The 71493-nt window shown below is 36.8% G+C and overlaps 4 protein-coding genes across 6 annotated transcripts; 3 read left to right on the top strand and 1 right to left on the bottom strand.

Moving 5' to 3' along the window:
• Window positions 1-22713: 22713 nt before the first annotated feature.
• On the top strand, window positions 22714-30946 carry smad3b (SMAD family member 3b). The gene is made up of 9 exons (XM_055037229.1): window positions 22714-23162; window positions 24653-24846; window positions 24937-25071; window positions 25357-25431; window positions 25522-25572; window positions 26609-26821; window positions 26937-27074; window positions 27429-27573; window positions 28815-30946. Exons 1-9 carry the CDS (start codon window positions 22960-22962, stop codon window positions 28936-28938), a joined length of 1278 nt encoding a protein of 425 aa, XP_054893204.1. The 5' UTR covers window positions 22714-22959; the 3' UTR covers window positions 28939-30946.
• Window positions 30947-32016: 1070 nt separating this feature from the next.
• Window positions 32017-35708, bottom strand: aagab (alpha and gamma adaptin binding protein). The gene is made up of 10 exons (XM_055036865.1): window positions 35443-35708; window positions 33973-34163; window positions 33789-33885; window positions 33594-33683; window positions 33424-33507; window positions 33243-33322; window positions 33013-33109; window positions 32815-32919; window positions 32621-32670; window positions 32017-32401 (listed from the first exon to the last, which is right to left on the bottom strand). Exons 1-10 carry the CDS (start codon window positions 35534-35536, stop codon window positions 32324-32326), a joined length of 966 nt encoding a protein of 321 aa, XP_054892840.1. The 5' UTR covers window positions 35537-35708; the 3' UTR covers window positions 32017-32323.
• Window positions 35709-35899: 191 nt separating this feature from the next.
• Window positions 35900-61100, top strand: iqch (IQ motif containing H). 3 transcript variants are annotated; one of them, XM_055036845.1, is made up of 20 exons: window positions 35900-36093; window positions 36187-36309; window positions 36405-36502; window positions 36613-36688; window positions 40183-40270; window positions 40479-40565; window positions 41348-41529; window positions 42026-42559; window positions 43754-43820; window positions 44706-44789; window positions 44864-45033; window positions 46858-47130; window positions 47219-47407; window positions 53144-53264; window positions 53529-53815; window positions 56558-56716; window positions 58004-58126; window positions 58814-58875; window positions 60176-60196; window positions 60420-61100. In XM_055036845.1, exons 1-20 carry the CDS (start codon window positions 36040-36042, stop codon window positions 60424-60426), a joined length of 2805 nt encoding a protein of 934 aa, XP_054892820.1. In that variant the 5' UTR covers window positions 35900-36039; the 3' UTR covers window positions 60427-61100. The 3 variants fall into 3 exon arrangements, with proteins under 3 accessions (XP_054892820.1, XP_054892828.1, XP_054892812.1); XM_055036837.1 differs by having other exon boundaries at window positions 35902-36093; window positions 60088-60196; window positions 60420-61099; XM_055036853.1 differs by lacking the exons at window positions 60176-60196; window positions 60420-61100 and adding an exon at window positions 60088-60147 and having other exon boundaries at window positions 58849-58875.
• A 713-nt stretch (window positions 61101-61813) lies between these two features.
• On the top strand, window positions 61814-63593 carry cunh15orf61 (chromosome unknown C15orf61 homolog). The gene is made up of 3 exons (XM_055036876.1): window positions 61814-62050; window positions 62483-62830; window positions 63164-63593. Exons 2-3 carry the CDS (start codon window positions 62488-62490, stop codon window positions 63289-63291), a joined length of 471 nt encoding a protein of 156 aa, XP_054892851.1. The 5' UTR covers window positions 61814-62050; window positions 62483-62487; the 3' UTR covers window positions 63292-63593.
• Window positions 63594-71493: the final 7900 nt, after the last annotated feature.

Genomic DNA, 71493 nt, shown 5'->3' with positions numbered 1-71493 from the left:
GGGCTCTAACCTGGACTAGGCCACTGAGTAAGCATTTGGGTGGCTTTTCAGAAGCCTAAAGCCGCCCCGTCCTGATGCTCCACTACAGATCCCACCCTCCCCTCTGTAATTACAGGGTGTACAGGGGCCTCTCTGACGTACGAAATGGATTTATTTTAGTGAGTTTCCATAGAGGTTAAAAGAATGCCACAGTGTGAGCACACACACATAGTAACATACACCCTCAGGCTCAGTTGTTGCCACCTCCTACTCAAACTAAAAGAGCTCTGGGGTTTTCAGGGTGGCGGATTTATTAAATAGTTTAAAACATGATTTAGCATGTTTACCTTAGCGACAGTTGAGTGTCGTCTAAAAAGGTTTACAGTATAGACAGTTACCTGCTAAAGTACATTAGAGTTTCACAATTTTTCCCTGTGTTTTGTGTAATTTTTACTTGAGAAAATCTAAACTGTAAGCTTGATTGGACTTCCTTCAACAGTATAGCAATGGCTCAATAACCCAGTATAGTTTAATGTCTGCATTGTTATGCTCTTGCCTGGCTATGGGTTTGTTTCTTTCTTTTTGCAAAGTATGATGGCTTAACGCTATCTCCCAGTCTGTGTCGTTTTACAGACTGAAGCATCTCATTCTCATAAATTTTCCCAAGGTTTCCGTAACACTCCTTCATCAAACTTAGTTGATCTAGTAAGAGGACTAAATTTTTTGTTGTGCCTCTTGAGTGGCTAAAAAATAGAGCAAATCTAAGAACGTTGTGCCCCCTTTTTTCTGCAGAGCCTCCTAATATGTTCCATATTGTGAGTTTAAATGGGGTGGACTCAGGAAATGCAGTCACACTGCTTTACCTTCCAAGCTTCCAGCTTGAGGTTTGGCTTGCAGGGATGGTGGTTGCACAGACTGGGGCTGATTGGGTGGCGTGAGCTGGCAAAAAAATGGCTCTAGGGCCAGGCTAACTTTCTTTTCCATGGGTTTTCTCCTTCCTCCCTTTGGGAGCTAAGATGTTCATGTTAACGATCCTGTTTTGTTTTTCTTTGCTTGCAGAGGAGTCAAATCTCTTTTCAGGTTCAACGAAAAAACCTTGGTTGACTCTTTTCAAAGCACCTCGTAATCACAAGCACATCACGTGACATGTTCTATGTGCAGTTCAAATGCCCAATGTGTAGAGATGGCACATGTCATGAAAGCCAGCCTGTCTACTGTGATTTTCATTAAGCCAGTGTGGATCTCAGCTCGCCCTAGCTGCTGAAGTCTGCTGGCCAGCATGAGGCCAACTCTGAGAGTGTATATCTCTGAGAAGAGTAAAGATGAGTGAAGAGGCTCGAATTCCAGCCTACAGGTCAGGTTTCGCATTCCTGGGGCACACACCGCTGCCTGTCTCCACACTGACATGCCTGCTGAGTGAATGAGTGCCAGCAAAGGGCCAGGAATGAATGTTTGTGCATGCATGCGTGTGCATGTGTGTGTCAGACTGTTTTAGTTTATGTGTGTACGTTCAAACTAATATGTGAACATGACCTGAACATCATTCAGAATACACACAAAGACTCATCAAAACATATGTTGCAGAGGAGTCAATAATCTTACCAAGATATTCTCAGTGTCACTCGTCGCAGTGAGCTTGGGAGCAAAAAAGAAGGAAGCAGAGACCCTTCTTACCTCATTTGAGTAAATTTGACGGTTCTGAAACAAGGAGGAATCCAGAAGATGTAGCTATTGACTGCAAGCAGGCTCAGCTGCAACTTTCTGAATGTAATTGGCCCCTTTTCTACATTTCTATGTCTCAAAACTCTCTTAAGGATATCTATTTTTTTATTACACATCACAATCTTGTGTGACTTGCTATTAGTAAATTACATAAAATTCCAATGAAATACATTGAAGGCTATGGATGAGGAGAAACGTTTGCATAGAAATGTAGATTCAGTGGGTTCAAATTTCTGTCAAGCCGGATCAGTCCAATTGCAGTAGATGAGGCAAATATTGGTTAGTAAGTATTGTTGCATTTTGGAAAATTTCCTCAGCCAGAGAATGGTGTTTTGTGAGGTCCCTTGAGAACTTAAACATGCTTTGGGGGCTTCCCAATCAACCGAGAGCAGCCAGTGCTAACACCATGTTTAATTCCTCGAGGGCTTGGCAACATGGTCTCTGTCGGAAATTCCTGGGCCTTTGTTTGTATCCCATTTCAGCCACTCTCCTTTGCTCATCCTGTGCCATCCCATATGAGGCTGTTTAACATCTTAATCTGCTGCTGACTTTCATCTGGCTCCTGTTAAAGCCTTTACAGAAAGATTGTGAATGCAAACCTCTGTCAGCACCTTGCTGTATGAGAACAGGGGAGATGTAGAAAGGTGGGAGAGTGCAGACCAGAGAAAGAAGGTGTGTGGAAAAAGCAGTGTCAGTTTTGGTGGAAATATTTAGACATCTGGGAAGTTGCTTTATAGTATATTATTTATATTTCTTTCATAGAAAAAAATACTTATTCAATATTATGGGTTTGTAATGCTGTTCTAAGTTGTTTCTAAGTTTCTAAACCAGACTTTATTTTGAAATTGTAGCAGCTGGGACTCAGTCAATCAATATGTAGAAGCATTGGTGGTTTATTAATATTTAACATTCTTGGATAGGACACTAAAGTCAGATTCATACTCTCAAGAACAAAGAAAATTGGTTCCTTACTTGCAATTGCAAGGACAAAAAGTACTTTCTGACCAGCACATATCTTACTTTGCACAAACTCAAATGAAGAAATCTTGGGAAGTCCCTTATAGGCCCTTTCATCTTTGGGATTTCCATATTATACCTTTCACACAACACATAAGAAAAAAATTCTGCCCCGGTGAAATCAAGAACATGCTGCAAAAACTCCAAACCCAGGGCTGCAAATGCAGAATTTTGTAGCCCTGGGTGAAATAACACATTTTTCAGTTTTTTCAGAGAACATAGGGGCTTCTTATTCTCCCAGTTATCTTAATATCTGATTGTTCCTTGTAAAGAAAGTTATTAAAATGTGAAAATAAAATTCTGTTTGAATGTCTATGAAAATTTACTTCTAAATGTGAATAATTTACCAAATCAAAAAACTAAAAAACAAACACACAAAAAACATGGCAATCTGTTTGAAACAGGCTCAGTATGAAATTGTGTCACTCAATAGCCACTTTGAGTTTGCAGCAGAAAAATATATTACTTGACAAAGAAAGGGCTGAGTTATTTCACTTATCTGCAAAAACAGCGTGACTCATAAATTAAGTGGGGAAAGACACAGTGACAGAGCTGAAGCATGTCTGCCTGCGGCGTTTGTACCCAGTAATACACTGCTTGGTCTGTTACCAGTCAAATGCCAGTTTGGTTCATTTCACTGTTCTGCAAGGCTAAGACTTATCTGCATCTTTCTTCCTGCAGGTCACATTTAGGACCAGCCACTAAAAGAAAAAGGAGTTCATCCATGTAGGAATTTTAATTCTTTTCCATCTGGTTTTTGATTCAAGTTCAGAAGGATCTAGTTTCGTCCATGCATGAGAAACAGCCTCTGTTCGGCAGATCGTCTCTCTCCCAGGATTCACGCTCCACAGTTGCCATGGTACAGCAAAGAGAAAAAAGGTTGAGACGCAAGGAAGTTGGGAGTGGAAAAGAAGGTGAACAGCATAACGATCCACCCTTCTCGAACTCCACCCAAAGCTCAAAGCTGTCAAATGAATACTTTCAATGAAGATTAAATAAGTAAGATAATAATGTCACAATCACGTTCTCTGTTTTTTTTTGTATATATATATATATATATATATATATATATATATATATATATATATATATATATATATATATATATATATATATATATATATATATATATATATATATATAAGCAACATAATAGGCAATACTGGTAGAAAAAGGCATCAAAGACCTGCAATTTTACGTTTCAATGTAACAGTATAATCTTTCACTGAAATATTTAGAAGGAAAAAAAAGAACTACGTAACATTTTTACCACAAGGGAAAACCCCACATGAAGCAGTAATATGAAATTGCAAAACCTGTGAACCTTAATTTACTTTTCCCCCAAGCAGTGAGGTGGATGAGAAGAGAGGTGTAACATCTAAAGATGACTCTTGTAATCAAATCAGCAGATCTGAGCGTGAGATGGTTCTGCTGCAATAAAAAATGTCTATCCATTTTTTCACAGAGGTGCCTGTAAATTTATCTGCAGTTGCTGGAGTTTCAGTTAATTTCTCTACAAAAAAAAAAGAAAAAAAGGAGAATAGGATTTTAATTAATCTTCATACCTAAAATGAAGCAAATGTGAAAATATACAATTTGTCATATATTTCAATAAGAAATGGCTAAGATGATAATTAACATAGAAGCCATATTTCTTTTCCTTATGAATAATTATTAATCATTTGTTGAAACAAATACATGTCGACAAAGACAACACTTCACTCTTAAATATAACTTATTTGTAAACATAAAAGAGGAAACAATCATTATGCAAATGAACTATTGCAGATGATGGCTTAAACTGAAAAAATTTTGTCTTAAAAAAAAATCATAAATAAAATATATTTAGCCTTATAATTTGATAATTTAGTAATAATTCAGTGGTTTTTGTGAGTCCCCTGTTGTAGAATGAAATATCTTATATTTATTACATGGAAATTAAATAAAAATGTAGATATTCATGATGACAGACCGACAGCTTAATTTTTACAAAAGTGTTTTTATGGTAGAGTGGGAAAAATTTGTGAACATTTCTTCTTTGTAAAGTTTTCTAAAACTGTAATAGTTACTTCTCTTACATAACTGTAATAATAATTGCATCTATTTATTGATGCATAAAATTTCAATGCCATTTAAAAGAGCATTTTTGGGTCTAAGTAGAGAATGCAAGTGACTAATGCATGTTCCAGCAATGTTCCATTAATAAAGGTGCTCCTTGGTAAATACATATGACGTAAAATTTGTGCCCAATCTAACATATCTTTTATATTTTCTAACCTGCCTCGCATCCAGCAATAGTTTTTTAAGTCTTCCCTCTTCGGCATCAGCTCTCCAGCCAGGTGCAATTATGTTGTTATCTGTGCTGCTCTTGGCAGCTTGTTGCATGATGTTATGGTTCTCAGAGATTCCTCCGCAGATTTATGTGAACGCCCATCCCTTCGCCTGTGGCTGCAGGTTCGAGTGGCGGCAGCCAGTCAGAGCCTCCAGGCCTAATGATGTTCTTACAGCCATTAACATGGTGAGCAACTGCTAATAGGAATGAGCCCCTAGCAACAAGAGCTGGGTCAGCTTCGGCACAGAGGGACTTTATGCTTCCAACAAGCAGGGATTGTTGAGAGGAGGAGGATGCTTAGCATGAAACAACAGTCACATCAATTCTCCGAGCCATCTTCACTCTCCACGAGAAGCTCTGTACCGTAATTGCTGAAGATTTTTTCCCCCTTTTTCTTCTTTTGCGTGCACGAACAAAATGAAGCAATCTATGGGAATTAATATAAACGCTGTAATAACTGCCCTGAGGGCAGCTAAGAATTGTGATAATCGCCGTGCAAGCAAAGGGAAAAAAGAAAATCCTCATTACACTTACTTACGCATTCTTTCTGAATGGCTGACATGCTGCAGCATGTTGCTTGTGCTTTCAAAGTGTCCACATTCATCTGTGCCACTGCCTGTCATTTCTGAATAGGCTTTGAATCAAAGGAACAGGATCCTGATAGGCCTATGTGTGTGAGAAAAGGATGTAGTGATTTTCTTTCTTCTTTTTTTTTTTTTTAGGATGGCTTGGTTACATATGAGCTACAAAATGAACATAACTCTAAAAGAGTTAAGCATGCATGGATTTATTGATTTTTGTTAAATAGCTAATAATTATCTTTTAAATATCCAAGATTTAAAGATTTCAGCTCCCGGGCTTCAGTGCCAAGCCTCCACCCTCTGCTGCAGGTTTAAACTGAGGGCAAGGTAAATTTGGTCTCCAGTGTCGGTTTATTTTTGCTGGCATGTGCATGTTTTGGGCACAAACAGGCAATTGCTAGTATTTGGCTGGCAGAGCCTCAGTGGGTGAGGTACAGTATCAGGGGATTTCTTCTCTCTGCCAATGGGTCAGGTCCAATCGGAGCACCTCGTTTGGATCTATAGAGAGGCTCTGTGTAAGTGTAAGTGTTAGTGTTAGTGTGATCGCTGTGCAGGAACACAAAAGCCAGAAGGTGGTTACAGCAGGAGATGCTGCTGGAGGCTAATCAGACTTACTGTACAACATGAGAAATCAAAGAGCTGTTTTATTTTGTTTTTGTCGGACAAATATTTGTGGGTCCATTATGAGGTTACACCTACAGACAGAGGATTATGGAGACAGTGGGAGTTTGTTTTCATCCTTTTCATCTTTCCCTCCCTACTCTGACTTTCCCCCAGCACCAGCTCCCCTTTCCCCCAACCCCAACTCCCTCCTTCAGCAGAGTTTTTAATATCAAAGTGCGCAGTCTGACAGCGGTAAGTCTCAAACAAGGGCTCTTTTGTTGGGGCTCCCTGCAACCAGCCAGCAACGACAAGAACTTGTCAACCCTTATTCAGTTAGAAAGGAAGATTAAGAGAGGTGAAAAGGGCTGGGGTTGAACCGGCTCTTCTGCAGCGCACAAAAGGGATTATTTAGGTGTCTAGCAGTGCGTATGAAACTGAAGAACTTAATTGCAGCTTATTAAGGAGCAGACATACTGTAGATATGAAATACACTTTTCATTTTTCAGATTCTCCTTATATTTATTATGATTACATATAATAGGGACTCTGTGTCTGTCTGTCGGAGAGATGGCAACGATTGTCATGACCGTTGCCAAAAAAACAGAACTGTAACAAAAATCAGGTAAACCCTGAGACGGTTCACAGGTTGCCTGCAGACAAAGTGTTGTGCAATTTGCACAGAGTGCTGTACTTAAATGTCTTTGTGTGTGTGAGCAAACATATTAATTTCCACAGGACTGATTCATCTCCATAAATCTGATGTAATTTATGTCTGTTATCTCTTTGTTATCATGTATTTATGACCAAATGTAACAGGAAATTTGGCAGGGTTTTAAATATTAGACATTGAATTTTAGTCCATCATATTAATGTGCAATAATGGTTGTTTTCCAACACAAATATCTACTTTGTTTTACGTTTTGTTTCTACAAATATGTGAAAAATCCCATGATGTGAAGAATTTTATATTCTAATTCGAAATGTAACATTTTATTTGCTTAAAACCTGAACATTTTCTCCTCCAAACACCTTGGAATTATTGCCTTTTGGTTTTAGGAGCCTTGAGATTTTTTTTTTTTTTCAGTTTCTCCATCACAGCCAAATAGCATGTAGCTGTTGAGTTCAGGAAAGATCAAATTTGCTGACTCATTACCTATTTCCACAGAGTGAAGTTCTGTGCGAAACATTCCAACATTACCGATTGGTAAAACCTGCCATGTAAGAGCATTGAGCCCTGAGAGCCTTTGCCAGGTTTCTGACTGGCATTTGGTACTCAAACATCTCACCAACATACAAAAATCACTAATTTCAGTTGTGTAGATATTATACACACAAAAAAATTCTATTCTTTTAAAACAACCTTAATACCGACAAACACCTATCAGTCATTCTTTCTCTCAATCCTTGTTTAGGTTTTCTGTTTTAATGCTCCCAGGCACCTAGTGGATGTTATTGTATGTCTGCAATAGTAAAAAGGCACATTTGTACAAGTTAATAAGTTTCTCCATCTTTTCAATCTGCCGTTCTGTGCTGGTGAATCTTTTTCTCACGATGTCATTTGACCAGAACAGCATGCCTGCATACCGACAAAAGTGCACATGATTTCGTCTTTATTCACTGGTAAAAATTATCACACAGGACATCAGAACGCCTCATGCAGATCTGTGTCAGCTGCCCTGAAGTGGGGCCGTATGTGTTGTGTGCTCTGATTGGCCTCTTTTCTCAGTCCCCACAGGCTCTCTGAAAGGGCACTGAGCTTATTAAGATGGTTTTGGTTTAAAAAGAAAAAAAAAAAAAAAGAAAGAGGGAAAAAAATGTCTCAGGCTTAAACAAGACTGGAGGATGATTGGATGTTGAAATGAACAGCATCATTTTATGTTTCCAGTGAAAATCTAAAAGACACTGGTAGACATGTGAGAATAATAGTGAGTTGTAAAAATGGATATGTCAGATTTAATATGCAGAATCCAGTCAGTTTGCACCACATGATTTCCTTCTTAAGTTGACCCAAATGCCATCAACACAGATTTTAGCTGTTCTGCAAAATAAGAAGATTTAAGAACAGCGTTCCAAACCTTTTTCTAACCTTCCTGCCATAAATAGTCATTCATTGTTACTACTGGTAGCATTGATGACATCACCCCACGTGTGCAAATGATTGATTGCTAATAACATTTTACAATTTTTAAAACAAAAACAAAATGATTACTGCTTGTTGCATGTTACAAAAATGAGCTTGATTAGCACTAATTAGTAATTGCTGGGAGCACTTCTAGAAGAACATAGACGCTTCACTTTGAGATTTTCAAAGGTTGTCAACATTTCAAACATGCTCTATGACAAAGAGCCTGAAATCTCAGAATGATAAATTAGCACATTGAGCATTCCCATTTTCTACTTTTAATCTCGCTTCCTCTTGCTGTCCTGCATCATACACTACATTTTACTTTCAAAAGGTTTAACATAATTCTTTGTCTCATCCAACTTCAGTTGTCTCCTGAAACAGATACAAGTACTCCCAGATATTTCTTTCACAGTAAAATGCATCTTCTCTGTTTATTTTTATTTTTATAAAAAGCTGTTCTCAACACAATGTTGTAGTTAAAGTAAATAGAAAAAGCAGATGTTTTTTTTCTTGATTAGCAGCTGCAACCCAAAAAGTGTTGCTGTTTCCACGTGCTGAGATGTGTGACTCACAGTGATCAGAAAAAATGTTTTTAGAATCTCCATACAAGGATAGAGTAAATATACTCTTGATATTTTCTTAGCTGTGCTATAAGCTTTTGCAGCATGCATTTAGGCTGGCATTGTGAATTAAGGGTAACGAAGACATCTTTTAACCTTATGAACGTTTGAAACTAACATGATATCATCTTCCAAAGAATGTGTTGCCACTTTGATGAAACAAACATTCCCTTAGCACGTGTGCTTTACTACAGCACTTTCATTCTTCTGGTTCTGATCACGACTTTGACATGACAGTCCACAAAGATCTTCAAGTTGATTTGAGTTCTCATGGTGTTTTTTTCCCCCATGGCTGTAGAAGCAACAACAAAGTCCAACCTTAGAGAGATCCCATGGGGTTTGACTACTCTCTATTGTATTGATGCATTTTTAAAGCTGCTTTTGTTGAACTGGGGAATGTCAGCGCTGAAAAACCACCTCTAACAAATCAACATAAGTCAGAAAACGTGACAAACATGCGATACATACTTTTTTTTTTTCTATCCTGCGAGATGAAGAATTAACAGGAGTCATTTTCAGCATGCTGGTATAAAGATTTATGTTTACAGTGAGCTGTAATGTACACAAGGGGGAGAGGAGAACAGAGGGCTCATGGTTGGTGACCAGCTCAGTCCCCAGATGTGCAGATTCCTTGTTCTGAGCAGCTTCAGGACAAGCAGTCAGGGATCTGGATGACAGCTGAATGATCTCTATTTAATTTTGGGACATTAATGAATATAATAATAAAAAAAAACATAAAACTGTACAAATAGAGATATGATAGAAAAATACATCATATCTCTATGATATGATGTATTACAAAATGTAATACATCAATCCAAAAATGTCCAAAAATGTACAATTTGAAGCCTTTTTTTTATTATCATTATTTTACTGATCAGATCAACTTGAAATAAAAAAAAAATCAAGAAATTCTTAGCTCCATTATGGTAATTCCTCATATCAACAGCTGTAAGCTGTGGTGAAAACAACACAACACTCTTGTAAGAATGTGTCTTAAATCAATGTTACAGGTAGGCCTTGCAACTTTAAACAGAACAAATTCAAGGTTGTGTTTGCATGTTGAAAGTACAGCATAAAACAACTTTTGTAAGTTTTACTTTGAAGAATACTTGAATCATTTTGGCAAACTTCTCTGATTATGATGACTAGAACAATGTTAATGGAGCGCAGTATAAAAATACACCTCACTCGTATATTTAGTCAAAGCAGCAGACTAAAATCCAGACTGAATTCTTTAAAGATTTTTGTGAGGATTCAGAAGAAGTACCATCTTCCTCAGGTAACACTTCCTGTTTGTTTGTCTCAACAATTTTTCAGATGGATTTTCAAAAGTTCTCCTCTAACATGCTCACTGTTTTTAATTTATTGACCACATTTTTAACCCTTTGTTTTATTGTTTTTTTTGATACATACAACATTTTTATAACAACTTAAGGTAACTTTTTTTTTATTGTGTCTGGAAAATAAAATTATGTGGGATCAGGAAAATACATAATACACTCTGTTTAAAATGCTGCTATGCTGTTATTCGAAGTGTAAATTGGCTACAAAAAGGGTTACATCACAATCTTCAATTCAAATTCCATAGCTTTCCAAACTAATATGGCCAGGCCAACCAAAATGTTCACTGTGTTCACTATTTATGGAGGATAATTCTGCAGACATTAAAATGTTTCAAGAAAATCAATCAAGTAACTTTTTCACAGCTTCTTTCTTCATCAATCCTCACTCTTCATGTGTTTATTATGAGAAATGGCCCTGTCTAAGACCTGCTTGTGTCACCTTTACACTGCAACCAGGCCTCTCAGTTACAATTATCTTCCTGCACAGAGTGTTCGGTTTTCTTTTTTCCACATTATACCTCACAAATCTGTGCTCTGGGAAGGCTGTGTCCTCTTCCTGCCTTGTTTTTCCCTTTTTCCATGCAGTCATCGATATCACTGCCTGTTCCCACACAGACTTGAAAACACAAAGTTGAAGCGGCAGAAGTAATGTTTCTCGACCTTCCCCCTCATTTCTGTGTTTCCAGCTTTTGGAAAACAAGGACAAGGAGAAACGTTGGTATCTGATGGGGAAAATGTTACTTGTTCCGTTCATCGGCTTTCAAGAAAAGCAATGTGGGGAGCTGTCAGAAAGGTTTGCTCTACGGACGCTGAGGATACTCGGCTCGGGAGAAGTGGAAGCGTTCTGTCATGGTTGAAGCTGGACGTCTGGAGATGATTAGAGACAATTTGTTTCTGTCAGAGCACGAAGCCTCAGCCTTCCGTGTTGTGTGTGATAGATAGGATAGGAGAAGAGACGGGAGACTTATCAATAAAATACTTTCACATGGTGGTCCTTTGCGATTACTTGTTTTGGAAAGCATTTCCGAGACCAGATCTCATGAACATTTTCCATGTATATCTTGAGTCCTGGTATCCAAACTTTACCCTCTGGTTGTTTTTGTCTCCTCTCTCGCTCTTGCCATACAAAATAAACACTCTAGCCGATGACCTGGCTGATGCTTGTTCTTTGCCTAAAGAGTAGAGATAAAGACAGAGAGGAAAGCGGTGAGTGGTGCAGCATATCTCCCCCCTCTCCTCCTCCTCTTCTCTCTCTCTTCTCCTCCCTTCTGTCCTCCCCAAGGGATCGGATGTTCTCAGCCGTTATAAGCAAGCAAAGCTAGCGGCCGGCAGACCGTCTGGCTCCAGTGCAGCCCAGGCACACAGACAATGCCAGACCTTCTGTCATGAGGTTTGCTTTCACTGAGGTCAGCTAAACAAGCCTGTAGGCCCTAAAGGGAGCCATGTGCACATGCACTGCTCCATCCTCTGAACACACTCAGTTTAACTTACTTTTCCCCCTCTACCTTGGACGACAGTGTCAGACCGCTGTTTGTGTTGTCTGCGTCTGTGTTTGCAGTGTCAATCTGTCCTGTTGTGTGTGTGACCTCCTTCTTGAACGGCTGAGAGAAAGAACACTGGAACAGCTCAGCAAATTTTGCATTGGCCACTTTTATCACAGCATGTTAACATGATTGTCTCAGACTTAAAAGGCCACACAGAGGGTTGTAGCCCTTTAAGAAAATATTGTAGCAAAGAAATGTAACATGCAAGAATAAAAATCAGCAATCCATGTTCTTTATTTTTATTTTTTGCAATAAAAATACAAAAAGTGTTTAGTTGCCCCTTTTACTCATGTACTCCAACATAATGACAATAATGCTTATAATGATAATCAAGTGTAACAAGTTATCTTGTAGGTAGAGTCTAAAAGTGTGTAATTTAATCTCAGTATCAACACAGCTGCTTTGAGAAGATCCCAGAGGTTTGTTAGAGGCTTCTTGGTGAAGAAACAGAAACAAGAAACACAATTCATAGAGAAAATTGTGAAAACACTTAAAGTAGGATTAATGTAGCTTCAGAGAAGCTGCAGAAATCCACTGCTCCATTTAAATGAGAACTATAACTTATGCACTCCTGAAATCTGTCATTGAGAGAAAAGTGGGAATATTGGTGAATTTTACATTTCACTTCAAGAAAGTGAAATGTATACACCTCAGAGGTTTGGCACAAGGCACAGGACACATGTGGAGGAAGGTAGTCTGTTAAGATGCCTTTATCCAAAACAATATCTGTGGGAAAAAGAAGAACACAGTGTTACCAGTGTGATGAAAGGAGTTGGCAACATCATGTTTTTCTTCAGTGAAGAAATAATATGAAATAAGGCTGCAAAAGATTTAAGAGTTGGTCCGGAGATCTCTTTCCGGTAAAACAACAGCGCAAACTAGAGCTGTATTGGAGTGGTTCATCTCAAAGGACGTTCATGTATGAGAAACATACAGATTTTAATCTAACGGAGAATTGGTGAGGAAAATTGAAAATTGATTGTCAGACACTTTCCATCCAAACTAACTAAACTTGAGCTATTTTTCAAAGAGGAATTGGCAATAATTTTAATGTCCAGACATGCAAAGATTTTTTTTAAAAAGCATGCATTTTTATATTACAAAATAATTAGATATATTCAAATGTAATGTAAAAAGACTTGCATCTGGCAAAGCTGACCATGTACACAGTTTTTAGACTTGTATTTGTAAAAATAAGTTGTAAACCATCCCTTAGCACAGTTACATACCTATATGTCTAAAACTCAACCACAAAGACAAACAGCTTTTTTTAGATGCAAAATTGTTGAGTTCATATTTAGGGAAAGTTTTTACTCAGACTGACAAACCTTTCTTTTCATGGCTGATTAAAAGCTATGAAAGTGGTTCACTTTAATGTAACACGATTACATTAATTTAATGCTTCTTCCTAATCCTACCAGGATTAAGCAAAAACCTAATCCTGATAGGATATCCTGACATCAGGATTAAGTAAAAACAGAAAATCCTGATAGGACGTCCCTACGGTAACAACTTCCCTACTGAATCAAACATTTTAAGAATTTATGTCCACAGTTTCTTCCCACTTCCATGTCCTAAAGATAATTCACCCCTACAGCCTCAATATGAGTTTGATTTGCTAAGCAACTGAGTATGTCATATCTCTCTTTAAAATAAATTACAGAAAAATCCAAGAAACAGATTTTGTTTCCTTGCATAACGTTGTACTTTGAAGGGATTTTGCATGCTTAAAAGCTCTGCTTTCTGCGTTTCAGAAAGCAGAGTTTGTACATCATGCTTTTTAAACAAAGCTGTGAACGTTTTATTTTTCACAGAAACAAAAGCACATTTGTTGCAACTGTGTTTTATGACATCCACACACTCCTTTGTGAAAGAACAAATGGAGGTGAGCGGAGGTTGTGTCTGCAGAGTTGGAAGATGCACCAGTCTCCCTGCACTTAAGAGAGTAACATTTTGTGAATGAATTACTCCAGCTGGGACTTCTTTGTGGCCTGCTGTTTTAGATTTCACAGTCCATCTCTGGTCCTCACTCCCAGCAAGCATCTCAGGACAGAACGATGCCCCCAACACTGCTACCAGCTAGTACAATGCAGAGATATTCTACTGAGTTATGTCAAAGAGCACCAAAATTTATTCATATTCTCCTGTTTCCCACAGGTTTAAAAGACACGAGCAGAAGTCTGACATTTTGACAAGGTGCAAACATGACTCCACAATTGTGCAGGTGAAACAAGTGGGATAAGATGTGATGCAATCCCAACACATCCAAGACAGTCTTGGTCTCATCAGAAAGCAGGTAGCACCAACTCCCTATTGACTACACATGAATAAAAGCAACAGAAAATAGACTTAAGGTACATCTAATATATAAATTACATTTTTGTGGAGTGCTGAGTCTTTCCTCTTTCTTATACCACCTTGGGCAGCTGTCCATGCAGGCTACATAAAAAATGCCACTGGCCGCAAAGGAGATTCACAGATCTCCTTTGTGGTCAAAAGGAGATCTATCTAAAATATGACATTAGGAAGTCTTCTTTCTAATTTAAGATGACTTTTATTAAGAGTCCTCTGTAAAATGTAAAGTGCACTGTCAGTTTTTAAGTTGTCATCAACCACCTTGGAAGTACACAGGAGAAAGCAAGAACAGATACTTTGCCTTTAGTAGGGAGTAAACAACCAGATCACTATTACAATCTCAGCTTATGTTTGTGAGCATAAAGTTTATCAGGTGATAAAAATTTGTATTTTTACTGAGGTTTTTACTTTTTATTTATTCTTTTAGTGTAAAGTATCCACTGATGTCTGCCAATCGTATTAAGTTAACTTCTGTTTCAAAAAAATCCTCATGCATCTTTAGTCTAAATAATTAGCTGCAGTGGCATGATGTACAGTGTCTTCTGAATAATGTTGTGATGGCTACATTATCACAGTGCAATTCAAAGCTTGTGACTTAAAAAAAATAAATAAATATGTGTTAGAAGCAGGAAGACATACATAACCACTGCATTAATTAATAAAATAATATCGGTGGCTGCACAATTGTTTGGAGGAATGTGCTCAATCATTGCCTCTGCAATTCAGAGTGGTACTTCAGGTCAGAACCAGACCCAAAAACAATGGTGTCTATGTGAATGTTGCAAGAATTGCATTTTTTGTCAATAGCAATCATTTGGAAAAGTGGCGATTTCCGGCAGACGAGGATCACCACAGAGTGCCTTTAAATCCCACTACTGGGTGCTGCATTGTCAGGTCTCCAAGCTGCTGCTCCCAAACATTTTCTCACCTTATAAATCTTCACTTTATGAAGCTGAATTTAAGCTGGAGACGTACTGGTTTTGCTTGGGGAGGACATTGTGTTATTCATTGATGAGCAAGTCTGGTGTTCCAGCAAAACATTTTCACAAGCCACTGGTGTTCTCAGCTGCCTTGTGCTGGCTTTTTTTTTCACATATCTCTCGATTTTGGTCGTGGAAAAGAAATGAAGTACTTTTCTGAATATGAACATCTAAATATGAAGGTGTATGCCCTTTGATTGTAGATGCTTAAAATACATTTGTGAGCGTAACAGAATTTAGTGATTGTTGCCAGTTCTATTGAAACTAAATGACTGACTCAAATCAGTCCCTTCCTCCACTTTGGCCTGCTACAGCTCTGCTTTCAGTCCATCTTTCCCCTTTTCACCCAACCCTTTTTTTTTATCTCTACATCAGCTGCCCTTGGATTACTGGGGCTTGTGGAGGTCTATCAGAAACACGTGTGGAGGTTTGGAGGCGGCCGATGGGAAGTCCTTAGCGGGTAGCGCACCCTCGTTTCTCCCAAAGACTTGGAGCCAGTGGGGGAGAAAAACTCTCAGTGAGTTCAAAGAGAGAAACTTATTGACTTTTTACAGGATATTATTTTCCACAGAATGGATGTGAAAAAAGAGAGAGAAAAATCTCGCTCTTAAGCGGCTATGTCTGTAAAACGCGGCAGCCAAGTGGAAAACTGGATCACTGAAACACTGCTTGACTTTTAGCTTGTGAATATTCTGCTTTGAGTCCTGGTCTGACTCATCCTGTATTTGTTTAGCTGCAAATTATAAAATTATGGACATGATTTGGAGGGATTAACAACAGTAACTGAACACTCCTGAAAGCAGCAGCTAGTATATACATTTTAAAATGAACAACAAAAATTTGATATTGTGGGATGTCTTCTCATATTCCTGCAGTTACTGTGCAGAAGTAAATGTGCTTGAAAGTGAGCTATGTATGTTTGTAAATGAGCAAAAGTAGCTTTGAAAACCATTTAAGCATATGTTATACTGACACCTTGTGGACTCTTCTTGTAATGTCCCTGTTTAAACCCTCCTTGCCTTTCTCCCTTCCCACCCCTCCCTTTTTTTTTTCAAAATGTGCCAGTGTGTAAAAAAAAATTTGAGAAATGTCAAATAATAATTTTTTTCAGTTTAAACTTTAGAGTTCCCATATAGTTTTTGGAAAGTACCTAGAAAGTTACAGAGTAGCTGATAGGTTCTGGTAAAGAGATAATCAGTAAGTTCCGAGAAAGTTTCTTGAAAGTGCCTTCTTGGTTAAAGAGAAAGCTGGTAAGTGGGACTGTAACCTCCAAGTTATGTGAATGTAACTAGTAAGTGCTGAGAATATCTTCTTAAAGTATCTGGTACTTTCTTAACTGTTTCTGGCTAATTGAGGAAAGTGGTTTGCATATTCTGAGGAAGCACTGTGTAGGTTACAATAAAGTTTCATGGAAAGAACCTGGTAAGGTACAGATAATACCAGCTAAACTAAATTACCCAACCTCTGTATTATTTTTTTGTTCCTGGAGATGGTGTTAGAAATTTAACACTGTAAAAATGTAAATATAATGAAATATTTGAATTACGAACCTGTCAACAGGTTAAATATGTGCAAAGATTATCTATACAGTATTTTATTATTTCCTTCCTTAAACAACATGCTATCATGTTTAGCAAAATTCCACCACTTCTTCTCAGTTAAAAATCAACATTAACGGTGAACAAGAAAACTGGTTTCTTTTTTACTTGTAGTATAAAGCATCTTGCAGAGACATTGTGTTGAAACAGGTAGAAATAATCTTTCCCTGTTAACTACTGAGCTGAGAGAAAGCACAAGAAGAGGCCAAAAGGAGAATGGAAAAATCCACGGCATTTAGGTAAAGCCATGTCATAAAGGCAGCACTAATGAGGCGGAGAGGGGGAGGGAGGAAATGGTTTACATATGGATTTGAAAGAACACAGACATCACAGCTATGTTTCGTTCTTAATGAATCAAAGTGATCCTGGTGTTTGTTTGTCCTTCCTGCCTCTGCTACACCACTCCTATTTTGACACCCACTTTGGTTTTTGTTCAAAATCAACCTCAGCACTGTTAAACTTTTAGCTTCTCATGAAAGTAGAGTTTTTGAATTAGTTAAAATGGCAATAAACATTTTAAGAGCATCCAGAAGGATTGTTACTGCATTTCTTCTTTTTCTTTAGGGTTTTTTATGTTTACTCTATTATTCTGTTATTTCAGCTTTCCATGTGTAGAACATTTTATTTTAAAGTATTACTTTGACTTGAAGTATTTCCATTAAGAATCTAGTCTAATATAGTAAGGCAGAAAGTACAAAACTGCTTGCATACAAATAATAAGGGCCCTTTACTGGGAAACACCAAAAACAGTGATGAGTGAAATAAGAGCTCCTTACTGCCTACAGCTCTCTGAAATAAGCAAGTTTTAATGTTCAAGAGTAATGCTTAATTATCCATACATGGCCATTTACAACTGAATTGCCAAAGGGCTCCAGCTTCACAACACTCCTATGTCTATTAGAAGATATTATTGCATTCAGTCAGAATTATTCACTGCATTACCCACGATTCATAGCATGTATTAACACAAGCAATTTCATGCATATGACTACAGTGGGTCTCAGCAGGGGGGAATCTAATTGCTTTGAAACTAATTTCACAATCATTAGTTTTGGTGGTGATGTGACTGACAGTGTTTTTACTAAATTTTGGAAACTGGACTTGTTTCACATGTTGTGCACTGAAAACTACAAAGAAAAATGACTGATTTACTACATGGGCAGCTCTTTGCTCAGGACATAATGTTCACTGACAGTTTATATTTTCAAAGAAATTTCTCTTGCACCGTAACAAAATGCTCAAAGAATGAATGACAGCAATACTTTTATTTCTTGTGCAAGTTTTTGGACCAATCCCGGAGAGAAAATGATAGGTCTTTTGTAAATACATTCTAACAGCTTAAGGTGCAGGCCAAACTGAAAGCCATTTAGCCTCAAGGTGAAGTTAATGATCCATTACCAAGTGCCACATGCTTTCCATATGTAAGATGAGGAGATATTTTGCAAAGCCACTGAATCAACCTAATGCTGTTATGGGCCATTGTTCACAATAAACATGTAAATTGTGTTTAGGGAATAGCACACAAGTCAGTGGGTTAATGGCACCGATTCAAGAATAAATTATAATCACAGAGTGATGGCTGTTTGCTAAACAAGAAAAACAACTGAAAGCATGCAGATAAAGTACAAGGAGATAAAAATTAAAAGTTAATAAAAAAATTAAAATAAAATGTCATTAAATTAATGCTGATCCTATTTGATTTGACAATATAGAGACAAAAAGCAAAAAAAAAAATACATACATATATATATATTTATTTTTAACTCATTATTTTTATTTAATGCACACAAAATAAGAATTAGTAATAGAAAATTGTTACTAATTTAACATTAGCAAAATTCTGAATACATGTTGAGAACCAATAATTTTCCCTCAATCAACAAAACTCAGCTGAGGTGAAAGAGCCATAAGAAATGTTGTAGTGACAAAATAAAGCCGCGAGGTGGCGGTATGTCATCACCTCAACATTCATTTTACTTTTAGTTTGGATCTGAAGAGAAATGTCCAGAGTATTTTATGTAGAATGGTAATGTTAATTTTTGAAGCTTGGCAGTGAGATTTTAATCAAATGGAAAACTCTCAGCACACCCAGGAACATTTTGACATGTTACAACCTCTGACTTCAAAGTGTTTTATTAGGATTTTGTAACAGACCAACAAAAAAAGTGCATAATTGTGAAGTGGAATGAAAAAACTGTTATCAACATTTTTTTCAACCTTCTTTAATATTATGCTCCTTAATCAAATAGAGTGGTATCTCTTTATTTGAGAAGGTAAGTAAAAGCTACTTTGAGTTCTCATGTGTGTTATTTAATCTCAGTCCAAATCTAGCTGGTCTGTGAAGGCCTCCTGGGTTTTCTGGAGAATATTAAAGAACAAACATCATTATGAAATTGAAAGAACAATTAAGCAAGTTGTCCCAACATTTGACAATCTCATACAGCACCGTTCAATTCATAATCTGACAATGGAAAGAGTAAATCAAAAGTGGAAACTTATCAGAAAATGATCGCACATTTAGAGATCCACAGCTCAGATGGAAGAAATCGTAAACAGGACTGCTATAAATTTGGAACATGTCTATGAAACACATAAAGTGAGTTTTATACAGCAGTGTCAAGAAGAAAGATGTTGCTGCCAGCAAGATTTTAGAAAGTTTGCAGTTTGACAAACACATAGGGAAAATGATAAACTTAAAAAAAGAATGTTTTCTGGTGAAATGAGATCAGAAATTGATTTTGGGGGTGGGGGTTTACATCTAAAACACTATATGATGGAAACTATACATCATTCTCACATTGTAAGGTGGTGATTATTCTTTCTTCAGTAGACACAGGAAGACTGATGAAGTTGATTGGAGGATGAATGGAGCTAAATATAAAATAACTTGCCTCTCAGTGTTGGCTCACTGGGACTCCATACAAATGCATTCCACATATTTCTGATTTTTTTTAAATTAATTTTTTCGAGTCGTGCATCCTTTAACGCTAACTCCACAAGTATGCTCTATGAGTTGGTCTATCACCATAGGTCCCAGTGTAAACTATTTAAAAAATTGTTGAGGTCATAATGGGACAAATTGTGAAAAAAATTCAAGAGGCATCAATACATTAAAATTAGACAAAAATAAACTACAGATCTGAATGACAATAACTGTAGGGAACCAGGTGAAAAGGTTCAAAATTACATCTTCCCATAGTTCTGAATCCAAAGGAAGATAAATGTCCAGAAGTGGGGGACAGCGGATGGGTTGGGTCAGAATGGAGACAGGTCATCATACTGCCCCAGATTTGGAGCTCCCACTGAGAGACTGATGGCTGCAAGCAACAGATATCAGCTTGTAGCAAGAGGAGAGATTAAGGAAACATGGCAGAGATTGTAGGAGGAGCCGGACGCCACCCAATATGCACATGGGTCTGTGGTAAAAAGCCTTGCTTCTAACATGCTGCAATAAGCTGTTCTGTAATTATACATCTGCGAGCAGTAAATATGAACTTACTTAAATAGTATGCTGTAAGTTATCATTCATCCAGCAGATTCTATTTTGAAGCAAAACTGTAATTTAAACTGAATCATCAATGTTGCAAATAGCTAAAACTTTTGATTTTTTTAGTGTTTATCATTATTTAAAATTCACATTCCTCCAAATAGTTGCACAAAATCCATTTCACACAAACTGCAAAAATCGATTTAAACAAGTCTTAGCAGATTTGGCTCCTCCAAAATGTTGTCCTTGTTTCCCACACTCCTCAGTGAGCCGTCCTTCCCTGTGCCATTGTTAATCAGATCATTTGCAGTTATTACTTATTCGGCCAGCCGCCACGCCTTTTGTCTAAAATCATTCCACTCTCTGTCTCCAAGACCTTCTCCCGCCCCGCAGTGGCCCATCTGCCCCCTTGTCTGACAGCACAGCTCTCCGTTCTTTTCACACACAAAACTCCCCATACCAGCTGTCCCAGCTTTTATCCCACAGCAGTAAAAGGTGCTGGCCTCAATGTTTGCTGTTTTTCAGCATCACAAGATCATTGTTTTTAACTTTGATTTTAGCTGAACAGAAAAAACGTATGGATTTCTCAGTTTTAGACACGGATAATTTGGTTTTTAGTTCACAGCAAACAACTGGCCTGTTGGTTGGACACAACATATGGAATATAAGTCTTTTCTCATAAACAAAGTAATAATTGGATTAAGGAAATGTGCATAAATCCATTTATTTTATCACCCTAACTGTGTTTATTTGCATAGACTCAATTTAATATGGTGTGCCTTTAAATACAAAAAGATACTCCCTGACTGTTCAGCAGGGAGTTGAGAAGGTATCCTTTAACATTACTTTTCCTTCAACATCGCCATGAGGGCTCTAATATTTATTTAAGAAGGATGTAATCTGCCATGCCAAATATGTGCTTAAAATAGATAGCAGTCATTTACAGTGGTTATAAATAGAGAAAAAGGAAGAGAGGTTGATCCTCTGAGGCAGCTTTTTAATGGCAATGGCACACTGCTGTTTACTAAAGTCTGCAGTCAAGAGCTTGCCTATCAATAATACCATAAAAATCTCAAATACCCCTGAATTTAGTCATCTTCCTCATCCAGTTTTGGAAAGAAGCCTCTGAAGGGAAATTAAATCACTTTTATGAGAGGTTCAAAGGGATCACTCTAAAGGATTTTCTATTTGTAGACACACTGGAAGCCAGGGCTGGATCACTTTACATTGATGACAGATCTCTTTTTCCATTTCCTTGAGCTTGGTGTTGAATTATCCAAACATGTTTGACTTAGATGCCTTCATGTGTTAAAAATAATTACCATAAATTAATTGGAGAATGTAAGAGAAGATATTATTTTAAAACAGCATTCTAACCTTAGCATTGCAAAATGATTCACATCCTTATTTGTTGTTTTCCCCATTTTCCCATTCACACCTCAACCTGTAGTGTTGAGGTGTGTACACTAATACAGAGGCCAGCACTTTTTCCTCTGCTGCAAGTCTTTTAGGATATTTCTACCAATTTTGGCCACGTAGAGAGCAAATTTTTTTGTATATTGCTTTCCAAATAGCATAAGATCAAGCAGAGTGGATGAAGAGCATCAATGAACATTTATTTTTAAATCTTGCCATATTATCTCAACTAGATTTAGGTCTGGGCTTTGACTGGGCCATTCTAACACATTTGATCCGTTGTAGATCTGTCCAAATGCTTACTGCTGTAGACCTGCTACAGGAGGCATGCCACTAATGTGTTTTCTTCCTCTATATTTTCAACTATTGTATATCTTTGCTTTCTCTGCTATCCCCACAGAATAATAATGGCAACATCTTGTTTCATAGGGAGGGTGGTGTTTGAGGGATGTCTCACCTGTAGATTTGTGCAGCTCCTTACAGGCTACAATGGGTTTCTGAGCTGCTCTTCTGATTAATAATCTTGTCTGGTTTGAGAGTTTCAGTTTGTCGGTAGGGTTGAGGTAACACAGCTCAGGGTGTTTGTTTTATAAATTTCACCTAACTTCATCCCTGAGCTGTCTCTTGGTATCTGAGGCTTTCACAGAACAGCTGTATTTATACACAAATTAATACCAGATTCATGGTGAGACTTTTGACAGCCTTTCAAGTGAAATTCATATCCTCCATTTAGGTGTCTTCTGAAAGCAACTGGCTATATAGCGGATTTTATTTAGGGGCAGCATATTGATGTGTGGTGTGTGGAAATTAAAGTTTGCTCTTTGAGCTCTTTTTTATTATTATTATTATTATTATTATTATTATTATTATTATTATTATTATTATTATTATTATTATTATTTTAAATCAAATTATTTTTATTTTCATTGCACTGAACACTATAGCAATGTATGAGGATGCAGGTGGAGAGCAGACCAGCTGACTGGTGGGTAGGCGGAGGCAGGCAAACAATCGGGCTGGACTGGGAGCTGCTGCTGCTTTACTCCGACAGACAGGCAACCTGAACGGACTGGAACTTGACGCGAGCCGCTGCTACCGAGCTCCAGGGAGCAACCAGCCTCTGGGAGTTTAGTCCAACAAGTTACACCCAACCCAACCTTGATTACAGCAACAGCGAACAGTTCTTTGTGCAGCCCTGGAGGTCATCAAATTAAATCAGAGCCCCGTAATCACTTGAATTAAGTGACATTTAATATGTCCATATTGCCGTTCACTCCTCCGATCGTGAAGAGGCTTTTGGGCTGGAAGAAAGGAGAACAAAACGGACAGGAGGAGAAATGGTGCGAAAAGGCTGTCAAAAGTCTCGTAAAGAAGCTGAAGAGGACGGGACAGTTGGAGGAATTGGAAAAGGCCATCACAACACAGAATATCTACACAAAATGCTTAACCATACCCAGGTAAAATCACAGGTCCAAATGGCTCAAACTAGTAGCTATCGCTGATGACAGCTAATGTGTTAGCCCACGGCTGAAGAGCTAGCCTGCTACTTAGCGTGAGCTAGCATTAGCAGTTAATATTAAATCCGGTTTTACTTGATAGCGGTGCTTTAGCTAATATTTTCTTTGTCCTATCAACTGCAAAGACTATATAATGTTTAAAATTACTTCCCAGGTTGTTGTTGCTATCTTTAGTTCACAAATTACCAATTATATTTACAGATAATTAGCCAAAACAACAGCCCAGCTTCGTTCAACAAATATGCAAGATTAAAATAATTAATAGTAGCATCAAATGTCTAATTTATTATAATAATTGTACTTTTTTGGTCAGATGACTTTGCTAGTCGGCGTTGCACAGACTCATAAAATAAGACTTAATCCCACAATTTATAACAAATTTAGTGCATTTTCTAATATACAGGGTCAGGAGTACCTCATGTTTCCCTAGCAATTGCTTGTGTCTAAGCAGTTGAAGCTGGTGAAGAGTGTGTAAATATGTTATGCGGTTTGCTTCAGTTCATCAACTGCTATATAAACATTTCCACAGTTCACACATGTGATAAAACACAGGGGTAGAAATCTGGCAGGGCAGAGCTCTGACTAACAGAGGATGTTTAGACTGGAGTGTTTGCACTCTGGGAAAGTTGTATTAGAGGTTTGAGTTTGGGATTCCCCATAAGGCAAACTGATCTTTCTTGTATAATAGCTTGTCAGACAGTTGGTTGTTTCTTTAGTTGACTGAGTGATTAAAATGAGCCTCACAAAATAATTTGGCTATGTTTTAAGAGTTTTTAGTTAGTTCTTGAAATGAAAGTGTTTCAAGCAATTATTTTTCAAGTTTTGTGTTTGGTAACCTTCAGTTCTGAATTAGTCATGTTTCTTTTTAAGTACATTTGTAGGTCCAATTGCAAACAAAGCTACTGGCCCTCTTTGTTATTTTACTTATCAGGAATAACATAGTGACCCACTTAATATAAAAATGTGTTTCCCCCGCTGCCCCTCCTTTGCTACCAGTACAGCTTTATAGAAGTGGTTCTTAATCCTTAGGATTCACTGACCTGCATGTGAGTTGTTTCCTGCTGACACACTTAAATCAATGTGTGGTTAACCAGCTTCTGCAGCATTTGATGACATGTTGAGGAGCTAATGCAGTCATTTTGATAATCTGTGCTGGAGCTCAGGTGCATCTAAACATGAAGGACACTTGGCCCTAAGATCCAGGATTGAGAACCTCTGCAATAGAAGCTTAGAAAATATGAGCTATTTGAAGGCCAATTCCAATGTGTAGCAATTCAGAAATGAACTCTTAAGACCTAAAACAGAATAATGTTTTTTTTCACTGGCACCTTGTAGTTAGACAACTTCCTTGCCACAGAGGGTTGGTAATTTGCTAATATTTTTGCCTCTCACCAGAACACGTAACATGGCATTCTGGTTGTATGTTCCAGGTCTTTAGATGGACGTCTGCAGGTCTCGCACAGAAAAGGTCTTCCTCATGTGATCTACTGTCGCCTGTGGCGCTGGCCGGACCTGCAGTCTCATCATGAGCTGAGGGCGGTAGATCACTGTGAATTTGCCTTTCACACCAAGAAGGATGAAGTGTGCGTCAACCCCTACCACTATCAGAGGATAGAGACTCCGAGTGAGTGTAGTGATCACTATGCTGTACAGTTTTCTGAACTTACTTAGCAAACTGCGAATAGAATTAAAGTGGTCTTTTGCACTTTCCCAGTTTTGCCGCCTGTTCTAGTCCCACGCCACACAGATATACCTGTTGAGTTTCCACCACTGGATGACTACAGCCCATCAATACCTGAAAATACCAATTTCCCTTCTGGCATTGAGCCTCAGAGCAATTATATTCCTGGTGAGAGACATTGTGTTCAAATCTTAAACTGTGAAGTTTCTTTCTGAAAAAAAAAAGCAAAAAACTTCTTTTTACTGCATATTTTAAGAGAAGTTAGAAAACATAGCAGGAAACATCTCTGGATCACTGCATAGTTTTTTTTATTTATTCCTTTGAAATGTGATCTCTTCCAACATGTTTACTGGTGTATGACAAACTGTTATAGTTTCTGGCATAAGAAAAATGTTATCCCTTGAAAGTATGATGTTTACAGGTTTTAGATGTCACATGTGTTGTATTTTGCAGAAACTCCCCCTCCAGGGTATCTGAGTGAGGATGGTGAGACAAATGATCACCAACTCAACCACAACATGGACACAAGTGAGCCCCATAACTACATGCACTGCCACAGCCTTCATTTTCTACAAACCTCTCATCACAATCATAATCCAACCCTGCCCTCTGTTTCAGGTTCACCCAGCCTTTCACCCAGCCCTGTTTCACCCACAAACAATAATTCTGGTAAGAAAAATCTTTTTATTTTTGTGTTGAGAATTTTAACACCATTATGGATTTTAGAGTTTATGCTCCGTAAGTATTTTATGCCTAACTCTAATCTCTTATCATCATCACCTTCAAATCAAGAGTCACCTCTAATCTTACATTTCTGTATTTTTTTAACTTTTCCATAATTAGCCTATTATTTCTTTTTTATCATTGCCTTTTGTTTTTATGTTGCATTAAAGCACTATTACTTATAAATCATCCCTATATAAATATTGATTAATTGTTAGTTTATATCACAATTATTAATTAATTTTACTGCCCAGAGCTTTTTGTAAAATGAATCAAACATGGTTGCTTTTTGCTTTGCAGTTTGGTTTTAGGATAGTCTTCACTATTTATAATAAATAGGTAGATTTATTTCAAATCTACCTATTTAGATTTAAACAAGTGGCATTTACTATGATGTCGCTTGTTACTATACAAAATGTTGCTCTAAAGCTTTTTAAGTGGATTTAATATTCAGTAACCTTGTATATTTACAAATAATGCATTTATTTGTAAATATACTTGACTTGAGTGCATACTTGACAACTTGGTACTATTCCCTTCATCTAAACTGGAATTGTATCAGTTTAATTTAAGGAATATATTTTATTTCTCTACTTTGTGTTGTTCTCACTTAGAATCCCAATTAAATAAATTAAAGTTTGTAGGTGTAATGTGATAAAATGTTTAGAAAAAATAAAGATCAAGAGTATTAATATTTTTGCAAGGCACTTAAAATATTTGTGCTCTGCAGATAGCGCATGACCACATCATGTTTTATTGCAATAGTGTTCCCTGCTTAGAATAGAAAGGTTTTCATTTGCCTTTTATAACTTTTTTTTCTTTTTTTGATTGTGGACATTGCAACTCACCAGCCTGGTGAGCAGAATAATTGTATTTCTTAGTTATGCTTTTATTCGTAATGGTCCATTGTATAAGATTATTATGCATTTTGAGTCACTTGAGCTTGCATCTGCTCATGTCTGTTATTTTCCCACTAATCCAGACCCACAGCCTGTGACGTATTGCGAATCAGCTTTCTGGTGCTCCATCTCTTACTATGAGCTGAACCAGCGTGTCGGTGAGACCTTCCATGCATCCCAGCCCTCCCTCACAGTAGATGGATTCACTGACCCCTCAAATTCTGAGCGCTTCTGTCTGGGCCTGCTGTCCAACGTCAACCGGAACTCAGCCGTAGAGCTCACTCGCCGACACATAGGTGCATACTTTTTTTTTTTTTTTCAGCCAGTCTTTGCTTTCCATATTTATGCTTTGAGAAATCTGCAGGTTGCTGGTTGTTTGCTTGGCTGCAATCATTTCTGTTGCTTTTCCAGGACGTGGCGTAAGGCTATATTACATTGGGGGAGAAGTGTTTGCAGAGTGTCTTAGTGACAGTGCCATCTTTGTTCAAAGTCCTAACTGTAACCAGCGATATGGGTGGCATCCTGCCACAGTGTGCAAAATACCTCCAGGTCAGTGTGAAACTAATGCTTAAAACAACGAAACTAATTTGAGGTAAAATCCAGTGTCCTCCACACTTTGGAAAAGTGCTGCTAAAGTTTTGTAAATAACCTACAAATAATTCCTTGTACTGAAGTAGCATAACCTTTGACTGGGGTTTTTAGAAAAATCCTTTCTTTAATGAGAGTAAACGTCTTCATCTGTTGAGACAGTTTTGCAAAATCGGTAAACTTGCTTTATACATTACTTTTTAAGATTATAAATGTAAATGTTTAATTAGTAAGGCATAACCTGAGCTGTAATGTTCTATCAAAACAACACTTATTTGATCTATGCACTGCTAAGTTTAAATATATTTTTGCCAGGATGCAACCTGAAAATTTTTAACAACCAAGAATTTGCTGCCCTCCTGGCTCAGTCGGTCAATCAGGGCTTCGAGGCTGTTTACCAGCTCACCAGGATGTGCACCATTCGCATGAGCTTTGTCAAGGGTTGGGGGGCTGAGTATAGGTAAGTATGGTTTTTCACCTTTTATATTGTAATTTCAACTGCCTATACTTAATTTAATATTTTCATAGATACACACTGAGGTATTTGGCAATGATTTTGATAGTCAGAAATACAAAAAAATGTATTTAGGATGCAGTGAGGTTGACAGGGAAATACCAATCGGACAAGCTAATTGCAGAAATGAAGTTGTTGTCCTCTTTTCAGAACATATACACTTACATTCTTTATACAAAAACTTAGATGATTTGTAATCAGTGATACAGGAGAGACACTGTATCCAGTTGTTGGATTGTTCTTTTTTACTACTGTATCTTTAACAAGTATAATATGAACAATTATCATTACATTGCATGACAAGGAAAAAATTTAATGCAAAAACATTACAGGGGGTAAATTTGACTATTAACAGAGCCATTATTTCTTCAGGGTGTGGAGTTGCTGTTTTTTTGTACTTGCTGCCCACTTTTCCCACAGCTTTGACAGACACCCCATTGTTCCTCAAGCAAAACATATTTTTTTCCATGAAATAGATCTCTCCCAAAATTTCTGTCCAATGATCCAACTTTGGTGGTCCACCTTTGAACCAATTCCTTGTGAGAATATTGAGGAGGTACTGATCCCCTTTTTGAAGAATGTCACTACGATCAGAAACCAGTAGGAAAGTTTCTGAATCCCGTATCCTGGTATGTTTTTTTTTTGTTTGTTTGTTTTCTTAAAATTAGAAGGATATTGTCCTAAAATGATTGAAGTGTCCCACATAACAATTCATATAAGAGTGATTGAAGTTGTTGGATTTTTTCAATTAGATAAATGTTGTGTTGTAACATTTTTAATGAGGATGACATCAGTCAGCCTTTTTAAAATTGTTTATAGATTCCTTTAGTTCTGTTGGATAATAGTGAGGGTGCAGCTGTGACAGAGGGGAGGTAATGTATGTGGTGGACATATTTCCAAATCCTACTGCAGTGGGGATTTCCACTTGACTGTGGATTTGTGCGTGTTGTGTTTCTGCCACCAAACACCACATAGAAAAGCATCTCCAGGAAAGACTTGAATGACTTCAGGAATAGCCTGCAAAGTTGCCTTTAATGTTTGTGTTAGCTTATGAGTGAGGTATGTATTTAAATGCAACACATTTAAATGACCATGACCTGTTTCTCAAGAACTTTTCATATTTAGCACAGTGATACAGCATAGGCAAGCCCATTTCTAATAACAGTCTGTGCATCTCTATTCCACAGACGTCAGACAGTGACCAGCACCCCCTGCTGGATAGAGCTGCACCTTAACGGTCCTTTACAATGGCTGGACAAGGTCCTCACCCAGATGGGCTCTCCCAGCATCCACTGCTCCAGTGTCTCTTAGGAAAACTAGTCCCAGATATGCAACTGAGTTCAAGTCACATAGGAAAAGACAAGATTTTGTCTGTGAAAACACAAGATTCAGTTTCCTGGAATATCAGTATCACATAAAACCACTAACAATTATTTTTAAAGCAGAAATGTTGGCCATATGAACATTATGTCCATATGTCGTACATTATATACACTCGGTAGAAGCTGATTTTGGATTATTTACTGCATCACTGTATGCTCATAGTTTTCCTGAGAGATCAAGAACGCACAGGTTGCTTCAGGTTGTGGATGTTTCCGATCAGTTCTTTGTAAGTTTGCCATCCTATCAGGCATAGGAAAACTTTTGCCAATAAAGCAATTATTGGCAGCATGGACAGGTGAGGATCAGCTGAAATGCTGATTCCTGTGCTTCCCTCTGCTGAGAGAGGGAAGCATGAGCTTTTCTAAAACTTCCTGGTAGATGGCTTCACTGATGTTGGACTTGTTAATAATAATTTGTATTATTATTTGTAATAATACAAATTATCTCTGTATTCTCAGAAAACTGACACCTTTAATGACATCGCATCTCTTTGTGGCTAACCCACCTAGTTGAGAAAGTTGTACTGTTGTCCACAACTAACAACTTTACCATGACTGTGTAGGTCTAACATAATAGTTTTGCTAAGAAAAAACATGTCTTATTCAAATACTCTTCGAAACTGAATTTCACGGATGGTTCAGTTGTAATACTTAATTATTCTAATGAACAGAAGTAAATGCCTTGCAAAGATCTCTTTAAAACACTGTGAATGAAATTACTTAGAGCAGGGCTTCAATGATATTCTAAATTTAGATGCAGCTGTATCTGAAATCCCTCTCTCCTGTGCAAGAGATTGAAATCAATTTAAAATGCTTTATTTTGCTTCATTCATTGAATGGATTTATTCTTTACAGACATTTAAAATGTGTGTTCCCCAAATTTAGATAATGTTTTTTCAGTGATTTAATCAAGATTAATTGTGTGTCTTACTATTTGTGAGACCCAATCTCACACACTTAACAGAGAGGGGAATTAAATGATACATGAAATAACTTGAAAAGTATTCAGTTGTCCTTTCATGTCATCTGTCTTTTAAGTACATGCTACTTCCCAAATAGTGATTTATTTATGTAAATTATCTAATTTATGATTCAATTGGTATTTTGTCTACACTAAGGAAAAAACAAAGCACTGTTGTTTCTGTAAAAAAATGTATGAACTATTTTCTTCTCTGAAAGAGACATAGAAGTTATTTTTGCATATTGTCTGACATGGAAATTTATTTTTATCATTTCCTAAATATGACTGTAAATAAGTTGATTAGAGCTCGTAATTTCATGTTGGCAAAAAAACTTGAAATAGTGGACCCGATGAACCTTTGCCAAAGGGCTGACTGATAAGACTTTAATAATCCCAAACTTGAGTTGCATAAAGTGTGCTTCTAGCATGCGTGAGCTGGTTGTACACATCTGGAACAGATTTCTGTATCAAACCTTATTTATTTTTCAATAGAGACACAATGCAGACCATATTTGTCTTTATAGGAGGTTAACTGAATTTAGACACCATGTGACTGTGGGGTGAAAACAAGAAACGTTTTGTGATTCACTGTCCTTGTGAGAAAATGATGTACTTCCAGTTTACTATTCATCACTTTAAAATTGTAATGATTGCTTGCCCAAAAACACTGTATACCACATATACAATGTTATAATATAAGGCATGTGTCTTCGATCGCTGTCTGGTGCAATGTTCATCCTGCACTTATAGTACATAGAACTATGTTACCATGTGATCTACAACGGCAACATGGTAGTCGTCTAAACACCGTGTACTATAGTGCATTATGTTGTTTGTAAACTTCTGTATTCTCTTTATTTTTGTAGTGGCTTTTCTGGGCCAAGTCTTGCATATATGTAGCCTTTTTGCCTTCGGTCAAATGACTGAAACAAATTGCTCTAAATGTGAAATTTTATTAAAATGCAACAGACAAGTCTTCAGTGTTTTTTAAAATCTTTATTTATGAATCCAAACCTATCTCCTGATATCATCTCCTATTATTATGGAGGTTAAAGAGTAGACAAGATCAACCCTCAATTGTATTTAACTCTACAGAGTGCAGTAGTTTTTAATTTTGTTTTATGCCACTCTGGTTAAGAAGTGTTTTCAGTAAGTGTGAGTTATGTCCCTACTCCCTTAACTCAGATGGGATGCAGACGGCCATTTTGCATCTTTTTGAGCCTTTAGCAGGTTTTCTTTAGGGATTATGTTTAGTTCTATCCATTTTTCTCTCAGCGCAGGCAGGTTCCATGTCCCTGCTGGATGTATGACAACCCCATGTTACTGCCACTGTGAAACTTGACTGGGATGGTGTTATCAGAATGATGTGCACTTTTAATTTTCCACACCTTAGTTGTCTCTCTGCAGTCCCATCCAGAGTGATGGAAATGCATTAGAAATGCTTCTTCATTTCTAATGCTGTCTGCTCTGTTTATTGGTCTTTATTCTTTTTTTTTTTTTAATACCTGATTACTAAGAACATGGCTTATTGAGGCAACTGGCTATGATAATATTTAGAGGCATCAGAGCAAAGTGGATTGACTTAAAAAATATGCAGATTTTTTTTCTCCAGATTTTAATCTGCAAAAAATAAAAAGAAAATAACATTTAAAAATTTCAATTACATAATATTTTATGTAGGTCTATCACATGAAAGCTCAGTAAATTAATTAGCTTGTGGTTGTGACAATGGAAAGGTTCAGGGGATGTGATCACGTTTGCAAGACATTTGCTGAACAGCAGAAAACCACCAATTCTACACTTTATTTCAATTACTCATTTTATTTTCTCAAGAGTTATTCAGTTTTTTGCATATTTTATTTTGTTAAACCAAATTGCAAAATGCACCCTTGAAAACTAGTGTTCACAAATACGTTAAAGTCACAATGAAACTGAAAAAAAAGGTTTTGTATTGATTTATGAGAATGTGCATTAAGTCTCTTACATGGATAAGGCACATTTGTAACAAAAATACATGTTGACATTACCTACAAACATGACAAATCAGATGTCCCACATTATTTTATTTATTTTTTTGGCCTCCATACCAACCACATATTGACCACACAAGGGTAAAGTACATTAAAACCCAGGGGAAGAAGTTTAAAGATCAGGGCCTCTCATGGCTTACCCTCTAAATAGTATTTCAGCAAACATCATTTAATCCTAAAACTCTCATACAACTATTCTTACAGTGCCATCTGTAAGCAAATCCATCTTCCACGTGTGACCAGGACATCCACATTGGCTCCCATGTGGGTTCCAGGAAAAATGGTGCGATCAGAGGAATGAAGACAGTCACTGATATGTGATTCTAGCTGTCCTCACCTGAAGATAATCCATCTATTTCATCTTCTTCCCCACCAATGGCCATCCAAAAGGCTTTTGCCACCTGGAAAACAAAAGAGAAACAAATCAGTTTTCAGATGTGCTTTTCTGAACTGAGCCTTCATTCTTATAAACCGATCCAACATAATTTCTCACTAGAGTGCAATATTCAGTGCCTGGTAAAGTATTGATTCCAGTTCCAATGGGGGGTTATGAATACATTTCCAAGACACTGTAGCTTTAACTGTTGTTCAAGCAAAAAAATATATATATAATGACTAACCTTTTCAGCATGAACTTTTCTTTGCTCATGTGGTAATGATGAAGCTTTATCTACATGGTGAAATTGAACAAATGCACTTTAGTTTATGGATGAAAAAAGTTTACAAAGTACAAACATATTTGACTTCCACATTAAGCAACACCAGAGTAGAAAGAGTAATTTTTATTTGAACTTGCTTTATATATTCCAATTACCTTTCATCTCTTTTAATTTAGTAAAGAGCCGTTCAAAATTGTCTGCATCTGCATCCCCAGCTGTAAGATTGGCAAGTTCCTGTATGTCTAAATCAGTCATTGCATCTGCAAGGATAGAAATCACGTACAGTTTATGTAATAACATGAAAAATAAATTCATAAATTAGCCAACTAAATGTTTAAAAGAATGTTACTTGCCTACAACTGGTCCCTCTTGTGTAGCTGAGTTTGCACTGTTGTCTGTGTGATTGGCCTCCTCATTGATGTGTGCGCCCTCTGCTGGCAAGCTGGAGGACTGTCCCATGAAAAGGCATTAGCATCTTTAAAAACAGGTCCCTTTTAAAATTTACTATGGAGAACCTCTTTAAAACAAATATGTGAATGTAATAAATATGGCCTTTTATAAATCAACAGAAATGTCATCTAACCGGTGGATCTTGGCTGTGGCGTGGGTTGTTATGCCTGGAAGCAACCAAACTACTCATTAGGCCAAAACCCTGATTGTGTCCTGTTAGACAAAGATGAAAAGAGTCATGTATGCTACATACACAAACGATGATATCTACAGAATATGTTCTATCAATCTAAACCAATTTGATATTAATTTACCATCCTTCATCTCCACACTGGACCACACATTAGCATTAAGTGCCTGAATAATTCTCTTTACTCCTGTGGACTCTGGAAAGTCATCTGAAATGTGCAAAGTGATGAGGAAAAGTAAATCAGATGAAGACTTGGTCAAGGACATGTGCTTTTCTCTTTCATGCAGAACTCACCATCCTCATCTGGTAGCTCCTGTGGATTGAGCTCCACAAGCTCAAATGCATGGGACAAACACCACTGTTGTGCTTCATGCCTAGTCACACCTAAAGCATGAATTAAATTTAATTTGCTTGACGAAGCAGTATCAAATGTATGTGTGTGCAATTATTCATCCTGCATTCTAAACGATTACCGGTACTTTAACTAACCGTTTTCACAGACTCTGTCGCACACAAGAATAAGCACCTCTGGGCTGAGATCTTGCACCACAGAAATCCAGGGATTTAGCTTTTCCAGCCCATCTTTCTGCAAACATTCAACATGCATCATAAAAATACCATTTGCAAACAAATTAGTAAATAAAAAGAATATATTGTTCTTAAGGTCACATACCATTTTGCTGTCAAAGTAAGCAATGAAAGCCTGCATGGATTGAGCAATCTCTGCAGACATTTTATACGTGCTTGGTACAACACACAACTGCACATCCGCCGTATAATATTTGTTATTGATAGTCCAAGGATACCAAATAACAGTTTCCTCTCGCTTAGTTGGCTGAGGCAAAGTCTTTGAATTGAGTATTTCTGAGAAGAGAAACAATAATAATGTTCAAAAATCAGAAAAAGACAACATTAAGTGAAGGTGATTTTTTGTTTTTTTTTTACTCACGCTCAAATATTTAGTAAAATATAATAAAAAACGGCAACATAAATAAATAAAAAATACTAGTTTCAAATAACAGTTTCATTTGTTAAGGAAGAAAAATATCCCAAAGCCAACTGGTCATAGATAAAAAATAACTGTCCTCTAAACCTACTAAATACCCGAGTCAACTCTGGTGTTAACAACTGATATCTAGAGTTAATTGGTGGTAAGTCTTTTAAGTGCTTGTGGAAAAATTGTAGCCTATTCTTCTTAGCAGGCTTGTCACAATTGGGTCACATTGGAGGGCTTTGGAGCACAAACAACATAATCAGGGTCATGAACCAAACAGCTTTTCAGGTGGAGAGCAAATTTCATGGATCCATCCAGCTACTGAAGAAGCAATGCAACCCCAGTCCATCATAATAATAACAAATCACTACTACTACGTCAGACTGTTGCAATGATGCTCTATTTTTCCTGAAATACTATGCCAATTTTATGCTAGGTGTAACAGGACACACCCCTTCCTTTCTGTCAAGACAATACTATCCTCAAATTCTTGATCGCAAAAGTATGTGACAAAGGCAACAAAGTGCTCTTGTTGCTTTTCTGGATTCATCTGTGAACTCCTGGATGAGACTTTGATCCACTCTAAGTAATTTTGGGAGGGCTGTCATTCCTAGAAGAAAGGAAGAGCTGTTTCATTTTTTTCTACATGTAGCATGGGATATATATATATATATATATATTACAATGGCTCCCATTGTAGTTTGGTGAAGTCCATGAAAGCCTAAATAATGGCTTTCTGATCCCTCCCAGTCTGACAGGTGTTCACGACTGTGTCTCATGCTTTCTTTTGTTATTCGTAATAATTAATCACATAAATGGCGTTTCTTTCTGCTGTACCGTGTTGATTTGGATGTTTTCCCTTATAAATTTATAATTTTAAAAGTACATTTTGGTTTTAACACAGGCTATTTTTCTTTTATACTAATATTTGTTTTAAATTCAGATTTGTTTTTTTTTAAGACCCTATATCCCATCAGAACTTCTGTCTCACTCCAAGCTTCACTCAAAACAAATACATTCTGTATTACAGACATGGCAACGTCAATAAACGACTGTTTATCAACGCTTAAGTCAGGTGCTCTGCTCAGTTAGCATTGTTTAGCATTAGCTTTCCTGCTAAATCAGACTGGCTGTGCCCCGAAAACTTACGTTTTATCAGCTCTTCTTCTTTAAATTCACCGTCAGTGCTCGTGACAAGCACACATGGCAGAGTCATCTCAGTGTTTTCTTCTGCCGATGACATTTCTCTAATATTTAAAGATCGCTTTTCTTGCACTAGCTTAAGATGTAGCTAACTTCTATAACCTTTGAACTCTGTGTTCCGCCGTAGGTCACTTCCGGTTTCTATTTATTAATTTACTGTGCAGTTTCTTGGATTTATCTTTAATAATAATAGTAATAATAATGCTGAAATTTATATTAATGACAAATAGTCTGAGATTAAATTCCTATATCGAAAAGGTATGGGAAATCTTAGCTCTGTAAATTTTCTTGTAAGGCCAGACAGTATAATTAAGGTGTTCACTTATTTAATAATGGCTACGCACATTGTTAGCGTCCCGTCTAGAAAATAACATAATTAGTTTTCAAGACCTACAAGATATTAGCACGTTTCGTGTAAGAGCAGACACCGGAAATGTTAAACCCGCTCTAAAAAAAAATAATGTTGCCATGGTTACGAGTAATGTTTTTGATCATCGCTAACTAGCATACTGTCTCCGGCTAAAGTTATTAGACCACGAATAAATGATGGCTGACTTACCCAAAAACGAAGATAGATTTGAAGACGTTTTGGTTCAGGTAATGTTTCAGTTTTATTGACTATGTATTAGATTCCATGATATAATTTAGCCCACAGTGTCTTGTCAGACTGAGGTATGTTTGTATTTGCAGGTTCAACAGGATATAAGCCAACTTAAGTACAATATTGAAAAAATCAATGTGGGCGAAAAGGACGCAAGTCTCGATATCAAAGTACTGGACAATGCAATCAGTAGGACCCAAAGCAACATCAGGGTGAGAAAGTTTTATACTAAGGACAATGTTTACATTTAGTAGAAGCCAAATGAACTGATTTACAAACAGAAATGACATTTACTTCTAACACACAGAGACACGCAAATGATTATTTGAAAAGTATAAATAAGCAGCAACTGGTTCTTCCAGCCATCGAAGACTTACAAAAACAGACCTTAAAGGTTTATAAATGGTAAGTGAATTAAAGCTAAGCTTGTTATATAGGGGACATATGTTTAAGAATGTTTTCACGGATGTTGAGTTTGCATGGTTCTCTTATCCTGCAATAATGACTTTGTACAGGAAACCCTCTCTTGAAAGTCTCCCTGATGTGCATTCACCAAGAAAGACATTTGACATAGTATTTCCTGAAAGAAAGGTACATTCTTCCACTCATTTTCACTCATTCTTTCTAAAAGCTCAGAAACTGTTTCTGTTAGAAGATCTCGGATTCAAACCAAGGCCAATCCCTGGAGTAGAATTAGCATTTTCTCCCAGGGCTTATGTATTTTCCTGAGATACTTTCTTCCACAGTCTAAAAAATATGAATGTAAACAAATGGTCTCGGTGTGGGACATGGGCTGAAAACCTGTCCAAAGCCCCTTCCTAAGTCATATCAATGAGCCTACAATAATTTAGCAGATAGTGAGCATAGATGGATGGAAATAAACAGTTCAGATATTTAAGCATTTTTGTTAAGGTTTTATTTTCACCATCTTTTTTTTTTACAAAATGTAAATGTTAATATAAAACCAAAAATCATAAAAAATAATTAAGAAATACCACCTATCTAATAACTGGTATCAATAGTAAAAATAATAACTGCCTTGGAGAGAACAACATTTGTTATTCAGTTTTACCAACTGCAGACATGTAGAAACAAAATATGAAATAACCCAAACTATAAATTGAATGGTTATAAATCTTAAGTAATTCTGCAAATACTATCGATTATACAAAAGATCAAAGTCATGCAGTCTTAAAATCAAATAGGCAGCGAGGAAAGAAGACATAGATTTAGTGACTAAAGTAAATTCTTGAGTCTACCAAACCTTAAATGGAAACTGGTTTCTATGTTCTGGTTTTTATGCCTTACTGCTCTCTGCCTGTGGGGAGGGAGGTGACAGACCATATGCATAGAGCTGGGACTCTTGATGATGCAGGATCCCTGCTGCTACTTCTATACAGATTTATTCTCAGCAGATGAAAGATTTTTACCTCTCACAACAGCTGCCTCTTCTTCTTGTCAGTGTCAAAGTTGTTCTTGTAATGTGTTCTGTAATAGAAATTAAGACCCCCTTTCACTACACATGAAAAGAATGCTGTCAGAACTGGTATGATGAGCCTATAGCACCACTAGTTCATTTTTAATTGGGTACTTAGTCTATGTAAGCACCTTGAAAAGTTGGGTGCTTCCAAATCTGGGCAGTTTTTGCCACATTTGTTTTGTCTGGACATCAGAAGCAGAGTTTCTACTCTCCATTCATAATCCCAAGAGCATCGACTAAGTCGTTTTACATTGATACAAATATTAATTATTGCAGTGGCCTTTAGGTTTTATCCACTTCTGGTTGTCCCAAGAATCACAGTTCTTATATTACACACATGCAAATATCACAAAGACTCCAGCAGAGGAAAATTTGATCTGTGTGCAGCAGGGCTCAGGATGAATCCCTGGGGTATCTGCTTGAGTTATGGATAATGAAGGAGGCTGAGATGCCACATTTTATAACATTTATCGTCTTTTTGAAGGAAAAAAAAAAGCTTCATTGGCAAAGTTATTATCCATAACTTAACCCTTTTAGTCCAATAACAAAGCATTTTTAACAAAGACTAGAAAAGTGGCCTTTTATTGGATTCTCGGATGGGAGAAATTTGAGAGGATAACAGAAAAATATATGAACACTGGAGGTGTGCTAAAGATGACTCACTATGTTTTATGAGAGTCATAATAAATTGTTTTATAAACATAACTATAACTATCATATCTGTTTGGGCCTTTCATTCTTTTTCTTATTCTAGAGGATGTTTAACACCCAATTTTGTTCTTCCAAAAATTATTTACTACACTTTGCTAGACAAAATGATTTGCATTGATTTTGAAACTACAAAAGGAATTTGGGAACTTTAGATCTGCTAAAAACAGATGATCTATTTCACCAGTCAGTTGGAGAGAGAGCAAAATAGGCCGGTCTTTCCATGGCGGGCTTTGTTTGGCAGTCTGACTAAACAAAAAGCAGGTTTTTTATATTTACTAAATTCCAACCTAAAAATGCAGAAAAAAATAATGTACTTAGTTTATATTTCTTAGTTGGAAAACAAAATGTAGAATTTTTTTTTGTCGCATTAGTGAGTCTCATTTAAAACAATAATCTCTAGAGACAAACCTGTAATATGTTTTTATATTTTTTATGTGTTATATTCCTTAGGAATCAGAATGTTATACTTCAGTGAGATCTGGATATTGAATCTATAATATTTTAAGTTCTTGTTTTATAGGCTTTATCTGTCTAAGATGTACCCTTTTTCTTACCCAATGACTGCTGGAGATAAGATTTGGCAAATTTTGTTTCTACATATTTTAATAGCAATGAATCTCTAAATTTCTGACACATTTCATATAATTACTTGTTACTTTTGTCAGTTCTTACCCTTTATCCTCAGACACTTTATAGTGGAGTAAAGAGTAATGATAGAAGCCTGAATTTAGATTCCTCAAGTTGCTCGTTCAGGCAAACTGTGACATAAAGGTCACTTGACTTAGTGATGACATCTAGCCCTTATCAGAGCAAACAAATGAATCTTTACAAAGGTCGACATTAGTTTTAGATTTTTTTTATACACTGTCTTTGCCAATGTGATTTTGTTAATCTGTACCTGACATGACAAATAGAGGCCAAAACTGTCACACTGCTCCAAGAGAGATGGAGGTGCTGGCTAGCGAAAGCGGAAAACAGCAGATTGTAGCACATCAGCATTCTCCTAAAGAAACAGGCACCTGATTGCTGCGCTATGGGCTGCTGGTTTACAGCTGTCTCCAGACAGAATCGACTACCTGTTCCTGCATGCCAATAAGACAGCCGTAGCCTCCGCAACTGCTAACCACTGGCTCTCTGCCTGCTACTACCTCCTGCGACTGAGCCCACTTCTTTTCTGTACCATGTCTGTGCCAGGGGATTGGCTTTTTGCATTTTTGCAATTTTACAAAAGGTGGCACCTTTTTCTCCAGCCCTGTCTGAAACAGATGTGTGCCTGTGAGGGGAGAGTGTTCCAGCACCTGGCTCCTACTCATGGTCTGTCATAGTGCTCAGTGGTCTGAGAAGAACAAAAAGATAACATGAGGACATTGGGAAAATAGTCTTGAAAAACAGCCACTTTGAGTTTTTAGAAGAAGTAAAGTCTTCCAATTATGTCTAGAGATCTACCTGGTTACGTTAAATCAGGCAGATTCTTTACATTTACTGCCACAGTGTTATCTTGCATGATATTAGTAGTATGTTAGCCAATCCTTGCATATTAGCAAATGTTAGAATATTGAGATATATATGTTGTGTGAGAATGGCGCTGCTGACCCCACTCTTTGCTTTCATGGCCCAAAGCCCAAACCTCATTATATGTAACCTAGTTATGGCCTGTAGTCCCACTGTATAAAAGCGTCTTTAAAAGAGGGTGGTGTTGGGTCTTAAACTTGGTCTTTTAAAAGGAAGTTTACAAACACTTTCAAAATAAAAGCTTCTGTGTTTAATAGGTTACAATAATCAAAATAAAACTTTGGTATTCTCTTTTTTAAAAAGCCCTCCATTGATTAATCATTAACTTATTTGAAAATTAATGAATAATGAAAAATACTAATTAAAGAAACATTCTGTCTAGGTGAAACCTGAGGCTGTAGAGAATCTTGCAGTTATCAAAGCAAAAGGAAAGCACATTCATTATCTTCCTGAAGATGACCTGGAACCAGGTTAGATGTCATCTCACCACCATCTCATATCTGTCATTCTCCTGGCATAACGTTCTGTTTCCTCAACCTTTTTAGTTCTTTCTTTCTCTTTGTAAATAACTGCCTGAAAACTATCTGCTAAAATTAATGTCCAACTACATTTTCAGTGCATAATTTCAAGCACAATGTTTTAAGTGGTTGTTTTGTTGCTTTTCATTGATGTCTGCAGTGATTAAACCAAGCTTGCTTCGTATGTCGGCTCAGCACAACATTATGTCTCTTCAGCCCAGGCCGGAATTGCACTTTTCCAAAAAAGGTTAGACAGTAGCTTATGAAAATGGTCAAGGTCTGTCTGTAAATAATATAAGCATAGCCAAAACACCATCAGTCCAAATTAACTGTAACTTATTTTTTTCAATTAATTTGCATTTTTCTTTTGCTCTAGTTTCTCACATCAATATTAACAAACTATTTGAATGATAGGTACAAACTGCAAAACCTGGTTGATAACCTGCAAAAGCATGTGACTAGCACAAAATGGACACTTCATTCCTCAAAAGCAAGTGTTTATGCTCAAAAGCAAGTGTTCATGTCAATTTAAGTGTGCAAGAGCAAAGTGCAAACAAGTTTAAGAAACACCCCTTCGGTAAAGCTGTAAACATCTGTAAACAACGTAATCAGTGAAAGCTGAGATTCACCTGAAAGAATTTTCAGGAATGAATGATAAAAAAATATATAAATTTTGCGCAATGACTCAAGCAATGATGTGAGACGTTTTAGTCAGGAAGGGAATAACTATTCACTATTCATAAGTATAGCTTAAATAAGCAGAATGTAAATCTATAACAGTGCAGACAATGGTATGGAAGCAGTTAATAGATGTCCAAAAAGATGTGCAGTTTGTTGGAAGGAATTAGAAACTGCTATTAGGATTAGCAGAAAGGAACAACTACGAGAATTTTAATTCTGAGAAATAAAAGACTGTAAATACCATGCCTACTCCATCAATTCACAGTATTGACTGAATACTAACATTCAGTCAATCAACTTTAAAAAAGAAACCTGTCCTTGTTTTTTTTTTGTGTTTGGATATGACAGACTTAGATTTCAAGCTAGTTAAGGAGTCAAAACGTCAGAAAGCTTCAGCATCCAAGGTTGGCAAAAAAGTTGGTGAATCCAAACATGTCTTGACTAGTTTACCAAGTTTGCCAACTCAGATCACAGCTTCCGACAGCATGGAAAAACAAGCCACAACCTCTTTTGTCACCAAAGAGACCCAGGTTTGAACTCTTTCAATTTTTTAATTATTTTACATCAAAACATTGCAGCAAATTGTGTAATAAAAAGGAGAATCATATGAAAATAAGACACATCAAGTATTTATTAATATTCTGTTGATGCACCGACAGTGCCTTAAACAAGTATTCATATTAAATTGACTTTTTCACATTTTATAAAAGAGCAACCACAAACAATGTATTTTATGTGGATTTTAGGTAAGACCACCTCACAAAGTAGCGAAAGAAAAAGTTAGGATTTAACATTGTTTTTATAAATTAAGAGTACTTAGTCAATAAGGTATACAACCATTTTACATCAGTTTTGCTCATAGAAACTGAATTTTACTTATTCTTCTTATACAATAGCTCAACACTACTTTATGTATATGTAAAAATCTAACAAAATTCACTAAAATGTGTCATTATAGTGTGAGAAAGTGAACTGATTTTTGAATGCATTTGAAGACACTGTAGTTTGTATCTTTTTGCTCTGCAGGCCAAGTCTGTAGATGCTGATACAAGCACGTTTACAATCATAAAGGGACAAATCGATCCGATGGCGAAAGACTTCATTTGCTTCAAGGAGCGATTTAGTTGGTGCTGGAGCAGCATGGTGGAAGTTTTGGAGGACCTGACGAAACTGCTCCGAGAGTTTGCAGTGCCTTTAGCTAAAGTTGATGGAGAACACTTGATAGAGTTATTCCCTACATCTGATTATGTTTCCAGAAAGACTTTGTCAAATGCCACTCTCTTCTCACTGCTTGAAAATAAGGGGGAGGTATTAGAACTTGTCTCACGTCCAGGTCAACGCTACAGAGGAGAAGGAGGCAGAGATGTCGCTGCCACCCGTATACAGACCTGGTGGAGGGGCTACCTCATGAGGACTTCTTACCTGCGGTACCACCGCTGCAAGAAGGCAGTGGACGTTATTTCGTTGTCATGGCTGTTGCACTATCAAAGGTGCCAAATAAAGAAAACCCTTCAGGCCAAGCGTTTCAGACAGCTGGAAAATTATCGCAGCAGAGCAGAGGTGATGTACCATCAATACTTACGTTTTTTACTAACTTTTATTTTACCTTCGTCTTTTAATAGTATTTTGAAATTCACATATATGTATATATAATTAGAGAACAGGAAAAGCTAGTTTAGGGATACACTGGAGACATCAAGCTGATCACAAGCATGACATCTAATAAAGTAATATACATATAATTGATAGTTAGGTAGTTCTTTATTTATTATTATTGTTTATGATTATATTTAATTATTGATTTTGTTATTATTCATTTTAAAATGTGCTGCAGTTGTACTTTGAAAAAGACAAAAGTACATTTAATTTATTAAATCTACATTTAAAATTTATATATATATATTTTTTTACTTTTAGTTTTAATAGTTGTTTTCAGCTAGTTTTCATAAGGTGGCTAATGAAAGCTCATTTCCATTTTGACCCACATCAACATCATTACTGTCTCAAAGTGCCAGAGACCAGAGGCGGGCCGGATTCGGATTTTGTCCCGAGGCCTTCAGTTTGACACATGTGGATTAAAAGATTCTAAATAGAGACAGTAAATTCATTGGTTTGACGGTTTCTAGTTGAGTAAAAAATAGTATTGCACTTACCAAAACTGACTTAAATTAGAATTAGATCCTACTTTAATAGTCACCAGATAAAACATTTTAGCTCTTTATTTTGATAAATGTATCAGGGTCCTTTTAAAATAACCTTCTTTTTTTCTTTTTCTCTCTTTTTTTTGCATTTAAATTTTCTCCTTTTGCGTGTAGATGTCACGTCTGTGCTGTCATCTGGCCTGAACAGCTTTTAAAGCTCTGACATAATATTAATTAGTGCCTACAAGTTCATTTAGTTTGAACATTGTTGTGTGTGTATACATGCACTTAAAAGATGTTCTCACTCTTTAAACATTCATACCCTGTTAATTAAGCCTGCTAATCTTCCCCTGGCAGTAGCATCATGTACCTTGCTGATTGAATTAATTGTGAGAGGATGTTTCCGAAAGTAAACGCTTAATTTAATTATGATGGTATTTTATGCTTGGTTTGCTTCTGTGAGCCAAGAGAGATTGGTTTGGTGTGTTTTATCCATGCGGTGATGAGATGATTTGTGTGTGTGTGTGTGTGTGTGTGTGCATGTGTGTGTTTGTGTTTTTGTGTATGTGCTCAGCCAGCCTCCTCCATGATCACTTCTTTTCTCTGTCCCCAGCATCTGGCAGCAAACTGGAAACACATCCAGTCGTCCAAGAGGACCATTATCCACATCCCTTCATTAGGTGGCATTTGTCGCCCGCCGCACACACTTCAACACGCACACATTTGATCTAGAGGCAGTCATCCCCGGTCTCGCCGCTCTGCTGTCCCCAGCCCGTGGCCCCGGTTCAGACACTCTGTCTCGTTCAAATGACTCTCTGCAGGAAAGCACTCACTAGATGATGACAGTCCCCGTGCCAAGGAACCAAACAATTTAGTCTCAATCGCCATTTAATTTGCAGATTAAGCAAATGAAAAACCATTATGTTGAACGTGTACAAGAGGCGCAAAGGTCTTATTTTACTGCTGTGCACAAAAACACCACATGCATGTGACAAAAAAATGTAAAAGACTGCTGTGCATTCGCAATAAACAAAGAGTACGAGCCATGATCAGTTCATGATCTAATTTCTTCACAGCACAAATTTAGACTGTAATCAGCCATGTGCATTGTAAATCATTGAGCGATTGTCTAAAATTATTAAGCCTAATTACTAGCAGATGGAATGCTTTATTTGCACTTGGGGTGGCTACAGAGTGCTGTGCGAGCAAGGATAATTAGAAAGTTGAACCCCATTGTTGTTAATTAGCATGAATCCAATCATTTAATTACCTTGATTCAGTTGAGGATTCCCTCTAACACAGGCTAAGATCCTGGCGGTGTCATTGGATATAGTTTAGTGGTGGCTGGACATGGTGTAGAAGGACTCCCAGCACACGACAGGCTCTGCACCTGCTAGTTATTACGTTGAATTAATCATTGGATTGCTCTGCAGCCTGATTAGGCTTTAATGCCCTTATTCCCAAGACTAGTGACATGCACATCCCATCCAGAACTAGCTGTACAGATCTGAAATTTCTTACAGTGTCAAAGTGAATTTAATAATTGTCTGACCTTATTCTGACAGGGTTCTCCCAGATCTGGAGACTGAGCACCAGGAAATATAACATCCTCCAGAACATCCAAATCACCAGGCTGTGTGATATTAGAGGCAGGGACGTTTATTGAGAGCTTACTCACCTTGTTTAAATATTTAATCTGTAAAACCCCTTTTTCTGATTCTAGATGAAAATGTGGAGGTGATCTACATAAGTCCATTACGTTTGGGAGAAGACATCTTGCAGTATTACGACAGTTTCCTGAGAAGGAATGGGACTGATAGCAGCTCCAGCCAGGACTTATCCTGCAACAAGCGGTTTCTTATCCTAACACCTGAGGCTGTGGATTATTTCCCTGTAAGATTGACTATGCTCACCTGTGTGTTTATACATGAACTTTTGACTGATACGACAATGCATTTGGAAAGGGCTAGCAAAGGTTGCTGCAGCAGTATTAGACTGAAGTCCTTTGGAAAATTATTAAAAACTCTTGAACTTTTACATTTTTGTCACTTTGCAACTCTAAATTTAGTTGAACAACCAACATAAACTAGAGCATAAAAAGTAAAAAAAGAAGAAATATACATTTGAAAAGTCTTGCATTGACTTTTATTCAACCCCTCCCAAAAACAAATCCAGAGTAATGAACTGATTTCAAAACTGTATTTATCTGTAAGTAGACTTTGAATTTCAGTGTGAATTCAGCTGTTTTATAAAATCCTCCAGAGATTTATAAGAGAACATTAGTGGAATAACAACATCATGAAGATCAAGAAACATAGCAGTGAGGTCAGGCAGAACACTGTGGAGAAATCTGAAGCAGAGTTAACTTAAAAAAAATATATATCCCAAACTTTTAACATCTCACAGAACTCTGTTCAAGCCGTCATCTGAAATTGGGAACCGTATGGTACAACTGCAGACCTATCAAGACATAGCCATCTATCTAAACTGACAAGTCGGCCAAGGAGAGTGGGAATCAGAGAGGCAGTCAAGATACCCATTGATACTCTGGAGGAGCTGCACACCATAGGCAAGATAATTTGTTGAAAGAACATTAGTTGCCCTTCATTAGTTGTGGAAGAAGGAAATTACTGTTAACAAAAGATTTAAAAAAAAAGACCTGTTTATGCTTTAGTTTCCAGAAGGACAATGACTCTGAACAATGGAATAGTTTTAATCAAAGCACATTCATGCCTCAAATGTTAGACATAAATCTAGGTTAGAGTCAGAGGGGAGACTTCAAAATGGATGCTTGCAGGCACTCTCCTTTCTACCTGCCAAATATCCAATTATGTCCTGCTTTGTGTCTGGTTTGTCGCACAAAATCCCAGTAAAAAGCAGTGAGGTTTTCGGCTGTAGCATGACCAAATAGGAAAAAGTTTTTGGTGTGTATCCTGCATGCCACTGTCCTCCACCACGGAGTGCTACAGTCATTTGCAGTTTGTGTAGTGTCCTCTAGGGGGTACTATAGAGATGGCTGTTACAATGCAGCTGTCCTGAGAGAGCAGCTGTTTAATGTTTTTCAGTGCATTTAAAATTTAACTTCTGCTTTATCTTTTGTAAACACACTAAAGTCGATTATGTTGAGCTTAATTAAAACATTTGTAATTGTCTATAGATGGTTTTCACAAAATAATTAAACTTCTGCTGCCTTTCTTGGACTGTTTCTCATCTAAATACTCCCAAAAATTCTTTTGTGACTCTAAAGTGTTTCAGCATTAAAATGTTCTTTCCAAAATGTTTTAGACTGAACGTGCAACATGACATAGCCTTTCTCATTTCTTTTTTATTGATTTTCCCACTGTTTTGTTGTTAAACTGTGCCAGACGTGTTGCTGAGATGAATCACTCCTACCCGTGGCTGGCAGCACATTCTGCTAGTGACAGAAGGGATAATTCCACGTGGATCAAATAAATACAGATGTGAAGTAATTAGTTGTATTCCCAAGGAGCTCGTTGGTAGCACACATTAAAGAAGTGAAGGATAGGCGAGTTTTTCCGCAGGCTGGTTTTATCAATCCAACCTGCTGAAATACATGAGAGGTCAAAACCCTGCTGGCTATTTCAATAATAGACTTATTGAATGTACACAATGATAAATCAGGCTGAATAACAACCTTTGGAAGATACCGTGATAGCAATTGACTGTAGCCTTCATCTCTCCTTTCCTTTGCTTTAGACCCACAACATGTGTCTGTCTACACTGCTGAAGTACAGTCCGTGCACCCTGAAGCAAATCAAACACCAAATACGGGGGAAGCAGGCCTATATAGTGGGTGGAGTTGGCCATGAGGATGACCTGGAAGTGGCTGATGAGCTGCATGTGCCAATCTTAGGTCCAGAACCGGCTGTTTCACAACTCCATGGCACCAAGTCTGGAGGAAGAAAGATATTTTCTGAAGCAGGACTGGAAGTACCCCCTGGACAAGGAGATGTGTATGTTCTTTGCCAGGTATGGCACCAAAACCATTCTTACAAGCCCCTATGTGCCCACTATCACAGATGAATAATAATAAAAAAAAATGTTTCTTTTGGTTTAGCTTTATGAAATACTGGCCGAACTTCTTGCTCAAAATATTCACGTTCAGCGCTGGCTCTTTAAGATCAACGGGCAGCGAGGAGGCCGTGATGCAGCATACTGTGATGTTTGCCACCTTCGGCGCTACAGCTGGGCCCTGAAGCGCTACCAGCATTTTGGTCCTGATCTGTGGCAAGCAAAATGGGTTCAGGTAAAAATATCAGAGCACTTTTAAAAGCATGTTAATGTTTATACCATGTTTATGACCTTTGCATTTCTTCACGCAAAAAGGGAAAGTGTTATGTTTATCAATAGAATGGCTTCAAATCATAATTCAGTTTATTTTATTTATATTACTACAATTCACAACAAGCATTATCTCAAAGCACTCAGATACTCAGAACTATACAATCAGACCAAACCTGTACTATCTTGTTGTTGTTCGATCACAGTTACATTACAGTGCAGTTAATATTAGTTCAAAATGGCAACTGGTGAAAAAGTTTTCTATTGTGGCTCCAAAAAATGTACTTTGTTAAAGTAGTTTTTTTTTCTCTTTTTATCTTTATTGTGTACAAGATGACATTACCGTGGGAAGAAATTTCCGGGTCTTTGTGATGTAAAACGATAATATCACAATAAATAATTTCAAAGTCTTATCTAGAAATTATGTGACATTTATCTTGCACAAATAAACACCAAAATATCATCTTGTTGTTAACTGATATGAGTTAGGAAAAGGGTTATCAAATAAAAATACAAAACTGGACATTTCTACAATTAATGAAAAGAAAAGACTGAAACTGGTCACTAAATCACTAAAAAATGCAATTTCTTTTAATATCTGTGTCTTTGGACTTCCGAGTGGGAATGAAGCACTTAATTATTTTCCTCCTAATGTAAGCGTTAAATTTAATTGAAATCTCCCAAAATATTTAAGGAAAGGAAACTAGGAAGCTGAAGACCAGGGTGGATTTAATGTGGGTCTATCTGGGGAAAATTTAAGTTTGCTAATGAACGAGCCAGACTCCAGAATTAAATATAAAAATCTGAGGAGTCACCTGAAATCACTAAAATTAAGTCTAAAGGTGCTTTAACAAGGTATCAAGAATGTACAAGTTTAGACAATCAGGTTCATGCAAGTTTTTACCAATGTTGTTGTTTTTTTTTTTGTCCTCTGATAATTTTTTGTTTTGCAAAACGTGATAAAAATAATCCATAATCAAAAATATGTAATCACAGAATTTCCTAAAGATTTACAGTGAGTAATAAAATGTATAGCCTGCTTAAAACTACTTTTAAATAAATGTCTTTAAACCTTATAGTCCTTGTGCATAGCAGATGTTTGATTTATTTATTCTAAAGCTACATTCTTTAGCCATTGAATAGGTTTGAGCCATTTATATTACTAAAGCATTTGGTGTCAAAATATAAATTCTGTTAGAATCATGGGCGTATTTAAAACAAATAAAATGTATTTAATCGGTGCTAAACCATTTATTTACTTCAGATACAATCTGTACAGTTTCTGAGCCCCTGGCTCTTATTTCTCATATGCTTACAAAGTAGCCTTTGATTTTCTGTCATGTGTTAATTACCGTATTTTGCCATTTAACCGGGAGCTTTGTGCAAACTAATTACAGGGTAATGATTGTGAGCTTGGAGCACAACGATTTTACTTTTTATTCCATTTGAAAGAACAGCAGTCATCTCCAGTTTCTTATGGCTCACTCTGTTTCATTCCCATCAGCTTGTTCGTTGATTCACGGAGTAGACATGGTGCAGGGCTGTAATTGTTGTGGCTTTGGTGCTGTTAATTATGGCAGAGAGAAGCTGAGCCACAGCCAAGGTCCATAATGGCGACTGAGACTGCATGAGGAAAGTAAATGGGGTTTCTTTCACCAGCTGGGGTCCCATGGAGACAGAAGAGTGCCGAGGCCCCCAGTGTAGGCCAGCAGCCTCAGGGCTTCTGGGCCATATGGACACAACACTTTAACTGGCCTTTATTCTACACCTTGGTCTTTTAATCAAACCAAAGCCCACTTCCTGTGCCTCTTATTGTATGATTTTTACAGTAATTGTTTTGGTTGTTTTCTCTTAAAATGAATTGAAATGGACTGGAATGGCTACCTTTTATATAAAGACTGCTGAACACAACAGTTTGACTCTTGATGTTGAAAGATTGGAAAGCAAAGTTGCTCATCAAATTGAAACAAATATTAAAAATACTGGAGAATTGTGTCTCATAAAGGAAAATCTATTTTTTGACTTTGTTTTGGGAAGATTCTGCATAAAATATGACAAAAAACTAAGTGAAAAAGGAAAATAGACAATCTTTGTTAAATACTTAAACATTTCAAATATTTGGTTTAAAGAAATTAAAGTTGTGGTAGTTTTATTATTTACCAAAATAAATCAGTGCATGAATGAAAAATTTTAAATATCCATATTTTTTCTATCTTCCACTAAGTTAATTTAACAGTAAATTACAACTAATTAAATTGTAAGTAAATTTTAATGCTTTTCTCTTTTAATAATTATAACAATATACATAAATAAAAATGAATAAATGTGGAATTAAAGAAGTAATTGGCCTCAGTGTGTGTCCATATTTTTTTTAATTAACAGCTGTGCTGAAAAAATGTGATTCATAAAAAAATAATATATACCATGTGTTCCTTAAGAATATCACCAACAATTAGATCCCTTCTGGCTGAGCGAAACAAAGCCTTGAAGGGTACAAAAAGGAGGAGGAGCCATTACATCCACATCAATGAGTGCTTACATGGAGGTCTGAGGAAAAGCACGTGTGTTTCTCTAAATATTGTGAGGCCCGCAGCAGCTTCCAGCACAATGTTTGAGCCCAAAGAAAGCCCCCCAGGCCTCTTTTAGCATTTACACAGAGAGAGGTTAAAGACATGTAGATCTTCAACCATGCAATGCCTGAAGGGGGCCATACACACACACTTAAGCGCTCACACAGCTTGCATATGGATCATTAGGCACAAGAGGGTAAAAATTACACCTAATAGCTTCAACAGATGGAGTATTTTTTCCATCATGCTGTGTACAAACAGATCTTGAGAAAAACCTTATTTAGGTTAAGTTTGTCAACGAAATGGGTCATTTGACAATCACTACCACTGGAGAGGTACAGGGACGTTTCGTACAGTTCTTGTCTGTCTAAATATTGTGCAGCCTCTTGTACTATGGAGAAGCTTGGATGTCTACTGATTTTGTCTGAGCAGAGTAAATCTGAATTTAAGATTAAAATATATTTTTTTTTTCTTTAATTTTATAAATAATTGTTGTTCATAAATTTGTGATGCTTTGTTGTGGCTTTACATTAATGTTTTAATGGGACTAATGAATTAGATATTCATTGACAATGTGTAACTTTTCAGAAGGTATTCTCATATAATAATTTTTGTCCATGCCCTGCTTCCACTAAAAACATAGACATAAAATAGCAATCACAGGGGAGAACATCTTTTATTTCTGACCAGATTGCTCTGCTTTATGAGGACGCCAAGCCATTGCTGAATCCTATCACAGGGCAGTGTGCGTACTTTAAGTCCAAATAATTTATTGCGAAATACCCTTCTTTCTTTTTCTTTCTGTCCTGCTGTTTCTGTGAACTGCACAGGCAAAGTCCCAGGGTGAGCTTGCTCTTCCGTTGAAAATGACAACCGTTCCCTTACACTTTTTGCCGCACCATTGTGTGCTTTATGGTTTGTATAGGGAGAGTCACTGTGTAGCATTTGACCTCGTCTCTTACAGTACTTGAATATGATGATGGCTGTTACATGACTGGAATTTCAACGGCATAATCTCTGGTCCTGTCTCCGGTGGAGCCAGACGCCATATACTCAAAAAAAGTAATGCTCTGGAGAGCAGGAGGAAAGAACAAATATGTTATCAGCATTCACAAATTATCTTTCACTCAATTTTCACATATTCTTTTTTTTTTCTATTAGAAAATGTAATTCTTATATAGTAGTACACATACAGTGCATTGGATTGTTTTGTGTTTTTTCACATTATGGCTAGAAACTTCAATGTATTTTGTTGGTAATTTATGTTACTGACCAACACCACACAAGAAAATAATACAAGGTTGTTATAAAGAAAAATCTGAAAAGTATAGCCCGCTTTTGTATTTAAACCTGTTAACTCTGATACCACTAAATAAAATTCAATACAACTTTTAAAAGACCAAAAGAATATGCAGGCAGATAAGATGTACAACTGTAGAGCAGAGTTGACTTATATAACTATATCTCAAACTTATTCAGTCTTGTGCTCAATCCTTCAATCTTTCGCCCAAAAGTGAAAATAAAATGACACAGCTGTAAATCTTCCAAGCTGTCCACCAGCTGGACTGACTGGATTGGTTAGGGATTCATTAACCAGAGATGCAACTAAGATGCTTCTCTGATTAATGGTAAGTGGAGAAAATGCAGAGAGTCACATATAAAGAATTTATTGAAATGATAACTAGTAGGTGCTTACTCCTCAGATCTGACCTTTTATGGAAGAGAAAGCCAAGCTGAAAGAGTCCCATTTAAAGTTTGTGTCAAAATGACCTAATTTAAAACCAGATGAAAATCCAACTGAGATTTGTCACAAAACTTCAAAATTGATGATTTCTACCTGATCTGTCTGAAGCTAAGCTGCTGTGTAAAGAAGCATGAGCAAAAAGTCAGTTTTTAGATCTGGAAAGATTTTAGAGACACACTAAAACAACATACAGTTGTTACTGAAGTAAAAGGTGGTTCTACAATATGTTTATGCAGGCAGCTTAAATATAAATAGGTGCAACATTTTTTTTAAATTTTAATTTCTGCAATCTATCACAAAATCTTGATTAAAATTTGTATTTGGAACATAATAAAATGTGAAAAATTTGTAAGGGTCTAAATATTTTGCAGGGGATTGTAGATCATTGTTTACAGAAGCGTGTATAAAAGAGGCCTTCCAAATAGTCCATTAAACTGACTCGTACTGCAATCTGCCAGTTGTTGTTTTACATTATGAACACCAAACAATGACGGTGAAAGCTTTAGACAGCATGTTCTCATCCATTTACCTGCACAGCTTTTTTGGAGACAATAGTGTATTTGAGTTGCTAAACTGTGTAAAGGACACCTAATGCAAAAGCTGAAAATTAACAACATAATTAAGTGGTGAAACCATAATGGCATTTCGTATTTACCGAAACAAGAGTGATATCGATCCCAGTCAGGCGCTGATTGATCCCCAGATAGATGGGGTTAGCTTAAGTATTCATCAGCCGCCCAGTGGAGAGAGTTGTTATTGAGGGCAGGTGGTTCGAGGCTGCGAGTTAAAGCTATTAGACTCCTGAGGCCTTCTGATAATAGGCTGTCACTCACAGATAGACACTGCTGCAGTATCCATCAGACACTCACACAGAAATTGAAGCAGCCTATGAAGTCTAAAGAATAACTTGCAATCACCGGAGTCATCTGGAATACAGGATGTAGGAGTTTTGTAGCCAACAGCCATAAGGCCTGACTGTCACAGTCTGTTGGAGTTTGAGTTCAGTTTGTTTATTTTGTTGCATCTCGTGTTTCATTTATTTATGTGGTCTTGATTTCTAATGTTACTTTTACCTAAATGCTTTAATTTCCTGACTTTTTTCATATATGTTCATTTACTCACCTGTATTGCATCTAGAAATCAAGTTCTCAGGATATATACATCTTGGTTTCTGTCACATAATGCCATATTCTTCCATTACCCTCATGTCCACTCAGTTTATTAAACATGATCTTTTTTGCTCCATATGTGGGGCTTCACATCATGACTGAGCGAGGAGCACAATTAAGCAACTTTGAGTTGAATCAATGGAAAACTACACACAAGTTCATTTCCAAGTATTTTTGATTTGGTACGTGATGTTTATGCTTCAATATTCATTCTACAGGAAACTGTGATGCTGAAATATTTAGAAGAGATCCCAGAATGGCTGATTTATTACACCCAACTGGCTAAATCTTGCAGTTATCAAAGTTGGTCCGAGTTCCTGAAGATCTTCCTCATGCAAGGTCAGACACCTATTGTCAAGCACTATATTACATTCACCCGCAACTTATGAAATCTATGCATTTCAATGAGCTTTTCTGTTTTCTAGGTGCCTTTATAAATGTAAAAACTGAACCATTTTCATATTTCTTTTAGTATTTATTAGAGTTCAGATTTTTCAAGTGGTGTTTATTAGTTATCAGTAATAAAAATAAAAAAAATTCCCTTCTACATTTGGTATTATGTCTTTGTGCATGTAGCCATTTTTCAGCATTCACTCTGTCCAGGTGGAGTAATAGAGGCATACCCCCCTTCAGAGAATGTCACCCATGTGACTGTAGATATGCTCCTGGAGCCCAGCGGTGAGGTGACCATTCTGTCCTGGGGAGAACAGCTGCATGGCTATTGTCATCTAGACATTGTGGGATCCATTATTGCTAAGACTTCTGTTCACCAAGAGACCCTGCACTCTATCTGCATGCGTGTGGCTCACGTTTGCCAGCAGAACTATATCATGGGTTATGTATCTGTTGGCCTGGCAACCTTTGTGGACCACAGCACCATGACGCAGAAGGTGAGACTCACAGAGGTAAAGAGGAGGACTCAGGGTGTCGTGATACATATGATCTGGTTTGTTACAACCCATATTGGGTGGAAAAGATCAATTTTTATCCACACAACCAGATAGGTGCCTCCAACATATACTGCTCCCTAGGGATCCAGATAACAAGACGAGGTAAACTGTGGGCACAGGGGCAAAATGTGTCACAAGGCCCTCTAATAAACTGTCAGGTCTTATTGTGTCAATACACTAATTCCACCGTTTAAAGCTTGCCCTTTAACCTTACAATGCAGAGAAATTCAGAAGCTTTCCAACAGTAGGTCATTCTGAAGTGATTTAATACGTTCACGGGGATAACCTGTCAAGTGTTTAACCCCTAGATGGTTACCTGCAGTGTTCTGCTGAAATAAATCACATTATTATACCAACACACTGCTGAAGCCTCTTCTCATTTGTCAGGATTAAGTTTTGTTGAAATCTTCTTGATTCATGATATTTGAAATGGACTTCTTTATGATGGTTTAACCTCTGCTCCCAACATGTGGCGGCATTGACTATTATTGATCTAATCCTGCAAAAATGCTTTGCTTTTCTGCACAAGAAAAGCAAAGCATTTTCTGCACATTCCTAAAGCAGCAGAATGGAGAGGGGAATCACAGAAACTATTTTAAACATGCTAAAAATGTGAAAAGAAAAAAAAATATAAAATTAATATGCTTTTAGCAGCTCATCTGATAGAAATAAACCACTTGTCATCTGCTTGGCTAGTATCAATTGCTTTAAGTGTACATACACACGTATGTGTTATATATCCATATATATAAACTGAGTAAGATTAGCTTTGGGCATGGTTGCCACTAGAGGGTAGTGTGTTCTGGGTTAGACTATAACTGATAGATTAAAGTTATTTTTTGCAATTATTTTTGTACATATACTCAAGATTTATTTGATTAAAAATATTTTGTATTATTGCAGTCAATCATTTTTATTTATTATTCCTATTAGAAAAAAAATAGTAAATGTCTGAACTCGATTCAGATGTAACATCAGTGGCCCCTTTTCTTTTTCAAGATGGATGAAAATCGCCTTTTTATCTCTAATTTTGATCCAATTGTAAAGAATTTGAAGACAGCATAAATAACAATAAAACACCACATGCTTCCATAGATGCAGGAACTTTAATGACAAATTCTTGCCCATCTCTTGACACATACAGACAAAGCTCAGACTAAGGGGAGCCACATGGGCAAACCTGTCTGGATTTAAACATCAATTTAGATTCAAACCTGTTGCTAAAAGCTGCCTACTTTATTTGATGGGAAGAAGTGGGTCACATATGTTTGCCCTTGCAGTCTCAGCGCACATTGTGGAGCAGCAGGGCCACAGCTGCAGCATCGGGGTTTTTAATGAAAATGCAAGGCAATAGAAAACAGGTACAATCCAGGCTTACATTTCCCGCGGCTTTGTTAAGAGCGACAATGGGACGCCGGAGTATGAGTTTTAGGGAGTTCAGTGAATGGCTTGCTGTTGTGTGTCCATCATGCAGGGCCAGGTAACAGCCTGATTCAAACATGCATCAAACCAAGTTGTAACTTCTTTGCCTCCTACACTAAGAGAACTGGATACTCATTGTAGGTTTTCTATACTGCTACAAGAGCAAGTGAAGTTTTTATGTAAAAATAGAGTAAAATTTGGAATTTCAGCAAACATCTCACATTTTTAATTTATACAAAACTATTAAAGTTAATATAAAAAACATTTGTGCTTAAATTTACATCAGGATTTACTTGGAATTCTGTCATTTTGTTTAGTATATTTAAAAAGATCATAAATATATTTATAATTATTTTTGCATTTATTTTTTTTTATCTTTTGTATCTGTAATTTCACTTTCTGTTTATCATTCTTTTGAGAAAATCAACCAAATTGTTTTTTTAATCACAAAAATGACCAGCAGTAACTCTGTTTGCAGAAAAAACATTTTGAGTAGTTTATAAATAAAAATACCACACTAAATCTAACTACATTTCTCAAATGAAAAAAGTTTTTATTATTGGTCATTCAGAGCAATTTGTGTTTTACTTTTTAGTTCATCTTTATAAAAATGCAATAATACCACATCGGTGAATTGTTCATTTTTGTTAAATTATTTCTGTAATACAATTTGACTGTTCCATTTTTTTCAACAATAATTTAAAAATCCAAAAAATGGAAAGTTTCACATATGTTTGCATTCTGGTAGAGAGAAACTCGGTTTACTGTAGGCTCAAACTTGCTGCAATTTGCATCCAGTGGCAGGAGCGCTTGCTTTGACAAATAGGAACAGCTAAAGGAGGCAGCCGGCTGCCACTTAGTTATTAACAACTCCTTCACTGATGATTTATTTGCCACTTTTGAAGAAAGGGCATAGCTATTAGGTTATTATCTGCAAAATTAGCCCAGTTTAAGTAGAAGGCTATGTCCATACCTGACCCCTTAATATACTTATAATGATGCCATTTACCATACATATCTGAACTTTGGTTTTCATCAGACCTGAGCCAGGCGAAGCGCCCAGGGCAGACTCAATCCACATATGAAGAAAAATATGTGTTTGCTTGTGTCATCATATCACCTCATTACCTAAACATGTTAGACACACAGAGCTACATAACTGGTCTTTTGTCCGTCTCTCAGTGTGAATAAGAATCATTTGTTGAAATGCTCTATGCTTTCTCCTTACTTCACATGTAGTTCATAATGTCTTTTTGACAGATATGGGGAATTGATCTGGACATTGGATTCAGTAACCAGCTTGCCATGACCCAGATGCTACTCATGGTGACTGGAGGAACGCTGAACTGGCAAACAGGCTGTTTCGAAGTGCCAGTGCCAGTCAAAGACAAATCTTCTGAACAGAATGATGCAGCAGAGGTGTGACAATTTTAATTACTAAAATGTATATTTTGCATAATTTTAAAGATTATTTTTTTCTAAGTAATAATAAAGCCCTTATTTTTAATTAGTCTGAGTCTTAAGCAAGCAATTGCAAGAGATCAGTGTGTTTTGTAAAATCTCTGCTTTTTGAAAACACACCTAAAAACTGTAACTACACAGTGAAGTCAATGAGTGTTTAGGTGCTGAATTCATTATCATTTTGATAGATGAGCCTAAATAATCAACACATTAATAATTCATACCATTTTCATTATGCATGCTTGAACACTTCATCAACCTGGTGCCAGGACTTAAACAATGGAGTTCTTTTATTAGCAGTATGCCTCAGTTTACGCTTGTTAATCTGCGACTTGTATTATTTTATCAAACATTCATTTAGCTGGTGGCCTGGTGCTTCACTGCAGCAGTTGAGCCACTTCTGTTGTTAATGGCTTCAATAGTGGCCATCATTAGGGACCTGCATATTACAAACACAATTAAGTCCCTGTTGGACACTTTTATTGTTGGGTAAGGCCCCTGCCTTTGACAAGTGCAAACACACAGCCTTCACAGCGAGTTATGGGCTATAGCTCCTGAGCTCCTCAAGACTCAGGCCTGCTCTCTTTGTCTCCCAAAGGTAGCTGAGAGCAGACAACATTTTATCCTCCCAAGACCTGACATTTTTAAATAATCCACCTTCCCAAAACAAAGTCACCTCTATGATTAGAATTCTTCTATTATAGTGATATGTTTTGTGTTTATGGAGCCCATTTGTACTTCTCTTTTCCTGAAACTGCATGTTACACTCTTTGCTTGGAGTGTAACAGCTAAGCTAACCCATTTGATCTAACTGTCGCACCCTATAGGTAATGAAGAAAAGACCAAAAGTTTTCTTCATATGCTGTTTACTCATCAGGTTCATTGATCATTAACAGAAACTTAACGGTCACCCAATGGATTAAAAACCTTTAACTTTTTGATAATAAACAAACTAAAACCTTTTTATACATAACATCTTAATATAATAAACATAGAATAATAGAATTGTTCGTAAGTCAAAGCTTAGAGCCAGCCTTCATTAAAACTCACAGCATTTTGCTGCTGTTTATCCCTCTATTGACAAATCCTTACTAAGAAACAAAGCTATTTAGCTGTGCATAAAATTGGTAAATCATCACCAAATTTGTACATTCAATGTTAATATGACATACAACACCATATATGATATGACAAACAAAGTAAACCAAAATATTTCACTTGTGTTGTTGTCTTTTTCTTTCACAGCATCTGGTGGACAGTCGCTATGCAGTCGTTGGGATCCGTTTGTTTCATTCTAACCTTTCCATGTTGTACCACAGTATGTTCTTCAAGATGTGCACATTTAATGGCATTGTGTTTGACAAGAAGGTAAGAATCATATTTTTCTCTTTTTTTAAGAAACTATTAGCAAGTTACAGTGAAACATTTTGATAATATGTTAGCATCTTTCCACTGCATCAGCGGTTAGCTTCAGATACATCACATGTCAAATGCAAAAGTAAGTAAACATGTAAGTTAGACCTAGTTTGGCGTGCAGTAGAGTTTATGATTAGGCTAATGCTACTGTCATCGTTGGAAAACAGACAAATTTATTTTACTCGGTCTTCAAAAATCATATTTATCACTCGCAAACCCCACAAAATCAGTTAGAAAGCAACCCTGAAGATGAATTTCTGTCCTGGAACAGTTTCTCACTGAGCCTGAAGTCTAAATAAATGTTTGGCTGCTTCACATGTAAAGCAGAATGAATGCTGAAATAAAAAAATAAAAAAACTTTGTTGTTTTTTTAACTGCCGATGTTCCGATCTTATTCAAAAAGCGACACCAACATAAGATTTTAACCTTTGTAAGTGAACCTTTAGCTACAATATTTGTATGCAACATATTATAAGAAATATTAATTTTAATTATATGTTCCTCATGGTACTTAACTTGCTCATAGATCACTCTATTTAATAAGTCCTGTAATATTGTGAGAATAAACTGAAGGGAAAAAAAAACATTGTTGTGTCTTGGATCTACTTTTAATATTAAATTTGTGAAATTCCACTTCAGGAAAATCAAGGCACTCTTTTTGCTCTCTATGACAGCTCTGAGCGAAGCACCATTGGAATGATGTGAGTAGTTTTTATTGCATCAGTTTTTATATTATGTCAAGAATGAAACAAATGTGAGCTCTTTAAAACTGAGTGGTGGAAAACCTTGAAAAAAACATAAAGAAACATGTTGGCAAGTGCTTGAAATTCATGAAGAAAAGGTTCTGCATTCCTTCATTGGCAATAATGAATTCCTCCTAATATCTCATTTAAAAGAGAATCATTCAGTTTTTTGTAGTGAGGTTTTGTTACATTCTCACAGTAGATTACCCTCTTGGCATCTTCAGTTTGAATGAAACAATAGTTATATTTTCAGCCAAGTGCTCATCAGATTGGTTACATGTAACATAGAATTGCCCAATACTGCAATATTTAGCCAGAGTAATTATCTATTCAAAACACAGAACTGTTTAAAAAATATTTCAGTCAAAACCTCTTGACTGAAGCACCATTGGGATGATGGACCACTTTAAAAAGATTCAAGTATTCCTTCAGCACCATACATTTTCAGATTAAGATAAAGAGAAGTGTTCATTAAAAGGCAACAATTGTTTCTGTCGTGGCCATTTATGTTAAATTTTGTGAATTATAATTTGTAACAATTTAGTTTTGGCTACGTTTTAAGACACTTTAATTATGTATTTTTTGTCACTATTTTTTCCAAGAAATAAATTATATTTTTTACAAACATTGAAGAAGTGCGTTCAAAATCACCGCCTCTTAACACCCACGGCCTTAGATGGAAATTTGAATTTATTTCGGAAAATAGAAGGCCGTGACAGTTTCTCTGATCTTTTTTGACCGCAAAGTGTATCTTGGTATTTTATTTTGCAGCTGTTCTCTTTATAGAAGCAAGTATGGGTTCAGAACTTATAATTTCACTTCATTACAACAGCAAAGCACCGAAGAATATTAGAAGGGCAATTAGTTTGCCAAGACCCAATGCAAAAACAATTCTTTACAGGATTAAGATGCCACCTCTGGTTTTGTAAATATCAGAGACTCCACAGGTTGTTAAGCAGAGGGTTATTCAACATATTTATCACAGAAATCCGTTAGCTTGCACAGCGCTGGAACAGTTAAATCAAGCTGTGCTCATCCCCCTATAGACCAAAGATGCTATCTGCTGAAAGTTTCATTTACCCACAACCATCAAATGAACAAGGTGATTGTTTCTTAGCAGGCAACAAGGGGATCATTAGTAAACTCGTTTGTTTGGAATGTTGTTATTAGAGCGGTCTCAGAGGATCTCCAGGGAGCTCTGGTGACCTTTGCTCAGAATTTGTCAGTCATTCATCAGGAAATATTGTCCTCCAAAAAGGAAGAAGAAACCAATTTCGAGGTACTGTGTTAACGACTTAACGATTTCCCCTCATCCATGTCATAAAACCTTCATAATCTTTTATAGCTTGTCAGTTGGAATGTGTCTGTTTAATAAAGTGCAAATAATTAATATTGTTCGTAATAAGAACAATACTACAGATAATGTTTTGTCGGTAAGATAATGCTTATCAAAGAAAATATGTCTTGTACTTTACTTTTTTTTTTACTTTGTTTCTATGTAGGTGGTGATCACAAACATAGAACACATGCTGGAGATGATTATTCAGAACAAAAAACAACAACTGAAGGATGAACCTGCTGCTTAGACACAAGCATTGAACCTTAGAGATATGTACAGGCTGATAAAATGTAGATGTCTAAATAAACATCTTAATATTCTGTCATGAATCTGTTAAATGTTAGAGTTTCTGTCAGCTACCTTGACATACTTTATATAAGAAACGCATAAACATTTTCTATTAAAAGAATATATTTTTCTACATACAATGGCATCCCAAAGTGTACATACCTCTGTTAAAATGAGACAAGAATGAAACAAATGTGAGCTCCTGTCTTCTGAGTCGTGGTGAATAAATGTCCCATTTTCAATGGAAAATGTAAGTTGATTTATTGTGATGTTATTTTTTACATAAAAAAACAACATTTTAACATAGACAGCTGGACTTTTGAAAGCTGCTGTAAAACACTTTTATTGAACCTTCAGATTACAACCTGTATCTGTTCTTAGAGTAGGCCTGATGATGATGATAAAGAACAGCGAGAGTAGCTTGATAGACAGATAATGATATTTAGTAATGGTTTCTCTGCACCGTTTAAGAAAGAACAGATTACTTTGGTGATTGAGCGAAAAAGTGATTGGCGCGGTCTGTAATGTTATCCTCAAAGGACATTTTCTGTAAGTAGACAATTAAAAATAAGCTGCATAACTGTTGTGAAACGTGAAGACTTTTTTTTATTTTTTTACCTTTTTATTACTGAGTATGAACGAGATACTCCAACTTACTGCTATTTTAGTGACTTCCTTATTATTTCTAGTTTTAAATGGTAATTGTTTTTGGAGCATATCCAAATAAATATGTCAGAGAATTTGTAACAAAGAGCTTACATCTAAATTGCACAGCTTCCTTTCTGTACCTGTATTACCATGGGCAGAGAGTTTGCTGATTTATAAATAAACCTATATTGCAAAACTGATAACTATCAGCTCAACAGAAATTTGTAGCTGTCCATATGGTCAGGTGGACAACTCTTCAAGAAAAGCACATATGACCAGATTTACATTAGGACAGATTAAGGTGAGACTTTTAATCCATGAAGCTCACCTCTAATGGTTGGATGTTGAACACAATTTTGTGTTCCTAAAGGATGATAATCCCAAACACAAATCCACACTGTTTTTGTGAATAGCAGATCAATAGTATAGAAGGTCAAAATTAAAATAGTGGAGTAGTCTCAATCTCAATTGTGTTGAAAGCCTATGGATCAGATTAAGGGTTTTCTGTATGTGAACCCATACAGAAAACTCCAAGGAATATTTAAATTCCCGAAACACGTTCGTGTACGTTCATAACGCTCCGAATGAGAACCATATTTACCGCGCCGTGTTTCCGACCGGACAAATTTAAACGAAGTACCAGGTTAGATTTAAAGTCGATTTAAATCTTGAAGAGGCGGAATGTGACCTAATCACTGATCTTAGATGATGTAAATAATGCTGGTTCACCATGTGTTTCCCAGCATGCGGGTCTTTGTAGCAGGATGTTTTTAAAGCTTAATGTTTTGGAACCTTGACCACCGGAGTTGAGCTTGTTAGCAAAGTTCAGCTGAGCTCCAGGAGTCAGGATCTGCCATGGTGAGCGAGCAGTGCCAAGCCTTGTTTCCTAATGTTTGCTCTGTTACACCTGTCACCAGGATGTCAGGCTATTGCTGAGGATCTGGGCTTCTTCAGTCCGTTCTTATTCTTAATCTAAAATACTTTAAGACAGTATAGCTTGTACTCTTTTATATTCATTGTGTATTATTTAAGGAATAGTTTGTGATTTGTGAAATCGTTTCTCAAAACACAGTGTTTTGTATGATAAATCCAGATAAATTCAGAGTACTCCAGTTGCAGTTTTTTTCTTTTCCAGATATTTTAAATTTCCATCTGGAGCCGTTTCAAGGCAGCCCAGAGTCCATAATGTAGTAAACTAAACCCTCGAGATAAATGCTGAGTAAAAATCTGCAGATTAGATGCAAACCGTAGCCTTCTAAACGCTAAGATGACTCCTTGTTCTTATTACAGAAGTCATGAAGGAGTTTTTGCGGAAGATACACAGCATCTTTTTGCAGGTCGCTCTGTTTCCGAGCAGATTTGGTAAAACAGGTCCACGGCCAGCAGCTTCAGAGGTTTTGACCTGCCACCTGCAGCAGCGGAGGCTCCCACCCTGGACTTCATTCTGCGTGCGCTACAGCTCCATCCACAACGACCAGTTTGGCCTGTCCAACTTCAACTGGAGAGTTCAGGGATCCAATTACCATATATTGCGAACCGGCTGCTTCCCTTTTGTGAAATATCATTGCACCAAAGCACCTCCACAGAACCTGGACTTTGAAGACAGGTTTTTTACTATGCTGAAAGTTATTAATCTAGGTGAGTATTTTCAGAGTTGGTTACAAACAACTTTTTTCTTTATGTACAAGTCTAAAGGTATATTTGATTTAATTATTCCAAAAAATGAAAAGTGCCTGAAGAGTCCCTATTTCAGTATCTAAAATAGTAACAAACCAACATGTTACAAATACCTAAGATGAATTTCTTCTTTTTCATTTATAAAATACTAGGCAATCACAGATTAATTCCAAACAACATAAAATCTGGGTGTAGAATTTTGAAATTGAAAACTTGCAGGAACTCTGCTGTAAAGATTTGTATGGAAGATGAAAACTTCAGACTGGAAATAATAGACATGTCTCATTGTTGCAGGTATCCCTTGTTTGGCCTATGGCATTGGCTGCTGGATGGTGGTAGGAGCTGCAGAAACAGTGCTGACGAGTGTTGGACCTGTCACTGTCTATTTTGCCTACAAAGAAGAAGAAGGTGCACAGTACTGAAAGTGGAGGCTGCTTTACTGTTAAAAACACTAGTGTCTACCAGACTGCTGGATTTACTCCTCCTGGTAATGTCCCGCTGTACCTGGAAGTGACATCGCTCTGTCTGACACTGGTGGTCTTGTCTGACTGCACATGTTGTTTTATGGTAAATTATTAAATATTTAATGATAAACTGAAGGAGTAATAAATTCAATTACACATCATACATATATGTGTCAGGTAACTGGAAATTTGTTGTCAAAATAAAATATTAGTGTAGTAGCTCAAGGTATATAAAATAAATGAGATGACTATTAATTGTTTATCTGTGCCCTTTCTTAATTTTTTCTTACTAAGCTTAAGGTATTTGCCAAGAGCAGGTGAAAAAAATTGCTCGATATGTAAATTTATACACCAAAAGCAGAAGTTGCAGTGAAAAATGGTTCCACGTCGTACTGAACACATAAACACACTAGACTTTTTATTTGTAAAAGAAAAAAAAAGCCCATTTGTCCCACTTCACAATTCTTCACTAGTTTGTGTTGTTTTATTCCATAAAATGCCCCCCAAAACTGTGAAAAAATTAAGGAGTACTTCCCTGCAAAACTGACTAAAAGTCAATTAAATTAATGTTTATTTATTGCCAAAGTATGCCAACTGCATAACTAACAAAGTATACACAGCAACATCGATGTGGTTTGGAATCATGGCTTTCTGTGATTTGTATTGAAAAAAAAAAATATTCATTTATGTCAGCTCCCTAAAATATGCAAATAGATACAGAAAATGGTTCAGTTAGTGCCTAATCAAATAACTATTGTCTATATGATGAGGTGTTGTATTTTGCTTGGGGAAAAAAACAAAAAAAAAACAAGAATCCCTAAAAGCCCAGAACATTTATTTAAAGTTGAATTAGTGGTCATCGCGCACACAACAGATAGTCAATAGTGTTAGAGGAAAATCAGTGACAGGACAGCTCTGATAAAATAGGTTTTAATTACCAAAATGTGTCCTTTGTCGGAAGCCGTGTACATCCCTTCCTTCGGGCCTTCACTGGCCTTTGATTTCTGGTAATGTGCTTTGCTGACAGCGCAGGCTTAGGCGCGTTTCAGACTCCTGTGCTCTCTGAGAGGCAGGCTGACAAACTGCCGTATTGATTTCTCCCCTCAGCGTCTCCTGTTCCTAGCGTTTATCAGCGACCTCAATTTTCAGGCCTTGGCCTCTTCATTTTTGACGCAATGAAAATGAACGAATAATTTCTTGTTGTACATGGAAATCAATGCACCTTTTGACCTCTTTGTGGACACGAAGGCTGCGACATGTCAAGCCATTCATCCTTATCTTGAGTGATCTGTTTTATGAAAGTTGCCCATCGTGCATAATTTTTTCTTTTTTTTTTTTTTTTTTACTAAACCGGAACCAGAACTGTTCCGGTTGTGCAAAACACTGAAAGAAAGAAACTAAAAAATCGTAAAAATTTTTTCGGGTGGTATTGTTACCTTGGTTGTATGCAAATTATTTGAATGTCATGCAATATGCATGCACAAAATCCTCTTCAACAGCAGGATGACACCAGACTATCACTTTAATCAAACTAATTGCCCTGAACAAGGAACATTTAGACACACTTACAGAAATCTGATCCTTGGTATCAGGCTCCACTTAAATCCTCCTCCTTTCATTGGCAGCCTTTCATCAGGACTGAAAGTGTGCATGGGGAATGCTCAGGCAACCATGTCTTAATTACTCATTGACCCTTTGACCCAAAGTGGCGCATTGATACCACGTTGCAGCCCAGCACGACTGCGCGGGGTTGCAGCCGTCTTGCAGCCTTTGTATGCAGTCTTTACAGGATGACGTGAAATCCAAACTGCGGAGCATGTGAGTGCCTTGTATTTGTTTTCAGGGCTTCACCTTTGAGTCACTCTAAACTGCGGGGGAGGTCTCCCCTTCAGGTGGGACAGAAGCTTAGCATTACATATTCAAGCTTAGACGCTACCACCATGGGTAATGGTTATCTGAACTTCAAATGGTCTTCTGTAACTTAACAAAACATGGCTTGCACTTAAGGCGGGATTGATGCTTTTTAATAGTCTGGTCCCATATTGAAGTGTCTAAATTACCCAACAGGCATCTAAAGTGGTAATGAGCAAACAATTAATGCCGGTTTGGCATGTTTAATTGCGAGCTGGTGCAGATAATAAGTTTTGTCAAGGTGAAATCTTTAAATACTTGTACTATTTAGAGTTTAGGTAAGTAAAACAGAGCAAGTGCTCAGACCGAGGAGTGTTAATGTAAATTGTTAATGTTGAGCAGTGAAATTGCTAATCAACTTTCAAAGAGTTGTAATTATTTTCTAATTAGCTGCAGCATTCTTCAGTTTATTTGGCCTTAGAAAAAAAATAACTTTAATCTCATTGAAATAGTTGATGGAGCCACTCTGCAAATGAATTATTTAGCATGCCAGCGTTTTCCCTGTCATTCAGATATATGGCTTGGCAGAAACAATTATTGTGCGAACAACCCCTGCAGCTAATGCTGGAGAGGTTATCATTATATGAGCCTGTGGAATCGGCCACCAGCGTCGTTTCCGTGCTTACTCTGCGAGCAGCGGGGACACCTGAGCCATCACTTAGATCACTTTAAAGAAGGCACTGGAATTACATGTCGATGTTGATGTCTCAGCCAACGGTGTCACAATATTTACTGTGAAAAGATGTAATTTTTTTTCCCATACTGTGACAACTGAAACACAAGAGACTCATTATTTTTCGTCAAGAGAGGTCTCTGGATGTATAAATCTCATCCTATAGGAGTTCATATTTTCTGGCCTGTTGCCACTTTTTTTTTTCTGCCAATGATGGTGTGTAGTGTATTCTTTAACCCCAGAGTAACCTTTTTTTTTATCTGTAACCTGCTTTACATAATAAGTTCAGGTTGAGGAAAGAGAAATATTTTTATGTTGCATCTAGGGAGTCGAAATATTTGTGAGTTGAGGTTGTTTTGGTCCCAAAGCGCATCCAGCTGCAACCTCTAACAAATTAGCAAACTAAGCAATAACTTTTAAACTAATTATGCTATCGAAGTTCCAGTTGTAGTTTAATGTTTCACTGTTTTTACATATACGGTTGAGTCAATGGCCCTGAGCATGTGCACTTATCTCCATACCCATCTTGCATTTTTTCAGTTAAAGTTGATTATTTTCTTTTTTTGGTTTCTTTCTTGTTGATGTTGCTGTATCACATTAAACTTCATTCATACTTAATGTTTACTGTGTTGACATTAAGGGAGAAATGTATCTTAATAGTTTTTTTTCCACTTTCTTTCAGGAGAGTGAAATGTGCTATCCATTTTTATTACATATTATGCAGTATTTAAAGTTTCAGCTCATTAAAAAACAGACGACCTCGACACCCCCGAAGGCTGTCTTTTACCCCCCACTAGCATGCAGTCATGCTCTCCTAGCCACAGGCTGTGCTTGATCTGTTTTTTTCTTTTGAGTTAAAATTGAAATATTCTGAAATATTTATTTATTTGTTTATGTATTTTATCTCAACCAAAGAATAGCATAATGTCTTGGTGGCTTATACACAACTGACATAGCAGATAAGAAAAACAGAAAGTCAGTTTTCTTTTTATAGTGCAATTTGGGAGACGATACTATTTTTTATTGTTCATCTGAACATAGGTTTTTAATACATACTACTCATTTCCAATAAAGCTGGTCAGAGAACAAACAAATGCAAAATGTTGTGATTTGCACAATATTTAATCTCTACATTTAGATGAAAACTAAATGTACAAAACAAGGCAAATTAAATACTGAAACCACTGCACACTTTGTTTTTTGTTTGTTTTATTGTTACATTCAAAATGCATATGATATTTTAAGCAAGTAATTGGTCTTGACTGCAAGCTTACCAGTTTAGTCACTGTATTTGCTGCTGTTAAATAATTGTTGTGACATTGCCTGGTCGAAACAAGTTTCCATAGCAGGATAGCTCATTGACCAAACTTTTTCTTGTAATACTTACATTCAATGGACGCCGATGAAGAAAAGAAAAAGCTTCCCAGTGAAGATTGCTCTTAGTGAAACTCTCGACAAACGATAGCAAAGTTTTTCCTGTGAAGATTCCATAACATTGCATCGGCTTGATGAACTAAGCAAAACCTTCCTGTAAAGATTGGTTGAAAGAGCATTTTGATGAAAAAAAGGAAAATCTTTCCTGTGCAGTTAGATACCCAAAACCTAAAAGAGTTTAACTGTTTTTGGAAAAACATTAGAATTCAAGATGTGCAGGTGAGAAAAAAAAGGCAGTCACAGATAATGCTCTTTTTTTCCTCATTTCGCTTAATTCCCTTAATTCATTGGACAGTATTTTGGAAGTGATGTTTTAGATTACATTTGTATTTCTCAATCACTTTATTTTTTATTTTTTTACAGAATTTTCACTTTACTTTGAGCAACATTGACATCTATGTGTAAAGAAATGTGGCACGTATCCTCGTTTTGCATTTAACAGCCCACCTTTTGTGCCGTTCGATTGCCGTGTTTCTCACTTGCACGGTAAGCAGCAGCCCACGCAGCAAATCAGCTCCAGATTGGGGATTTACATTAAATACACAGATACTGATGCTGCATGCAAACCTAGAAATGGAATAAATCAATTTTGCTCTGAGAAATGTCTGACACGCTTTTTTTTTTTTTTTTTTGATGCGGCGTGATCTCCAATCTTTCTGCAAATGAGCTGCGCTGCCTTGTAATGGTTTCTGCTCCTCGTGGGAGGCCGGCGTCTCAGAAAAGCTGCTGATTGAGGAAGAAATGTAATACAGGTGTAAAGCAGACTTGATAGGGGTCTTACACGAGGGTTATGCATTTTCACAGTGATATACATACTGTTACATATTTATCAAAGAATGTGGAATTTGCCAGCTTGACTCTTTCTGGCCCTCGGAGATTTGCAGGCTTCCTGCTAGAGTGGTGCTAATTCTGTTTGAGATGGTGGCTATTATGTTGAATTAATAGGAATTAAGGGTTTAAATTGGTTAAGTAAGCACTTCATTAATCGTGAGTGGATTGCTGCATGTGAGAGGTTTATGGGATCTGTAGATCACTAGTGCGAGTAGAACTCTGGGTTAAGAAAGTAGGCTGATGCATGGTGTTATGGCAAAAAAACGGCACTCTATAAATGAATTGAGCAAATGTTTTTTGCTGCTTAAGGAAGAAGGGGATTATGTTTTCTATCACTTTTATTTTGTTGAAGTTACTGTATATATCGAAGAGAAATTTTACAAAATATTACAACGGATTTAGATGCTACAGCATCCTAAATTGTTTAACACTGCTGTGTTTTCAATTTTGTTGCATTATCAGTACAAGGCCAATCCTAATCGTATCTTGCCTTCCACTTCCTTGTTATGAATGATAATTGCCAGATTATGTTGTTTTATGTCCCTTCAGAGGCAAGTCGTTTCTTGTGCATTTTGAGTAATTTTTGGTGCCAAATGTTGTTACTGTAATTTTATTCTTGACATACTATAAAATTAAGTGCCTGCCAAAATTCAGGCAGGTTGAATGTTGTGTTTTGATTATTTTTTGATTTCCCCCTGAATTGGGTCGTTTTAGTGCTGTGATGCAGTTTAAGATCTTTATATTTCACTTTGGATGTGCAATAATGGTATTCTTTGCTATTTGAAGACTTTATTTTACCTTCTTCCTTCACCCTGATGAGCTAATTGAGGTGTGTGTGTGTTTTATTATCAGGTCTTGCTAATGAGGATGAGGGTCCTGGAGAAATAGTATGTCCCCTTAGGCTGAAGAATAGGTTGACTTAGCCAACCTTCTGTACTTATTGTCCAACAAAGAGGGAATTCACTTAATGCAGTGCTTCAGAAAAGTGGATAATTGTAGCTAAGATCAATAAAGAAATGGAGCAGAAAATGAACGGTGTGTGCAGCATAGTTGTTTTTGAGAAATCGAATGAATTACATTACCTGCTTTTGTGAATTTTTATTATTATTATTCTTTCCAAGCAAGCCATCAGATCAGAAAGCAAATAGTGTTCTTTTGCGCTATGCTTGTAGAAGTGGTTAAAGTTGCACGTGTTTACAGAGCATTTTTGGTTGGGATATAGAGGGGTACATTTGTTGGGATGAGCCACTTTGTTCCCGGGAAGCCCAGTGACATCGCTGGAGGGTAGAGAAGGATGGGAACCAGAGAGGGGTGACAGTGATAAATAGTCCTTTTAATAACAGCTGCCCCACTTGGCCAGCTAGCCCTAGTCAGTGTCCTCTGTGTATTTATGCCTATGTTTATTTATGCATCCATAGCATCCAGGAAATCACCACCGCAGGGGTACAATCGTTCTTATTTTTTTGTTGTGGTGGGGGATTGAATTGGTTTAACTTTGGGTAGAGGTAAGCTTCAACTGAGCTGATGTTCATTTAACCCCAGCGTTCATGTGTTGGTATGTCTGTGGTGATGCAAAAAATGCAGTTCTGTGAACAGATTTTCTCAGTGTTTACTTTTCTTCATCATTTTAGAACTATTTCGATCACAAACACACTGTTCAAGTTCAGGTTCAGCATAATTATATAGCACAAACAACTGCAACATTTACCAGTGTGCTGCACAGAAGATACAAGGACAACAAACACAAAATAATCAAGTGCTGCAGCAAAGCAGCTCCGGAGCATCGAACTATCATGGATGTGTTTGATTGTTGATATGTTCTTTTTCTGAAATATCTGAGTTTTATAACAGAACTAACAGGACAAACACCTTTAAGAAAGTTTACTTTATCAGTCTAGAGAAAATATCCCAAAAACTCTTTGGGATGATTATGGTAAATATGGTAAATTTTAAATGGTTTTTAATATTTAACTGAATGACATGGGTAGAGTAATATGGTTTGATTTTATTTCACAGATCTTGTTTTATCATTTATACATACATTTATTATTTTTTTCTTTTGTGTCAACTGTGATGTGCATTTAGGTTTTGTGTCTTTGTGCCTTTACCAAAGCAAAATTTCCATTTTATGTAAATTTAATGAACAATAAAGGAGTCTAACGTCTAAGATAATTTCTGGCAATTATGAGGTGACTCTTTAGTTCCTTTTTCTCAGCCATTCAGCTTTTAGACTCATGAACTCTGAAGTTAGTCAAGGCAGGTGAGACCTGCAAGGTTTAGGATGATGTTCTGGATTATTCTGTGAGTAATCTAGTTAGTTCTCTTGGGGTAGTTTTGGTTGACCAACATTCTTTACAGTGGAGGATTCACCACTGTTCTATGCTTTCTGTTTCTGTAGTTAATGTCTGTCCCCCAAAATAATTGTAAACTCTTTCTACAATGATAAATATTTAATACTTTGTTTTTCTTTTGTGTCAACTGAATCAACAAATTATGAGGATCTAAAGCTTTTTTTTTGAATTTCTTTAGATTGAGGTACGATGTGTTGCGTTTTCAGATATAGCATCCTACTCCTAATGTTTTCTTCATTCTAAAGGTCAAAAACTAATCAGGCCTGGATGTGACTAATGGACTTGTACTTTGCATTACAAAAAGTGGTTTGTGATTGTTCAACACATAGTGTAATTTTTCACTCTGGGACAGGTTGATTTGGATAGCTTTTTTTTTTCTTTTTAGTAAATTGAGTCATAATTTGATTATATTTGCCATACATATGTTGTCTTTTTTTGATAATAAACTTTAATGATCTGAAACAATGTGTGACAAAAAAGCACAGTTTTTTTACAACACTGTATATTCTTATTGAAGAGAGAGAAGTTGTTGATCCACAAATTCGAACAAAAATTATTCACATTAAACGTGCGCTTTAAACGTAACACCTGGGAGTACATAGTGATGTAGCAAAACATTTAATTGGAGTCTATTGACTTCCAAAACACATTTGCGCTTTGAACATTTTCAAGTTGTTGGAAAAATCTGGATTTCTTTTTCATTTTTTGCCTTTTTAGACTCCACTAATGTTTTCCGTAACCTTCAATCTGAATGGCTTTTAATTTCTTGGCTCATTGTTGCTGTATGACTGGAGTCAAGAACCTTTTGTCTGTTGAAATATGACCTCAGGCCCGTGTCTGTGCGTAGGGAGAGGGGAGGCTGTACATCAGAGGTGTCAAAGCTTCTTCCCCGAGGGCTCTGTTCTCGCTGTTCTTACTCAAACCAGTTTCCTCCATTTAATTGGTTCAATTAGTTAAGTA

The sequence above is a fragment of the Poeciliopsis prolifica genome, unplaced genomic scaffold, assembly GCF_027474105.1.
Source record: "Poeciliopsis prolifica strain line A6 unplaced genomic scaffold, Auburn_PproV2 SCAFFOLD001, whole genome shotgun sequence".
NCBI lineage: Eukaryota > Metazoa > Chordata > Actinopteri > Cyprinodontiformes > Poeciliidae > Poeciliopsis > Poeciliopsis prolifica.
The sequence above is the reverse complement of the archived record's forward strand: the minus strand, read 5'-3'. Positions and strand labels throughout refer to the sequence as shown.

Bases quoted from the DNA above. Each gene is read 5' to 3' on its own strand.
- aagab (XM_055036865.1), bottom strand. From the start codon at position 35,536: ATGTCATCGGCAGAAGAAAACACTGAGATGACTCTGCCATGTGTGCTT. The intron at 33,323-33,423 runs GTAAATTAATAT...TTTGTCTAACAG, and splicing joins CAGTGTGGAGATGAAGGATG to GACACAATCAGGGTTTTGGC. The intron at 32,671-32,814 runs GTAATTGGAATA...TTCACCATGTAG, and splicing joins TAAATTAAAAGAGATGAAAG to ATAAAGCTTCATCATTACCA.
- iqch (XM_055036837.1), top strand. From the start codon at position 36,040: ATGATGGCTGACTTACCCAAAAACGAAGATAGATTTGAAGACGTTTTG. The intron at 41,530-42,025 runs GTTTGAACTCTT...TTTGCTCTGCAG, and splicing joins TTGTCACCAAAGAGACCCAG to GCCAAGTCTGTAGATGCTGA. The intron at 42,560-43,753 runs GTGATGTACCAT...CTCTGTCCCCAG, and splicing joins ATTATCGCAGCAGAGCAGAG to CATCTGGCAGCAAACTGGAA.
- cunh15orf61 (XM_055036876.1), top strand. From the start codon at position 62,488: ATGAAGGAGTTTTTGCGGAAGATACACAGCATCTTTTTGCAGGTCGCT. The intron at 62,831-63,163 runs GTGAGTATTTTC...TCATTGTTGCAG, and splicing joins GCTGAAAGTTATTAATCTAG to GTATCCCTTGTTTGGCCTAT.
- smad3b (XM_055037229.1), top strand. From the start codon at position 22,960: ATGTCCATATTGCCGTTCACTCCTCCGATCGTGAAGAGGCTTTTGGGC. The intron at 25,432-25,521 runs GTGAGCCCCATA...CCTCTGTTTCAG, and splicing joins CAACCACAACATGGACACAA to GTTCACCCAGCCTTTCACCC. The intron at 27,574-28,814 runs GTAAGTATGGTT...TCTATTCCACAG, and splicing joins GGTTGGGGGGCTGAGTATAG to ACGTCAGACAGTGACCAGCA.